At 23.8% G+C, this 72,089-nt stretch overlaps 4 protein-coding genes across 13 annotated transcripts; 1 reads left to right on the top strand and 3 right to left on the bottom strand.

The window, feature by feature from the left end:
• Window positions 1-8,607: 8,607 nt before the first annotated feature.
• On the bottom strand, window positions 8,608-17,623 carry LOC129605654 (probable serine/threonine-protein kinase DDB_G0282963). Its single transcript, XM_055515547.1, has 6 exons — window positions 17,487-17,623; window positions 16,803-16,869; window positions 14,796-15,414; window positions 13,411-14,711; window positions 9,125-13,336; window positions 8,608-8,779 (listed from the first exon to the last, which is right to left on the bottom strand). Exons 3-6 carry the CDS (start codon window positions 15,330-15,332, stop codon window positions 8,608-8,610), a joined length of 6,222 nt encoding a protein of 2,073 aa, XP_055371522.1. The 5' UTR covers window positions 15,333-15,414; window positions 16,803-16,869; window positions 17,487-17,623.
• A 1,766-nt stretch (window positions 17,624-19,389) lies between these two features.
• LOC129605349 (S-phase kinase-associated protein 1) lies at window positions 19,390-20,962 on the top strand. 5 transcript variants are annotated; one of them, XM_055515044.1, is made up of 2 exons: window positions 19,390-19,511; window positions 20,351-20,962. In XM_055515044.1, the coding sequence occupies exon 2, from the start codon at window positions 20,377-20,379 to the stop codon at window positions 20,863-20,865; it is 489 nt and encodes a 162-aa protein (XP_055371019.1). In that variant the 5' UTR covers window positions 19,390-19,511; window positions 20,351-20,376; the 3' UTR covers window positions 20,866-20,962. The 5 variants fall into 5 exon arrangements, with proteins under 5 accessions (XP_055371019.1, XP_055371018.1, XP_055371022.1 ...); XM_055515043.1 differs by having other exon boundaries at window positions 19,480-19,616; XM_055515047.1 differs by lacking the exon at window positions 19,390-19,511 and adding an exon at window positions 19,647-19,855.
• Window positions 20,963-26,781: 5,819 nt separating this feature from the next.
• LOC129605516 (RING-box protein 1A) lies at window positions 26,782-27,779 on the bottom strand. The gene is made up of 3 exons (XM_055515318.1): window positions 27,523-27,779; window positions 27,433-27,460; window positions 26,782-27,063 (listed from the first exon to the last, which is right to left on the bottom strand). Exons 1-3 carry the CDS (start codon window positions 27,604-27,606, stop codon window positions 26,843-26,845), a joined length of 333 nt encoding a protein of 110 aa, XP_055371293.1. The 5' UTR covers window positions 27,607-27,779; the 3' UTR covers window positions 26,782-26,842.
• A 1,134-nt stretch (window positions 27,780-28,913) lies between these two features.
• Window positions 28,914-57,473, bottom strand: LOC129605328 (proton channel OtopLc). Of its 6 annotated transcripts, none has more exons than XM_055515012.1 (7): window positions 57,367-57,473; window positions 54,262-54,403; window positions 32,385-32,951; window positions 32,174-32,323; window positions 31,655-31,872; window positions 30,350-31,361; window positions 28,915-30,258 (listed from the first exon to the last, which is right to left on the bottom strand). In XM_055515012.1, the coding sequence occupies exons 2-7, from the start codon at window positions 54,384-54,386 to the stop codon at window positions 29,724-29,726; spliced, it is 2,607 nt and encodes an 868-aa protein (XP_055370987.1). In that variant the 5' UTR covers window positions 54,387-54,403; window positions 57,367-57,473; the 3' UTR covers window positions 28,915-29,723. The 6 variants fall into 6 exon arrangements, with proteins under 6 accessions (XP_055370991.1, XP_055370987.1, XP_055370989.1 ...); XM_055515014.1 differs by lacking the exons at window positions 54,262-54,403; window positions 57,367-57,473 and adding exons at window positions 37,113-37,267; window positions 39,355-39,415; XM_055515016.1 differs by lacking the exons at window positions 54,262-54,403; window positions 57,367-57,473 and adding an exon at window positions 39,669-39,772 and having other exon boundaries at window positions 28,914-30,258.
• Between the last annotated feature and the right edge of the window lie 14,616 nt (window positions 57,474-72,089).

Genomic DNA, 72,089 nt, shown 5'->3' with positions numbered 1-72,089 from the left:
AACTGATGATTTGTTTTCTCTTTATACATCGGGAAATCATACAAAATTAATTTATTTAATTGTGGTGAAAAATTTTAATGAATTGATTATGGCACAAATAATAATAAAATCTAATAATAGTTTGACACTCTATTACTTTATGAGAAATACCTCCACTACACTTTGGTGCTCACATTATATTGAACACTTTTGCGTTCAATATACATACTGTGTTGGAATGAATAAATCAATGTTGAATATCTCAAAAACAAAAATAGCTTGCGTAAATGGTGGAAATAGAAACATTGCTGTTGAAATTACAAATATAAAAATTTAATCTGTTCAAAGTATAAAGTATTTAGGAGTTATTGTTGATAACAAATTAAAGTTTGATGAGCATGCAAGCAGCATACATGGAAAAATGTCTAAAAAAATGGGTTCTGGCTATTATTAAACAGTCTATTTCAGAAAAATCTGCTGTAATGCTGTATAATAGTTTAATTCTTCTACATATAGACTATCGTTCATCTTTACAATTTATTTGTAGCAAGGATAAAAATAACAAATTTCAAAAATTTCAAAACAGAACAATGAGTATCATTCTAAAAGCTAACAAAAAGACCAGCATTGCAAATATGCTTTAAAAATTGAAATGGGTGAAAATTGAAATGGTAAAGTTTCTGGATATTTGAATAGTTCCTGGATCTGAATACTTCCTGGATGAGGATACTTCCTGGATATTTGCAAAGAAATTTGAACTACATAGAGGGAGCCGATAACTTGAGAAACGTTAGTGATTTTAGACTACCGCTTTAAAAAAGAGCTAGCTCACAGAACACCTTAATATGCAAAGCAAATCGTTTATATAAACTCTCTACTAACATTGTTGAAAAATGCAAAGTGGATTAAAAAAATTACTCGATTAAGTGGCTGAAACCGCCAAGCAGGCGCTAATATTTTGTATTTAAAACTAAATGCTAAGAAACGGTATAATTTAAGCATAAGACTAGGGTTGAAATTAAAGATTGTTTAAACCGAGTGGCAGACTCAAGAAATTTAAAACTTAAGAATTAACTAAGAATTATTTAAATTAATTATTTATGTATGAGGTCCAACTAATTTAAAATTAGAAAAATTTTATTCAAGAAAAACTTAATTTTATACTAAACATAACATTGCAATAATTGAGATAGGGAAGTAAGTAAATATAGATTTTAGATTACCTAATCTCATATTTTATTTGATAAGATGAATGGAATTTAATTAAACACATTTAATTATTAATCCGACCTACATAATTATGTACATAAATAATTAAAAATTGCCGGTATATTAAATTTATTCATTATTTTTTTATATAAATATTTAATTTTATTATTGAAATTGTTTCGATCTTCTGCATCCTATTTATTTAAGCGCATCCCTATTTCTCAATAAAATCAACTAGGATGTTATACATATTTTAATTTATTTTAAAATGATTTATATACAAACGTAGTTACATACATATGTATATAATATGTAGATACTTAATGTATCTTTAGTCATAAGTCATAAGTATAGCCATTCGCAATTTACAAACTTAAGAAAATATTGAAGAAAATGTATGTAAATATGGCGGAAATTTTATTACCTTAATAAAAATATTTTGATTTTAAAATTTTATTTCAAGACAGCTAAGTACACAAATTTGTGTTCAGCTCTGGATATATTAAAATTAATTTGATTTCCACTGAATTTTGTCAAATTTTATTTAATATTTATCGAAATATCAAAACAATTAACATTCATTTGAAATAAACAATATTCTAAAATCAAAATTGAATAATTTAGCATGGATGCTTACTTATTATTATAAAATATAGTTGGTCTTTGAAAAAATTGCATAGTTTCTTGTTTCAAATTAAATAAGGATAATTAATGTCTAATTAATTTCAGTTTTAAATTTTCTAAATTTATTCGCACAAATAATACTCAAGTTTTTAATTTTAAATGTTTTCAACAGTTTCTGGAGCACAGAAATTTAACAATTTAATTTATTAATGAACAGTTTTACAATTTATTTATATTTCCTCTTCATTAATACACTTTAATAGCATAAACAAAATAAATTTTAATATTATAAAAAAAACAAATAATTTCTTCTAGTTTTGGAGGTTATGTTTGTTTATTTTATTATAAAAAAAAAAAAAATTCAACAGTACAGGTTTTTTAATGGAAAAAGCAAAAGAAAAAAATATGTGCATTGAAATTCTCAGCGTACACACTACACCACACACATATGTTCAATTCAATTAAATTCTCTCTTAAATTTTTTTCTTTTTTTTTACTATCGGCAAATTAAAATCTTTTTAAATTCATAAATTTTTAACACTTTTATTTTATTAATTTTTAGTTAAAAGTTTCTTTTTAAGCCTTTAAATAATATTTATTTTTATTTTATAATTGTTTTTAAACTTCAAAAAAAAAACCACAAATTTATCAATGGAAACTCTTCGTATTTTATATTTTTCTCACCAGAAATATATTTCTCTTCAACACACCAATTATTATAAAAAAAAAAAACATCTTTTTTTTCCCAATAAACATTAAAATGACATTAATGTAAAAATCCAACAGTGTTCTGAAAATTGGTGGAAAATACATGGATTTTTGTTTTTTATTCAAAAACTAAGTTTATGGAAATTCATTGTTATTGATATCGAAATAAATTTTGTTTTCGTATTTTCGAATTATTTGAATAATTGAAAAGAATTGAAGAAAATTATTAACAAAATTTGTATGAAACATCATATAATTAAGGGTATGTTATTACTATTACTCCCGCATATATGTTGTTTTAGTTTATAAAAGAAAAAAATATATAAAAATCCGGTTAAATTGAAGCAAAACTATAAGAATTGCTTGGAATAATACGAATGGTCGCTATAATTGAAGCACTCAGCTCATTATTGGCCTACTGGCCAAACGACATTTCGAATAAATTTTTAATTTTTAAGGAAATTTTGAAAATGGCAAAAACGAATTTATGTCAAAATAGAGTGAAAAGAGGAGTATGCTAAGTATTTTGAAAATATAGAAAAATTTTTTAGGCTTTTACAAGCTCTATTGAACATAATAAGTTATTTTTGTAAAAATGTTAAATAGGCCACTAATGTGCTGAGCGCCTCAATTATATCTCATATAATTAAAATAAAACACAAGTATGAAAAATATAAAAAAAAGTGTCGCAATGAAATTAATAGTTATTACCTGTTACTAATTTATTTGCATATCCACATTACTGCATTTTCTGTCGTTATACCGTAAAGAGTACTTAAGGTGGCTTTAAATATAAACCAAACAGCACAAAGAATATTAAGAAGAATAATTACTAACGACTTTTGCATTAATGGTTGCAAAAATCATATGTATGTCAAGCTTTGTTGAAATAAATGTCAACCATTAATGTAAAAGTAATTGTGTAAATATAGGTATTGACTGAATTCATTTTTTTTACATACATACATACATATGTATGTATATTATAATAATTGTCGATGTTGATAAAAAAAACCACAGAATAGAATCGATACTTAACGAGACAGTTCAATTTCATAATACCGATACATTGGTATGTTGACTTAAGTATGTAATTTTATTAATCGATTCATTGATTTTTTTCAAACAAATTCTTGTGCAAACAAATCATATCACTGTATTTTATAATTGCATTGCAACAAAAAATGTCATATTTTTCAATATGAACTCTCAAAATATAGTTTTAATTTTCAAACAAACTGGGTTTTTTCTACGCAATAAAAAAAACTGACAGTATCGTATCTGTTGCAACATATATGTAGCAAAAAAATCGAAATTACAATGCAGTCATTTTTAAATTTTTACTAGAGTATGAATACTGCAGCTAAACTGTAGCAAATCTTTTTTTATTGCATTTTGATTGTCCATTCTTTTTTCGCAGATTTTGCATTTTGGATTTATTGAACGTGTTTTATATTGAGACTTTATAGAAGTTAGAATTGAATTATGAAATAAAAACCCTCAAAATTTCTTTATATTTTTCAAATTAATATATTTATGACCGTTTTCGGGTCAAATTTTTTTTCTTTTATATTTCGTATTACTATACGAATTTTGTCTTATGTTTTAAAACAAAGCTAAAAAGTCAGACTTGCATTATTTCTTAATTATTTGAAGTTTAAAATAATTGTTTAAAATAATCCCAAAGTTGATGTACAAATACCATATCCCAAATTCCAATATAAAATTTAGGAAACTTTACGACCCAAGTTGCTGTTGCAAAATTCTTTCAATCCACATCATAGGTCTAAAATGAAAATATATAAAAATAATTAAAAAAAAAAAAACAAAAAGAATAAAAACTCAAATATTTTATAATAATTTTTTTAAATTTTAAATTTATTTTTTTTTTTTATTTATTTCTAAATTTTTATTTATCCATAATACATATTTTACTATATATTCCTACATAGATATATATATATATATATGTATGTATAATATTATTTATATATTTAATTATAGCTTTGCCTAAAATTAAATGTAAATTTTGTCCTTATATAAAAGAAGTCTTATTAATTTAAAAATATTTTTTTTTAAACAAAAAAGAAAAAAATAAAAAGAAAAATATAAGATGCATTTTATATAAAACAATTATTTTTCTCTTAATTTTTATTTTTGTTTTTTGTTTAATTTTTTGATATTTTTGTAAGTGATTATTTTTTTATTCCAAATCATTTTTCTTTTGTTTTTGTATTCTAAGGTAATTAAAAGTTAATGGAAATAATTTAGTTTTTTTCGTATTTCCCTTGAAAGCAAAAAAAAAAATTAATTTTTTTTTTTTTCAAAATTAAAAAAAAAATAATAATATTGAAAATTTTATGCTTTTATTTAATTAATTAACTTTTCTTTTTTATTTATATATAAGATATTTATATAATTATATAACGTATATGTGTATATAATATTTATAATAATTATTTATACTTAAAATGTACGGGCTAAATATAAACTTAAAATTATGAAATTACATTTAAATTGAAATTTGTTTTTTATTTTTTTATTATTATTTTTTTTTAATTACTTATTTATTTTCAATTTTTTTTTTTAATTTATTTTCTTTGCTAGTTTTATATTAATAAATTTTTATTGAATTACATAATATATTTTTTTTTTTTAATTTTCTGTTTTTTTTTTTTTATACATAATTTTTTTTTTTATAAATTGGAACACATGCATATTTTTTTTTCTTGTTTTAATTTTTTAATTCATGAAAATTATCAGTTTCTTTTTTTAATTTCTTTTAAATTTTTTTGAAATTTTTAAATTTAAATTTAATTTTGTTGAATATCATGTAATAATAAAATACATTTAAATTTACAACATATAAAATTTTAGAAAATCAAATTGTTGAATTTTTTGTTTTTTTTTTTTTGAAAAAGTGTCAAATCTGAAAATGAAATTTAAAAATTTTTCAATAATTCAGTTCTAACTTAGATTCTAAAATATAAAAATATGTTTATTAAATTCAGAATCTGCAAAATCTGTATAAATAGCATTCTTTAAAGAAAATGATAGTCCTGCTTAAAATTCTAAAAGAATTTTTGAAGTTTTTAGAAGTTTAATATTTTTAATTAGAACAGGAGTGCATATTAGAAAAATATTGGATACTGAAGAATTACTCGATTATGTAACAGACCTACAAAAGCATAGTATTATTAAGTTTCTGCAGATTTGTAAATATGTGGGGATTTTCGATTATTCAGTTCTAAAATATTTGTAGTTTGTAGTACGTTCGAAAATTCAGTACACTGAAAATATTGATCATTCGAATTACTGATTACAGCCAGTAATTTACGAATCATAAAGTGCGTTCGAAAATTCAATCTGTAATAAAGAAATTTTAGAAATGTAGCGCAAAATTCTAATTTAAATTTTGTCGCTGCCGCATTAAGCTTCTTTTTTTTTATTAAATTTAAAATTCAAAAAAAAAAAAATTTTAATTTCAAAATGGCAGATTCAGATATTAAAGGGTTAAGTAAGTTTTCCTTTAAGTCTTCATATCTTGTTAAAATTTCCTTATTTTGCAGTGATTTGGAAGGCGAAAAGTATTAACTATACAATTTAATAAATAATGTTATTTTTTCTTATTTTCCAACGACTTATTATTTAGAAGTTTCAGAATTTGTAGACTGCGTAAACCAAAAAAAAAAAAAATTTAGCTGAAGTTTTTGCATATTCTTTAACGACTGCGGCTTAGAAATTTTAGTTCTAATGTAAAGAACTTTTAGCGCAGCGTGCATAAACGAAAACCCCCTCCTTTATTTGATTCGAAAGATTTTTACAATTTAATTTACAATTTAATTTAGAATTTTAAGTGCATTGTCGAAATTATCGAAAATCCACGATCGTTCATACAACTTATATAAAAGTTTTAATTTATCGAACATGCATAAGAGAAATTATTTAACACATACTTGAAATTCATATAATTTAAAATTTAATTTTTAAATTAGTATTATGAGTTTTTTAAAAATTTTTTAGAAAAGTTCCGATTTTTCTATAAAAAAAATATTGATCTAATAAATTATAATTGTCGTTAATTAATTTTAAATAAATTAATATTGAAAAAATATAAATTTGAATAATTAATAATTTACAAATATTTCTAATATATTATAAAATTATCAAGAATTAGAATTGAATTGTAAAAAAGTACATAAGTTTAATTTAATTTTAAAATATTTTTATGAATGCCCAATTATAATTTTAATGCTGTGGTTTTTGTTTTATTAATTTCATTTTTTTCTTTTCAAATAATGCAAATTTTTGTTTTTAAGCATAATCAATATTTTAATATCGATATTTTAATTAGGATTTCAATTTTATACTATAACTTTCAATTTTATTTTGAAAAATATTTTTATATTACATAAATTTACTTATATTATACACTTAATTTTTTTTTTTTGCTGTATAAAAATTCATTTGAATTTTTTCGGTAAAAATCAAAAATTTGTTTTTTTTTTAATTTATCAATATTTAATAATACAATTATGCTTGCAAATTTTAAATTACATAAAATTATATTACAAATATATATATATATATATATAATTTTTAAATATTTTACAAAAACAATATTTATTAAAAATCTAACATTCATTTAGTATCCCAATTTTGTTTTTTTTTTCTTAGTACTTATACTAATCTTCAAGTATTATTTAACCACATACAAGAAAAAAAAAAAGAGCTATATTAAATTTTACAAATTTGCTGATTAACATTGAATACAAAATTACAAAAAAAAAAAATAAAAATAAAAACAGAAAAAAAAACAACAGGTGATTTTAAATTTTACAAAAAAAAAATTCAGTATTATTGTATATTAAGCGTTCTACACAGAAAGATTTGATTTTTCTTAAACGGGATTCACTTTAAAATAAAAAAAAAATTATACTAATTATTTAAATTTACATTTTTATCACACTTATTATGAGAGTTAAGATTTTGTTCAAAATGTTGCATACTGCTCAAGAACTATTAAAATAATGCGCACACAACTCGACAACTAGGGAAATATGTAATCTAAATTATATTGAAAACTTCATCCCATATTTTGTTAGGCGTGTCATTTGACATAACAGGGTTGTTATTCAAAAATATTCTAATGCAATTTTTTACTAAAAAATAAAAATATTTTTCAATAATTTCTCATCACTTCAAATGATTCAACTAACAGAATATTATTCACCTATATTCTTCATTATTTTTATTAAATTATTCAAAAATACAGTGGACCTACAGTAATAAGTTTCGAAATTTGAAATTCTATACTGAAAATTTCAATATTTTTCAATTGTACTCGTAATTTATCACCATAATTGATGTGATTTTAAGATTCCCTTAAGGGTTATAGAATTTGAAGAAAACAGATTTGATTTAGAAGAAAGCAGATTATCAAAATATGGTCTGTATTAATCTTTAAAATTTTAATAATAATAATAATGATAATAAAAATAATATTAATTAATAATAATTATTAGATTCAACAAATTCTTTTAATGTATGTACAATCATATAAAAAATTTTGACTTGTGAAAATTAGAAATTGACAAAACATTAAGGATTTTATAGTTATACAATTCTTTTAGTTAATTTAATAAAAATATAAAATTGCAGTCACACATATTGAAATTCAAGTTTATGTTGATATTTAGATAAGATTGTAGTAGTCTTTCTGCTTGAATAATTCCTACTTCTACTTCGTTTGCAATAAATACAATTTTGTGTTTGAGAATATTGTCAAAGTTCTAATATTACGTCTGTCAACGTGTAAATTTGTTGAGAGTTGCAAAACCACTTTAATTGTCAACTAAACTGCAAAAAAATAAAAAAAATCTGCTTGAAATGCCTGAACCATTTCCTTGTTGCACATCAAATAATAAACATAATTTTAAAATCCCCTGCATATTAACAGAAAAAAAAAGATTGAAAAAAAAAGATTGAAAAAAAAAATCAACAATACCTATTGCATGTGTTGTATTAAATATCGTTACATATTTCATATTTTTTTTTTACAATATTATTTAATATAATACAATAACTTTATTTTAAACATTCTTTTGAGTAATTATTATCAGCAGCAGCATTTGCAGCTGCTGATGCCAATAGCAATAGATTATCATTACATGAAGGCATCAATTCGGTTTTATCATAACTATTAATTATATTTAAATCATCTTTCTTATTGATTTCTTGTTGATAACATATATTATAACTATTATTATTAGCATTATTAATATTGTTATTATAATTACTATTAGAACAATTAGCATTATTTATTGTTGTTAAACTTTTAAATATTTTTATATTTTCATTTTTATTATCACTATAGACAGAAAATACTTTTCCACTGATTTTCTTATTGAAATCAGTGGCATTATGTCAGTTAATAAATTCACCATCATTATTACTAATATTATTTTTATTGGTATTATTACTATTATTATTATTATTATTAATTATGCTATTATTTTCAATTTTTTTATTATTAATAATATTAGTATGATTATTATTTATATTATTATCGACATTTATATTAATATTGCTATCATTATAATACTGATTATTTTGCTGTTGTATATTATGATGGTGATTATGACGATGACGAGAATAATGATGATTATTTTCAGAATAAAATAATCTATGATTATTATTATCTTGAATAGTATTTGTATCAGATAAATTTTCATTATTAAAAGTTTTCAAAGATTTTGCTGAAATTATAGAAGTATTTTCATTTTCATTTACTAAATGATTAGATTTAATATTGCTATTATTGTTATTATTATTATTACTATTATTACAATTATCTTGCTTACGTTCATGACAATTGTCACCATTATTTTTATTACTGGTATTATTTATGTCACCGTTTATGATCCTACAACAATTAGTTTCATTATTACTATTTCTATAATTTGAATTTATATTATTGCTACTGTCGTTATTAAAATTACCATTAATTATATTATTATTAGTATTATTAGTACTATTATTATTATTATTATTATTTTTATTATTACATGATACTGTACTATTGACAACATTTAAATTAATACCAGCATTTTTATAAGTACTATTGTTATTACTATAATCATTACCATTTTCAATAAAATCATTAGTTCCACAAGGAATATTGGAATTAATACGTTTTATTGAAATTCCATTAACAGCACACATACTATTTTTATTTGGAGAAATAGTCAAAACGTGTTTAGTAAGTGCTTGCGATGATGGATTCTTTTGATCATTATTATTCGAAATAATATATTTCGAATTTACAGATGTAATAACAGTAGAAGTAACAGGTTGTTGAAATTTATTTGGTGATTGAATTACCGAATTATTTCGATGTGTATTTGTATTTTTAATAACGCTTACCATACTATCAATATTTTTATTACCTTTTTTATTTTTAAAATAATTCGAAATTGTTTCAAATTCATTATTAAGCCCAACATAATTAGAAGTTGAACTAACATTAGAAGAACTAAGCAAAGAATTAGATGATGTAGGTGAAGATGTTGATTTAATAATTGATGAAGAAGTTGTTGTTGAATCAACAATAAAATTATTTACGCTATTATTATCACCTTCGGAATCTGAGGCGGATTGTTCAATGTTAGGAGAATTTATTGAAGATGAATTGATAGCTGTAGATGGTGATGAAGTTGATATTGAAGAATTTAAGTTAAGCATAGGAGGAATGTCAATTGTATGGGTCTCATTGCCTAAAATTAATCGTAAACGCTTTTTCTGTGGTGTTAATTGCAATGAAGGTATTTCACCATTCTTTTTCGGAGCTTGCAGTGGTGGTGGTGTTGGCGGACAGCTACTGTCTAAATTACTATTACTATTATAGTACGAAGAAATTGATGATGCCGATGTGGATGATGATTTCTTTTTGTTTCGTTTCCTACGATGATCTTTTGATTTATGTCTCTTTTTACGCTTTTGAATGTGATTTGTTTCTCTTGAGTCTTCTTTTGTTAGACAAGTGTAATCATCTTGCTGTGATGTTGAGGTTGCTGACAAATCACCATCTATATCGGTACCATTTTCAGATAAACCTTCCACGCGCAAAATTTCATATTCAATTTTTGGTGATGATTTTCTATAATAATAGTTATTAGAGAAGTTATTAAAATGATTTTTGGAACTTGAAGAATGATGCATCGTAGTAAGTGATTTTATACCAGATTCCTGAAATAGATGATTTCTTATGTGCTTTTCCCCATGATTAAAATTATTTGCGCCGGAATCAATATTATTATTATTCATATTAGGACTACGTTTCATACGCAAAGTTAATTTTAATCTTCTTTCAGGGGTCTTTAAAATGGGTTGTTGTTCTGTTTGATTTGACCCTTCAGTTGATTTTACATCAGATACTAATTTTGATCCTTCATTTTCTGTTTTATTACAAATATTACTTTGCCTTGGTGATAGATAGCCATTAATAACTATTGAACTTTTTGTATTATCACAACTGCTAATATTATTTTTGCTCTCAGTATTACAACTAATTTTATTTTTATCACTAGCGCTATTGTTATTACTACCACTATTGGAATTATTATTATTATTATTAGAATTTAATGAATTTGTTACAGAATTTACTACGAGAGAAGACGGTTTACTCATTTTTTCAATGTTTATTGTTGGCGTTTTATTTTCTCTAGAAGATGATGAACTATTCCCTGACTCGCTGTAACTTTTCGATAACTTTCTCTTGCAAGATTTAATTTTGCTAACATTAGAATTGGTGGTGTAATCATTTTTTATATTATGCGTACTAGAATTTCTTCTCTCACTTGAATCTAAATTATTATTTATAACGTTTGAATCTGCTGAATTATAATTTAGGTTATTAAAACAATGTTTTTTTGTGTCATTTTGCTGCAATATTTTGCTATTATTTGAAGGTGACATCTTAAAACAAATAGTATTTTTTGTTGGAGTAATTATGGATGTTGCATTTATTGTTTTTAAGCTATCATTTGGAAAATTAGTTTTCTTATCTGAAATATTTGTTTTTTTTATCAATATAGTTGTTTGTGTTTTATTAGCCTGTTGTTGCTGATCACTACTAAGAAAATTATTTCTTGTTTTATCACAAAAATTGAAATTTTCATTATTGAAAAGATTTAATGGATTTTTAGTTGCCTGTTTACTAATTATACAATTATTTATTTTAACTTTTGAATCATCAATGTTATATTTGTCATTAGAAATTGAATTATTTTTTCTTATGTTATTAATGATTGTTGTCGTTGTCATATTTGATATTTTCTTCGGTGATAATGAAATCGCAGAATTATTAGTTGCAATCGGGAAAGTCTTTGAAATAGGATTATTATTATTTAAATGAGATGCTGCGGTTGAGAAAGAATTCGAAATATTGGTTGTGGTAGATAAAACGGAAGTAACGACCGCAGTTGTGACAGTTGTGTCAGATGAATCTTTTGTCACAGGTGTATTTTCAAAAGAAGTTATTATATTTTTACGATAACCATTGCCCCCTCCTCCAAATGTGTTGCTTGCTATTGTTGACATATTTGTTATATTACAGGATTTTTCTATATTATTTGGATTTAATATTTTATTCGTAAAATTATTAACAAATATTTTACTAGCTGTGTTATTTATATTGCAGTTTAATGTATTTATAGAATTGTTACTATTATTACTACAATTATTGCCATCTGTGCAATTCGTATTACATGTATGTAAAGCATCAACAGTTTTTTCTTTTATATCTTTGCTGTTATTGCATACGGTTGTTATAGCAGATGACAGTGCAGAGGTTACGGGCATTGTTATATTTACGTTTGCCTCATGCACCTGAATTGGATTTCCGAATGTAACATTGCCTATTGCTGTTATTTTCGAAAGAGGTGATGATTTCAATGATGGAGGGGCTAGTTGGTGAAAATTTCCGCTACTTATATTATTGACATTGTGATGAGAATGATGATTGTGATGATTATGATTATTGACGCCGTGATGCGCATGATGAGCATGGTGACCTATGTTATGCGCGTTGGTATGAGTTGAAAAAGCTGATGCACCATGATGACCGTGGTGACTGTGATGATGAATCGTGTTTTGAAAATAAAAAGGATTTTTTGATGAATTTATTGTACTATTACTTTTAATTATGCTAATTGTTGTTGCTGTCGCTGGGGATGAAGATTTGGCCGCCGATGATATAAGAGATGTAGAAAATATTGGTTTTGGAGGTTCAAATATATTTTTATTTTCAAAATGCGATATAGCTTGCGTAGGTTGCTGTATTGTATGTCCCAATTTTGACGATAAATTTGAAAAATTTGTTTTTAGTCTCTTTTGTTTTTCATTTCGAAAATCTCCAAAAATCTCTTTTAATGATTTTTCATCATCAGGATCTTCATCTTCAGTAGCAACAACCGATACAGAACGTTTTAGAGCATTTTGACGGTTTTTTAAAACACGACGTTTTGATCTGTTTAAACTACTGTTCAGTCGACGACGCAACCTACGCTTTGTAGAAATAAGTTGTTTTTGAGGTGACTGAAAATTTTGCATTGATGCTGCTTTTAATGTGGAATTTTTTGTTAAATCTTCTCTAATATTTATCAATGATTTATCAGTTTCAATGGCAGAACTAATACTTATTCCAGATTTTATAAAATTATTTTTATCTAACTTTTGTTTTCTTTTTATATTATTACTGAACACACTAATTTTTGAATCTCTGCCAGGTATATTATTTCTAGTAGATCTTGATTTGCTAAAAAGAAACATAAAAGATATTCGAAATATATTTGAAAATATTTTATTTCTTAGGTTTATTTTGCAAATTACCTATCACCACTCCTCAAACAAATTTTGTTTTCCAGTTTGTTTTCAACACTTGCAACTGTTGAAGCTTTAATAATGTCCTTTTTTCCAACACTCAAATTCGGCGTCGATGTGGAAACGGAATCATTTTGCATTTCTTTTGATGTTGGAATAGAAGAAATTACAGCAGCATTATTCTTAATTTGATTTCTTGTTGTTCTTTTGTTTAGTGTTGAAGTAGTCACATTAAAATCGCAAGAAATATTTATTTCACTATCTTCTTTTGTTTGACTACGTTTTAATATTGTGATATTTGAATTGTTTTCGATGCTTTCATTAGATATTAAATTATTTGCGGAACATATTGAACTAACTCGAGCCGATTTTCTTAAGGATATTTCTTTTGTAGCCCCTCCTTGTGAATTTGTTGTTAATCCTTGTATCGCATTTAAATGCATATTTCTACTGCTTGCACAATTAGTTATTTTTGTACTGGTCACGTTATTACTACTGGCCATAATCAATTCAGCATCATATTTAGTAACTCCTTTCTGTCGCAATTCTTTCAATGTTAATGCCCTACCTACAGTTTTATCACTTACGACAGAATCGTCGACATTAATCTTCCTATTATTACCACAACCACTACTACTAATATTTGAATTACTATTTGTATTGGTATTAAAATTATTGCTACTGCTATCTACAATAGTTTCAGGGTTCGTTGAAGATGAATTCGCACGACTTTTTATTCGATTTATTCTATTATCAGTTTCTCTCAATTTATAGCCACCGGATTCATTAGTTTTTTGATGATACCTGGAATTCGTATCGGCCACATTTTGATCGTCATCAGCTATATTTTTCATAAATGCTCCAGTACCCCGTCGCTCACATGTTTCACACTCGCAATAGCAATTACCATCGCCGAAAAAATCTTCACCATAAAAACATGTTATCTCTTCACCTATTTCAATATCACGCAACACTTTGACGCAAGCTGTATCGCGGCCAGTTGGTACAAATTTACAATTTGCTCGACAGTCGTGATTTATATATGCAGCGGGACCAAGCCATAATTGTGCACAATTCTTTCGACAACTGTACATTACTGAAAAATCATTTTTTCCCGGATGTAATAATAATGATTCTTCAGCCTCAGTTAATTCAGCTATGCAACCAACCAAACACTCTATTTTATCATTTTTATACCAGCGTTTTGTGGAACTAATTTTTGCTCCTTTTTGGCCCTCTAAAGAGTAACGAAAACATGGCTCAATAACAAAACCAGATTCTTTATCGAAAACCCTTAAATAGCGAATTATCTATAAACAAAAAAAACAAAAAAATAATATTTTTACATATTATAAAAATTAGCAATTGATACACATGAAGACTCAATTACTTACATGATCATGAAGTCGTTTAATAGCCATTTTATTTTTATTATTAATTGATCTTGGCATCCATTCACCTTTGAATATTTTTTTAACAGCTTGATCATAATCTTGGGTTTTTATAAACTCACTAACTATAGATTTTAATGCTGTTTTATCGGCCTTTATAGGACGGTATCTTACATTCATTTTATGAGTTTGAAATCCCAGATGAGGATCTAACACTAAAGAAGTAGCTAAGTCATCATTTTCTGATAACTCCTTTGGTGTCATACCAGATGTAGATTGATGTACAATTCTATTAATGTTACTGCTACTTGATGTAACATTTTGGAAATTATTATTCGTTGATCCGACATTTATACTACAACTTGAGGACATCGAATTTAAATTTTGTGAATGATTACTTTGTTGTGATTGATGATGATTTGGATTTGATTTTAATGTTGCCTCTAAGGCTGTTATCGCAGCAGATGCAGCTGATCTTCTTTGTTGATGATTGCTTTCGCCACGGCGGGAGTGATGATTTGATTGTGATCCCACAACCATTATATACGAAATAATAATTTCTAATTGATGTTTTTCTTTTTTTTTGTTTTTTGTTTTTGATATGAAAATTTTTTTTTTTAATCTGCAAAAAAAAAAATCAAAAATTTAATAAACAAATAATAAAATTAAATTTAAAATTGATATATGATTTTGACAAAAATTATATATACATATTAATATGTATCAAACAATCTAATGTGTCAAACAAAAATAAATCGATACTAATTTTAGCTATTGAACATCACTGGATGTAGATATCAGTGTTTATAATTGAATGGCAACACTTCAAAATTTATTTCTGAAATTAAAACGTCACAAAATGACAAATGACAGTAAATTGACGTTTTCACAAAAAAAAAAAAGAAAAATAAAAGAAATGTCTTCTTTCCAGCAATTATTAAATTAATTTTTTTAATGAATACACAAATAAATATAAAAAAAAAAAACTTATTATTACATTAAAAAATTTTATATACACATATTAAATTTATAGAAAACCAATTCATAATATATATAAAATACATTCTAACACGATATAAATGAGCAAATGTATATTTTTCAATCAGCTGTTCGAATAAAAATTATAACCAATTTATAAAGTTTGACAAAAAAGCATACCTATAAAAAAAAAAAAATTGAGACAGAAGATATGTTCTTTAAATGAGTGCAATTTAGATAGAAACAGATATATGTTGTATTAATTTTTTTTTTTCTAAAGTACAAAAAGAAGAAAAAATTGAAAAAAAAGAAACCATATAAAAGTTTCATTATTTCCAATGGGCAATGGTTTACTTCAAAATTAAAAATTTTTATACCACAAAAATAAATTTACTTCAAATTGTCTCAAAAAATACAAGTTGGCCCCAAAATTTTTTGTATAAAAATTTTAGTTGAATTTTGATTACTATCAAAAATCTTAAAATTCTATATATACATTATATTATATACATATGTACATACATATTTCTATAGCACTGAAAGACATTTCTAGTACCTTTATGTTAAAATATTAAAAAATATGAAATAAAATTTTCTGATAATTGTTTTAAAATAATTTATATTTATGATTAGGTGAATAGGTATAATAAGCACATTGTGGTGTTGGTGTAAAATAATTAAAAAAATTAATTCTTATTTGGGGGAAACTAAAATTGTACACACATATGACATGATCAATAGAACATTATAGTAGCACATACTTAAAAGTATCTAAACTAACGAAGTAGCCACAAACTAGACTGACAAAATTTTTTCCAGACAATTTTAATTTTCTCGTTTCTTTTTAACACACACACAATAAATATTCCAAATTTTATTTTGTTTAAAAATTATAAAAAAAAAAAATTTTTTACAACTCTTTAAAAATCTTTAATAATTTTTTATTAAAATATTGAGTACTAACCTCACATTTGCTAATTATTGCTGGCAAAAACCAGAGAGGAGATAAAATAGAATTTCTTTCACACTCACTTGTTTTTTATTTTCCTTTAACTTGTCGCAAACAATTCAAGAAACCTTCCACAGTCGATTGCACATCCTTTGTACATTTAGAATGTTTTACAAAAAAATTAACAGAACACAAAAAAAAAAAAATTTTTTATATATCTACATACATTTATGTATATATGTACGTATTATTATATACGAATATAAGTATAAAAAATTATAATGGTTCTTATATTTATAAAACGTATTGAAATTTTTATCATTTATCAAAATCATGAATTAATAACTAATTTTATAAATTTTTCTACAAGATAATTTCAATTTAAAATTTAAAAAAAAAAAAAAACCGAATCAATTTACATTTATAACAACTTAATTTTCCGAGTCTTTACGGCGACTACAAGAAAATCGAATTTATGTCTAGCTTTTCATTTCATTGTATTTATTACACAAAAATATAAAAAAAAAAATTTTAATTATTTTCCATTTCTCTCTAACATATCTGATTTTATTGACAGAAAATGCATTTTGAAAGAGACATATATATTCTACTTTTTCTTTTCTTTTTATGTTTTATCAAACAATGCACATACAAAAAAAAAAAAAAAAAAATTCTATCTCATTTTATCAAGAACTTCTCGACGCTGGCTACATTTTTTTTTTATATAAACATGGCGCCGACATTTAAAAAAAAAAATATGTTTCTACCTTATTGTAATTATTAATTAAAACTTAATGTTATTTTCAATATTAGACTTATACTGTAATTATAATCGACACATTAATTAAATATATGTAAATTTTAAAAATATACTTTAAATTTAATTTTTTTTTTTAATTTAAATATTATTGTATTTTTATTTTATAATAAAAAGATTGAAAAACGAAATCTATATAACAACGAAATGGAATCGATTCGGACAATGAAGAAGTTTTTTTTTTATGTATTATACATGAGTTGAAAGAAGACCAATATATTATGTTTAAAAGATTTTCGCATATGATTTGATTTGATACAATAATATGTAGGGTTGGAGTTGCCATTTTTATATTTAAGAGCTTACATCTTCGTAATAAATAAAGAAGAGTTAGAAAGACTGATTATTTAAAATACATACAAAACATTTATACCTCGTTTATATGGCAGCTTGAGTACTTGACTTGAAATTAATCTTGAAACTCAAACTGCGTTCCTACTATGTAAGCTTTCAAGTTTTTTTTAAGATTAGTATTAACATTTTAAGTTTAGTAAGCAAAATGTTTCGTTTGACTTGAATAAAACCGGTTTTAAATTAGATAAAATTATATAAACGGCATATAAACATGTTTAAAAAATAAAATAAGGATTACGTAATATACCTTATATAACAGTAATTACAACATATTTTATGTGTTGTAAAACCAATTTATTTTGTTCGTGAGAAATTTAACAGTTTGTAATTTAACAATTTAACAAATATTGAATAGTTATGTATAGGTTTTTGTGTTATTTTAATAATTATGTTAATTATTAGCTTCTAATCACTGTACTTCAATAAATTTTGACATTCGTCGTTTGTTTAAACTTCAATCTAACTAATTTTTTTTTATTTTATTTATGTTGTGATATCCATCTAATTTAACTCAGCAATTTCGGAACCTAGACGTTTCGTCACAAAAGTTATATATACTTAACATTGGGATAAAGATTGTGAACTATAAGAAACTGTTTAGAGTGAAAGCTTTATTATTTCAGTTAGTTTGTTTTATAATTGAATATTAAAATGAAATTTACGATAAAGTTTGATGAATCTTTACATATCAAACAGACAACTGAACAGAGGTTCAGTTTTTATATCAATATTTAACAATGTGCCGCGAAAATTATTCACAAAAAAAAATTAACTGTGAGCCTAAGTTTATTCAGATAATTTGAGTTTGATATGTAAAGAATCATCAGATTTTTACCTAGATAAAATTCTAGGTAGTGTTTGCATATACGAAAAAATCTAAGATTACATCTGAGTTTGATATGTCTGAAAAACCGTATATGTAAACAGTGTTTAATTTCAAACTTGTTTGACGGTAATCAAAAAAAAATTACTCGATTCTCATTTCTCATTAAAACTGTAAAATTTTTTTAAATAAAATAAAATTTTCGAAAGTAAAATGGCAACAATTTATTTTTTTGTGAGTTTTGATTATTATAATTATTTTAGCAAATTGATAAATTGCGAGGTTCTGTAAAGTCTGAGCCCCATAAAATAATTTCAAATATGAACAGTCGTCAGAATTTGTCATCGAAAATTTTATCTTAAGTTATGGCGCATATGTAAACAGCACCTTAGATTTGTCGTGCATATAAACAATACCTAAAATTCAAGGAAAAGTTTGTACATATTAATGAACTAAATACGAATAAAAAATGTCATTTCTATGTAGAAATGACTTTTTGTTATGTAAAATTCTTTTATTTTTTATCAATCTATTTCTTTTTTGGAATGAATAAGCGGAAACAAACGTTATATTGAAATGTAAAAAGTTTAGTAACACAGTGCCCTCTAGCACATGTTTTTTTTTTCAAATAAACCGCTTAATTTACATCTTGTCATTTTTTATTCTTTTTGACAGCAAAACAAATGATATATGTTGTCATTTTAAGTTGAAAATATTTGGCAACACTGGTCCGTAAATTAGAGAAAGAAATTGCTTATTGCTTTCAGTTTTATTATTTTTTTTTCATCCGGGATCAAAGTAAGTTTTTGCTAGAAAGAAATTAAAAAACAAAAACGCCAAGTAAAATTATTTGTGGCTTTTAAAAATTTAAAATTTATATAAATAAAATTCTCTTCTCGTAAGGTAATTAATAAAAATTTAAAAAATTTAGTAATATTTGAGGACGCCATTGGAGAAATATTTTTTCCAAAAAAAAAGTTTGCATGTGTTTATTATTTAACTGTGTAACATACATAAAATTCGACATTAAATTAATTATTTATTACGTTATTGCAAATTTTCAAAAATGTCGATTTTTTCTCGATAGTCGCGTTAAGGAAAAAATCCAGAACGAAATATAAGCAAAATACGGAGACACCTATGTATGTACATTTCTAATCTACAGATATATGCATATGGGTAATAGTAAGTTCCTAATAAATATAATCATCGGAAACTTCTAAGCTAATACATACCTAGTTATTAATTGATTATAAATTAAGTTCTATGGAAATTTTGTTTTTAGATTATTTACAAAAAGTTTTGTATCTTCTAAATTCGTTACATTTACACTGCACATACATATTTAAGTAGGTATACCTATCTATGCCCGCCTACATAAATTTTCGTTGTAAAAACTCATAGCCAATTCCACTTAAGTCTAAGTTTAAAATAATTTACGTAACAAAATCCTACTCTAATACTTTGGGGTTTATGTTTTATTCAAAAAAAAGATTCAATGCAACATTGCAATAAGTATGTATTGTTGCATTGAATCTTTTTTATGAAGCGTTTCAATGTCAAAAAATATAGCTAAGCTTTATAAAAAAAAATTTTATTAAAAAAATTATAAAAATTTTTTACTTTTTTTTTTTTAGTTTAAAAATTAAATACTAAAATCAAAATGCCGAATATTAAATTGCAATCAAATGATGGTGAAATTTTTGATACTGATGTTCAAATAGCGAAATGTTCTGGTACAATTAAAACAATGCTTGAAGATTGTGGTATGGATGAAGGTGAAGATGCTGTAGTTCCACTACCAAATGTTAATTCCGCAATTTTACGAAAAGTATTACATTGGGCAAATTATCATAAGGACGATCCACAACCCACTGAAGATGATGAAAACAAAGAAAAACGTACCGATGATATTTCATCATGGGATGCTGATTTTCTCAAAGTGGATCAAGGAACATTATTCGAATTAATTTTGGCAGCTAATTACCTTGACATTAAAGGTTTACTAGATGTTACATGCAAAACAGTTGCAAATATGATTAAAGGTAAAACTCCAGAGGAAATAAGAAAAACCTTTAATATTAAAAATGATTTTACGGCAGCTGAAGAAGAGCAGGTCCGTAAAGAAAATGAATGGTGTGAGGAAAAATAAATGAATATAAGAGTAAAAATTTACATACATAAATACATTATATATTTAAATCTATAAATTAATATGAAAAAAAAAATTTTTAGTTTTGTTACTTAAATTGATATTTTTACTCGTTTGAAATCCACCTTCTATCTGAATAAAATTTTTAATATTTTAACAAAATTTCCGTTTTAAATTAAACTTACAGCAGTTTATGAAGTGTTTTTTTTTTGTTTACGAATTTAATTTGTAATATGTAAAACATCATTTTTCAAGGCAACTACTTAATTGCCTCAATAAACAAAAATGGTGTTCTTTTAAATGAATGAATTAAAAAAAGTGAATTCAGTTCTAGGTATAAAAATTTAATGAATTTGAAATGTAAAATTTAATGCATACTTGAAGCATAAATATATGAATTAAAATAATGTTTAGTTTTCGAGCTTTTAAGTAATGCTTGGGAATTATATTTAAATAAAGAGATCAAAAAGAAATACTCCCTTTATTTTATAATTTTTAAAGTAATAAATAAATTAGGTCATTATCTATATTTAACAAAAAATTTAATTTTATGTTTATATAAAAATTTTTTTTAGCGATAGCTAAAGGACTTGGCTCAATTAATACCTTGCTTATTTCATTTTCTTTTAAAGCGTTGACAGCAGAAATGGATTACAAACAAGATATGAATACAAACGAAATTAACAAAGCTTTCAAAGCGATTAAAGTCGCGAAATGAGCATTTTTCCTTCAAATCGACGTCGCTTTGTTAACTTTGATTTTATTGCTATGTAATTATTTATAATATTTAAGGCTTGATTGTCTATCTCGTTATTTTACCCGGAAAATGGGAAGAAAGTGAGTAAATATCATATATGTATATGTATACAAAATCTATTCACTTTGTTTTTGAAAGTGAGGCGTTCAATTGATAATTTGAGAAAAATTGTAAAAATTCAATTGAAAAAATGAGTAGTAATATTATTGGAAATGGGAAATACCATTAGAAAATACTGAGAATTTTGATTTAAAAGGGAATAAAAAGGCGAGATACAGGATCAATCTGTTAATTTAATTATGTAATTGTAATAAGTTTGCGTTGGCATGTCAATCAAAGATGGGCAATCATGATTTGCAATTTGATTTGCTGAAAATTGACTATGAAAACTTCGTCAATCAACCATAAAACTTTTGATTGATGAAAAAGTATAAATTGATTCTACTTTTGTCAATCATTTTTTGGAAGAAATAATATAAAAAATCGTTTCAATGTTTTTATTTTGCGACTTGTTATTTGATAATGGAGTGGCTGTTTTTTAATCAGCATTTGACAAGACTGACAATAATTGATTGCAATGTCACCTTGAATTACAATCATTCTCAATTATGATTGTCAATCTTTATTTGAAATGTAAACCGAGCTTTATTCTTTTTTAGAAAAAAATCACAAAAAAATGGGTATTGGGTTTTGACATTTCATTGGAGCTACAATAACAATTCAATCTATTCTATACATTTCTTATAACATATAAGATAGAGCGAAAAAAATATATATTTATGAGAATAATAACGTAAACGTTTAATAGGTCTCTTATTTTCATGTTATTTTAGTTCGTTGGTTGTCACTATTTGAATTTTGTTTTTTAGAATTTATGAATTTCATAATTTATAACAATTTCATTATAAACAAAACAATACTCCTGTGAATGTTTTGAATTTCTTTCAATTGTTTTGCTGTAAATTTTTGTTTTCAATTTTGGATTATAAAATAAAATAGAAAGTAAAACAAGCATAAAATGAGTTCACAAATAATCGAGGAATATTATGATCGGCCTCCACAATTTGATTTTACAAGATCGAAAAAACGAAAACCATTTAGGTATTTATTTGATACTGTGTATCCATGCAATACTATTTTAATGCCAACTTATGACTCAATTTCAAATGTCGTAAAATATTCAGAAAGTTTAATTGCTAAGGAGTTTGAAAAACCAAAAGAGCTTGAATGTGAAAACCTTTTAGAAGAAGCAATTGAATTAAAAAATAAAAAACGTTATAATTTGGAAGTTCTATACTCTTATCGATATGTTCCAGCTTCAAAACAAAGACCGAAATTTAAAAGAAACAGTCCTGTAATATTACTAAAGTGCAAGGATTTTTCAAAAGTAAAAGATAAATCATTTTCCGATGTTTTGATTCATGGCATTTCGAGTAGTGATAAAAGTAAGAATAAAGTAAATTATGATAAGAAATTCGAAATGAACCAAAACAAATGTTCATTAAAAAAAGTGGATGCTATACATATTCAACTTTCTTTGAAAGAACATATTCAATTGCAAAGTTCACATAACGCTTGGAAGCCCAATTCATTACGTTTTTCTGAAGCTGAAGATTATAAGGGAAAATTGCATGATAATATAGACAAAGTAATAGATTCTGACCTGAATGATAGTTTATTTTTAAAGAAAATTCGTGGTATATTAAACAAATTAACTGAAAATAATCTGGAATATCTTGTTGAGCAAATTTTAAAACTTGAAAAAATTTATACGCCAAACAAAATCGAATGTATATTATCGCAAATATTTGATAAAGCAATTGATGAATCGAAATTTTGTGGTATTTATGCTAAACTATGTCATGATTTAAAAGCAATAGATTCTAAGAATTATGATGTTAGAGGGAAAAAATCTAATAAGAAAGTATTTCATAAATATTTATTAGAAAAAATTGATAAAGAATTTCAATTAACGTTAGAGAATGAATTTCAACAAACATCGAAAGCAATCCAATCACAAAAAATAAATAATTCAATTGAGCAAAATTTGAATAATTTGGAAGAGGATGAATTGAAAATTCGTCGGAAATCATGTGGAATTATTAATTTTATTGGAGAATTATATAAAATATCAATAATTGATATAAAAATTATACAAAATTACATACAACAATTAATGGAACCATTTTCCGAAATAAAATTTGAATGTTTATGTAAATTACTACTGGTTATTGGTCATAAATATAATCAAAGAATTAATGATATTAAAATTGATAATAAGAAAAACTTATCAATTGAAGTTATTATTAGTAATATCAATCAAATCATTGAAAATAATAAATCTAATATTCAAATAAGTAATCGAGTTAAATTCATATTTCAAGATGTCATTGATTTGCACAAAAAGAAATGGAAAGCTAAAAATGCAATTGATGATATTGGTAGTAATAGCGATTTAATATTTAAAGACAATATAAATTATAAGAATGATATCATTGAAATTGACCGTAAGTATACGAATTTCTTAAAATATTTTTATAACAATTGAAAAATAAATATTTTAATATTATTGTACATTTTAATTATAAATTAATTTTTAAATTTTGTTTGTATAATTTAAGATAAAATTGAACTTGATTCTCTTCAATGCCAACATCAGTATAAAAAACAAAATATAACCCATTCGAAGGAGAAAAAGAAGAGTAATAATCAAAAGAATTATAATAATTTGGACCCTAATAATTTATTAAAAAATATGAAATTTGATTTTAATTCTAAACATTTAACATTAGGTTCCCGATCACAATTTACATCATTTTACAACAAATCTAAAAAACAAGATCAACCTGTTGAATGCAATAAGAATGTTATGCTAAACCAATCAATTCCAAAAGAATTTAAAGAAATCACTATAAATATTAAATTTATTTCAGAATTAATAGATTTAGTTAAAGATGGTTCCATAAATGATTTATGCCATATTTGGGATAGTATTCCATGTAGTCAACATTTACAAATATTAAACTATATAATTACTGAATTTATACATTATTCAAATACAACAAAATTACATAGGGAAATATTATCAAATATTATTTCATTACAATATAAACGAAATAAAATAAGCTATAATATTCTTTGTCAATCATTTAATGAATTATTTAATATTGCATCCGATATATTAATAGATGTACCAAAAATGTGGGAATATGTTTTTGAATTAATTGGACCCTTATTATTTAAAAATATATTTAATTTATATGATATGGTTGATATTGAATTGTATGATGAATATAAAAATCAATATTTGAATTTATTGTATAATTGTATTAAATATTTCATAAATGAAAAAGGTACAAATTTTATTAAATATTATTGGTATATGAATAAAAATAATATTGAAAGGAAATTAAATTCTAAAACATTAATTGAATTTATAGAAAAATATAATTTAAATTTTCTTAATGATTTTAATCATTATACATTTAATTCGAATGCAATGTTAAATAATCAAAATAATGGTGTGAAATCAGATATAGAACTTTTATTTAAATATTTAATTGAATTAAATGATATTATGAGTAAAAGTAGCAATTTAAAATTTAAAACAATAAATACAAAGAATGTTATATTAAATATAAGTAATGAATGCCAAAAATTAACGAAATTAATTTGTGATTTTACATTAAAATATGATGAACCAAAGAATAAATTCTTTTTAGATGGAACAATTTTTCATAATAAATTAATTAAGAATTTATTGAAAAAATGTTTATGTAATTTTGAATTGCAATGCTTATTTGAAATTGAATTATTTTTTGAAAATTTGAAAACTTTCGATAATAATATTAACGAAATATTAAATCAAATCTATGACAATAAAATTATTAATTATGAAATATTTAAAAATTGGAAAGAATTACGATTGAATAATGAAAATTTTGAAGGTTTAATTAATTTTCCTATAATATCAGAAATACAAATTTATTCCTCTATAAGAAAATTAAATTAAATTATTAATTGCTAATTAATATTTTTGGATTTTGGATTTTCAATAAAAATAACAAATTCTTAAATGAAAGCATGTTTGCATACATACCTTATTAATTTTAAAAAAGTTATAAAATTTTTTCCTTTATTCAATATTATCTTAAATTCTTTTAGAATATTTGAATATGATGTTTGTATTCAACTACCATTAGATTTTATATAAATATGTAAATTATAAAATAAAAATTAACTTGTTAATAAAATTTATATGAATTGCGTTTGGTGAATGTGAAAATTTTGTAATTCTTAACTATCATTACTGCGTACATGTATGTATATAATATGTATATATAACTAGATTCTGAAAATAGCATTATATATATATATATAATATGTATATATACCTAGATTCTGAGCTGTTTGATTTCTAGTCTCCTGGTTCAGTCACAATTGCGCGAAAGTGTAAGTATGCACTAATAAACTGATCCCTTTGCAAATTAATGTTTAAGGACCACTTTTCAATAAACTCAATGTTCATGGTTCGACGCAATGAATTTTTCAAAATACGTACATATGTATAACATGTTTAGGATTGCAATGGGATGGACATGTAAATAAAGGATTCTACTTCGTCAAAAATATATTAGGAAACATATATCTAATAGAGATATACGTTCCTAATATATTTTTGTATAAAATTTCAGCTTTTTATCTTAAAGGGTTTAAAGAACTTTTGTAAACAGACGCACATGGGCCAAAAAGAAAAAGAAACTGATAAGTAAAATGTTATAATAAGTTTTTACAGTATTGTTAGAAATGTGCCAAAAAATTATGTTCTTGTAAAACAAGACCAAGTATCAAAAAAAACAATAGACCACTTAGAATTTAATGAAATTTTAAAATTAATTGATTTATTGTTTTTGAAAAATAAAGTTAGTTTTTATGAAATTAGTATTTATTTATCAATTACATGTATGTAATTGTAATAAACCTACCATTTATTGACTTAATAAAATTAAAATATTTATTTTACTTATTAAATAAATTTTTTTATTCTTTTCACGTTATACAGGAATATATAAGAAAATTCATATATGTATGTCTGTATAAAAATTAGGATGTTATTTTTACCTGTTTTCTTTAAAATACATAATTGAAATTTGGGGGTGTTAACACTTGTATTTTTTTTTATTTTCTTGTTTTCTTTTGATCACAAAAATATTAAAATATCTAATGACCATATTTTTGGAATTCCCATTCTCTATTGTCCAAAGGACATACTTGACGTGTTTTTAACCAACGTGATATACAATGAAAATGGAAAGCATGATTGCATACTCCCCATGCTACTGTACATTCTTCACTAGTTGCTGAAGCTTGATTCGCTTGGCATTCAATACATAAGTCCATAATATGATTCCGACAAATAGCACAATTATCGACAACAATATCTAAAAAATATTTAAAAATTAAGTAGTGCTGTTTTTTTTTTCATTTTTATAAATTTAATTAATAAGTTAATTAAAAGTGATTCATTATTTACTAAACGAAAATTTAACAATTGCTACTTTTTCATTTTAAAATTTATCATTGACAATTATTGTATATAATTTAACAATTAGAAAATACGATTTCATGGACTAATTTAGCATAATATTTTTTCGAAGTCCTTGTAGACTTGAACTACGTTTGACTTTTAATTTGTTGCTTATTAGTTAAATTGATTACAGTCCCGTACAATATGCAAATAAGTCAATATTTATAAGTTTGCTGATACCTACAGTTAACAATCATTTTGTGCGTTTTACGCTTTTACTTACCCCAAGCCCATAATGCAACGGCATTCCACTGAAATATAACAAATATTTTGGTTAATCAAAAAAGTATAAATTTGAAATTATTTACAATACCTTCTTTACTTCAAATCTTTTCTTTTCACCTTTACTACTAGAAGATGGAACTTCAAATTCTTCTTCATCTACTTCCATACTCATCTTGGAAATTAAGTTTAATGCTACTTAAATATATTTATAAAAAGAAATCAAAATGTTTGTTGTAAATTAAAAAAATTTATTTTTAATTTTATTTGTTTCTTCAATTTCTTTTTTACAAGTTCATCAATACAACAAAAGTCCGTGATTTTTCAGTTCCTTTCATTGAATTGAACGCCATTGAGGTTATAATTGAATTTGTCAATTTGACTTTTTCATGACATTAATATAAAAATTGAGTGTTGCCGAGTAAAAGCAAATTACTGTTTTAAGCTTACGTGAGCGTTACGAATTTCGTTTTACTATCTATCTCCAATGTTACAAATAATTTCGAGTATATCTTGCTATTATTGCATCTAGATATAAAATATCAAAATTTTTTTCTAAATTTTACTAATTTAAATATTGCATTTGTTAAATATTACATACGAACAAGAAATAAAATATTAATTTAGAAATTCGGGTAAGATTTTGACATTAAACCCAAATTGACATTCGGTTTTCGAAAGAAACTTGGACCGTTTTCCATATATTATTTAATGCTAATACTAATTTAATATTGCTAGGCAACGCGTCAACCGCACTCTATTCGAATATCCAATTTATAGCGCAAGATGCTTTAAAATCAAAAATTAATTTAATTGTTTTTGATGAACCTACTTTACGTATTTTTGTGGCAATAAATTTAATTCGGTAATACAAATCGATAATTTTATCAACGCATAATGCGTTGATTTCCTTTTTGTGTTTGAGATATTAAAGGTTTTTGCATTAAGTATAGCTATCAGAAAAATTTACACAAACTATAATATTTTTATTTTAAATCATTTTTAAATATGTTGGTTAATTTATAAGAATAAAAACGTTTGTTTCGTTGTTGTACATGAACTTTTTACTCAATAATAAATTCTAAACTATTGAATAAAATAATTTAAGTAATAACGCCAAATTAATGACATGAACTAATTCTCAATCGTAGAATTAAATTCATGTCATGTCGACTATCGATTGGAGTAAGTCTCCGTTTTTTCAAGGAACGCGAATTATTTCGTTTTAAGATTTAAACACAATTACAGTCGAATTTCTTAATATTGATAAACAATATTTGAAATAATTTAATAGTTTAAAAAACAAATTAAAATTTCTTGTTTTTATTTACATAATTGCTATATGCTTCTATAAATATTTAAAATTAATTTATGTACACAATTGAATTACACATACATATATAAACTTTATGAATATATTACAGTTATATATATATAAATAAATTAATTTATTAATTAAAAATTTTTCATTTTTTATAAATATATAATACTATACGAGTACAATCAATTTTTAGCAATACGTTTTTGACATCCATATGTACTTGAGCATAATTGTATTTATGTGTGGAAATGTTATAAGAAGAACTTCACGTTATAAGAACTACTAATTGAAAAAACAAATTTGAACTGATTTTTGAAATTTAATTTAAACTGATATGTAAAAAAATGGGATTACAATTAAAATTATACAATGTATACAAAATTATACAAAAAATGGGAAAACAATTAAAATTATACAGAATACACGGAAAATCAATTTCTAATGCTTTAAAGCAAAATGCGAGAAACAAGTTCTGGGAAGCTTCTTTTTCAGTAAAACTAATCGGGGAGATTAAAACAAACTAAATGAATTTGACGTTTTCGTTTAAACTTTTTTTGAATTAATTGCTGTGTAAAAACACTGAAATTTTTTGTCCGAAAAATATGTGAAGTGTAAACACTACTTTATGAATTTGCCTTTTAAGTTCTGTGAAAATTAAGTCGTTAAAATATTTTTTTCAGTTGTAAAATAATTAATATTACAATTAGTGAAGTAATTACAAGAAAAAATAAATAGTTTTCCTGAAATGCGTAATTGTGATTTTGTTTTTTATAAAGTAAGTACCCATGCTTGTACAATATGAAAATCAATAAGTTATTGGAACAATTTTTTAAATTCAAAATTATTTGACTTCCGAATGGCCGAAACGAATTGCAGTAATACAAGTAAGGTAATTTACAAAATATAATTTAAAAATACATATGTACATATAAACTATACGTTTATAATTTTTGCACATTGTCTGTTTTTTTTTATTTCGCTTTATATACTGTTTTCCATATTTCAAATAAGCATATTGTTGAATGAAATCTATAAAAAATGGCTAATGGCATTGAAACATGAGTTATTATTGTCCATGCCCATATTCCAAAAAATTTTAAATGACTTTGACGAAATGCCGCTCTACCCTTTATTAATGTATTAATAAACCACATTGAAACATTTGCTATTAATAAAAATGTTATTGTTTGTCTTCCAGGCTTAGATCTTTGTTGTTGTGCACCTTTACATCGTCTCCAAGAAGCATTTAATATAAATATTGTTTGTAAAGCTGTTTGTATTAAACCTAAAATTTCGGACCATAATCCTTCTAAAACATATGGAATACCATCAGATATTGAAAAATATGATCCCATTATACTAAACATTCCATAAACGAATACACCAGTTTGTGCTACAACTAATAGCGTATTATCTAAGTTCATCTGATTTGTATCATGAATTTTATTAACAAATTTTAAATCTCTCATAAGATACATTGCAGTTAAAACAGCAGCACTTGTCACACTAAAAAATTATATTTTATTAGTAATTAGTAATTATGTATGTATATTAAAATTTATATTTATATTGTCATACATAATTTTAATTAAATTACCTGTAAATGATCATTTCACAAATAGTTACTTCGAACATTGCAAAATCTTTATAGCCTACTCTGTCGTGTAATACAAAATACATTATCATACTGATAATTGTCATTACCGTTATTAGAATACCAAAAAATAAACCTTGGTGAGCTTTTGAACAATCAACCGAAAATTGATTAGCTTTCCTTTGATTTTTACCTGTTGACATTTTTATTGAATCACGTCTTGTCTTTTCGATATCAGGAATTGATTTAATTTTCTTCCACATTTCATATAATATTACAGCACAAATTAATGAATATTCTATAGTACATGGAAATAAAAATGGTGCTGAATCTTGAACCAATGATCCCATTATATTATTTGTACGATGACAATTAACTACAGGACCATTATATATATTTCCAGCATTATTTTGAGATGATATTTGTGAAATTTCCGATACTGATGATGATGATGCAGGTAAAAATAATGATGGAGGGATTGTATCATTTGTTATATTATTATAATTAAATATTTTTGATATATTACTAATAGAATTTTCAATATTATTATTTAAATTTTCTATACTTGAATCAATAATATTTGCAATATTATTTGATTCAATATCAATAGATTTCGGATGATTATTATCATTTGGATTATGATTATCATGCTCCTGTGTATAATGTAATATCTCATGTCGCGTTTCTTCAACTAATACGTATAACCATTCGCATAAATTTGTTGCAACCATATGCATTAAACCAAATCTTGCAATTACTTTATGTTTATCCATATCAAGTTCTGTTGTATTCAAAAATATAAATTGCATTTGTATTATTGATAATATCATTCTAGCACTTGGTGTTAATGCAACAAATACATCATGACAACCAGAATGTCCCTCAAAATATTGACCAAATTCTAAACCAGAATATACCATTGTACCAATACCAAATGCTATTGCACCAACTCTTAAATAAAAACTACCAAAATGTGCAACTTTACGTCGAATTTGAATATTATTTGCTTTTTCATCTGTGTATAAATGTAAAATATTAATGAAGATTTGAATTAAAATCGAATTTCGAATTAAAATTCATTCGAAAATTATTTAGAAATATATATTACTTTTATTATTAACATTCTTATTAATTAATTTAACAATTCAGCATTGTGAATAATTTTCTTTAAAGAATTCAGCCGATTTTTTTTTGGTCAAATTTACCGGATGATTATTGGTAAATCCAACTAGATTTTTTTGTATTAATTTTAATAAAAGTAATAAAAAGTCAAATTTTATTTACACGTAATAATTTAATTATACTTACGATAATTTTTTAATATCTTGAATAAAGTACGATTTTTAATTGATGCAGCGTATACAGAACACACAAATAATATGCTTCCACAATATAAATAAACATAAAAACCGTGATAAATATGTGGATGAATTTTTTCGGAAATTATTTCGGAAACTGGTAATGCAACGCCTAATATTACTAAAAGTTTGCAATAAAGTGATGATAATGATTTGCTTAATTCGTCACTATAAGAAATAAAATTATTTAGTTCTATTAAAAAAGTCATTTTTTGATATTAAAACGCAATTCAGCTTAAATGTTGTATTTGCTGAATTGTATAGTATAAAAGTAATACCGTAAATTTCAATTCAAAATTTATAAGTAAAAATTTCTTACATTGCAATCTATTATTTATGCATATTGAAAAAAAAATTTGTGCTTAGTATGATAACTTGTCTTATTCAGCAATGCAATTTTCATTGCTTTATAAATAATATTGTAGATTAATTTAATTAGTAATTAATTAAGAAAAGTTTTAATACTTACTCTCCCATTTTTCTATTTTTTCTTTGTGCTAATAACGCTAAATATTCATTTTTTGATCCACCATTTTGTCGAAATTCTTTAGCACTCATATTATTGCTTCCAATAGAATTTAAGGACATTACACTTCCGTTAACATCTTCTTGTACTGATCTTTAAAATATTTCAATGTATTTTATTTTAAAAATTCATTAAACATTATGTTATAATATACCCCATTAGTTTTGGATTTTTTAATTTCCCTTTAATTGTCGCCATTACTGCTGATGGTCTTCTTGTACTCATTATTTCTTGCCAATATACTGATGGTCTTCTTGATATTAACATTTCATTTGGAAATGTTACAGAATTTGAAGATTCATTTCGTTTTATAAGAGCAGAAGATGTTGGATTACTTGTTAATCCACTACCACCGTTAACACCACCACTACCACCACCGGTATTACCAATACCGGATGATGTTGATGGTAAAAAATTATCATTTGGTGATTGAATTGGTGAAACTGATAAATGATTCATTGTAATATGGTCAATTGTTTGATCACAACGGCTACATAATATCTCATTTTCATCTGTTATTGATGATTGTGTTACAAAATTATTATTACATATATGATGATTATAATGCGGATGATGACGATATTCATTAATTGATGTTGATCCTAATTGACGTGCTGATGCTGATTTTGATAATGATGATTTAATTATACCAGTTGGTAAATCATTTGTTTGTCCAGTTGGTGATTGTGATATATTTTGCACTTTATTATCATTGAACTCACTACAAAAGTAAAAATATTGGGGAAAAAAAATGTGTAAATGTTATTTTGTCAAAAATTAGAGAGAAATTAATTGAAATTTTATTTGAAATAGACTTTTTATTCAAAATTAAAAATAAAACACTTGTGATTGTAAAAAGTTAAATTTTATCTTTATTATATTGAATGCCGAAAATAATATCACATTATGTATTTTTATATCTTTACTACTTTTATATCGAAAATTTTCAAGAATCATAAAAATATGTTGGATTGGGTAAACATTGTAATTTTCTTTATAGTATCTGAGGTGGAATGGCATAGTAGTTTTGTTGTTCAGTTTGCAGAGCCTATTCTCGTAGAGTAAGAAAGTTTACACTTATTTTTATCTTCAATTATATGTCTACTTTACATTTATCTAATTCTTTGATTAATACTATACATCTACAAAACATTCACTTATTTTAAAGCAAGAAAAATATGAAACAAAAGATGACGTATACGCGGGACAAGTGTAATAATTATTTGGTAATAACAAGTTTTTTTGTTAAAATACAAACATTATGATTTGCACATTTGTAAGATTATCAAGATCTAGTAGTACAGCATATTATAATTTTGTATTTGAGATTTGGAGTTTTAAATTTTAGTTTCTCATCATATTTTAACTTTTTTCGCAGATCAAGATCCAGGACTCAGACTAACCACAGTTTTCGTTTATTTGACAGGAAACTTTATTACTCGGATAAATTGGTAATTTCATACATTTGAGGTTTCAATTTCCGGGCTAATGTACGGACATTTACTTAGAGACAAACAAAACACTGACACTTACTAAAGGCTTACACTTCGAATCGAGTTAAAGCGAAACTTATGGTTTTCTTGGAAATTTCCGGATTCGCGGAATATCAATTTAAAATATTCAGAAATGTTTCAACTATTCGCTCCTTTGCTCAATTCACTATGAGTAAAATAATTTTTAATTTTCATTGTTATACTCTATTATAGTTGCTCTTTTAAAAAATGAGCTGCTTTTATCAATTTAATTTTAAACACTCACGTATGTATGGTTATTTATAACATTTTATTGCTTAAATAATTCAATTACTTTTTATCAATATTCTTATTTTAAATAAACATTAAACATACCCCAAAACAACACTGTCATATTCTGAATGAATTTCCGACACAAGAACAGAAACTTTCATATAAAAATTTTAAATATTTATTTTTTTTTTAATGAAATTACTTTTAAAATTAAAAAAGAAAAATAACTATAATTTAATTTTTAATTAATTTAATTAATAATTATTTATTTTATTAATTAATTAATAATATCAAAGAATAAAAAGAAATAAAAGAACCGCTTTTATTTATTTTATTGAAATTTCAAAAGCATTTTGAAGTGTAACAATTCGCGTTACACGATACAGGAAGCTTGTATACACAGAAATTGAAAAGCATACTTGCATTTACCTATACGTGTTTTACGTTAGTATACATACATATGCGTATGTGTTACTTATACATTGTAATACAATAGAAAAATTCAAAATAGAAAAATAGAAAAATTCGTGAGACAATTGATTATCACTTGTAAATTTATAATTTTTCAATAATAAGATGCTAATCAATTATATACGGACATTATATTTTCTAATTATTATATTTTCTTCTGTTAAACATAAGAATAAGAAATAAATTTTGATGAGAAAATTGTCTATAAAACTGTTTATGAATTAAGTAATTATAAATTTATTAGCTCTTATTTTTGTATTGGAATTTAGATCGTAATCAAATATGATTTGTATTTGATTTGGAATTAATTAGGCAACAATATTAAAATAATTTTTAACACCAATAACATGCGATAGTAAAATCTGTTTAATATCTGTTTCTAAAAGAAAAATTTAAGAAAATGTTGCCGTTGCAGAAAAAGAAAAATCATTTGAACTGTAACTTGAATACTGTAACTTGAGAATTTGAATTTTTTCCTAAAAAATCGTTAAGTCTTTTGTAAGTAAAAAATTTTGGTATTTCAATACGTAACTACTCATCTATAACTGAAGATTAATTTTTTTCCGAAACTCCGAATTTTTTTTAAAACTCCGAATTTATTCCGAAAAATTGTAAAAAAGCTTTTAAAAAAATTTAATTTATTTCTGAACAACCCCGAATATAATTCAATTGAAAATTAATATTATTTTTATAATTATTGTATGCTAAAAACTTTAATATTTTCAATTAGTAATAAACAATTTTTTTTTTTCTGAAATTTTCAAATTTATTTTGTTTACGTACTCGTATACAATACATAAATTTTTAACACTTTTCTGTGATGTTTCTGACATTTTATTTAAAATAAGAAACCGTTAAGTTTGCTTTTTTAATTTTGATTTTTGTTAAATCGTAAATTAAAAATTTATTAAATTAAACACTTTAAATAATTGCAAATTTATTAATATAATTTTAACAATTACGATTTAATATAAGAATATACACATGTTTATACATGAATAATAAAATTTTCAAAAATTTCCGAAGCTATTGTTCTGTCATTAACACTGTAAGCTTGTATAAAAATATAAATGCAAGCACATTTAGGTGTTATAAGTAAAGGTAAGTATTTATTTATTTTTTTTAAATTTCATTTAATAGGGCAAATATTTGGAAATCATTTTTTATGCCTATGTTAAATAAATCACAATGTAATAATAATAAATTTTTATTAAGGAAATTTTTTATGAAGGAATTTGGAAAATATTCAGATAAGTCTGTATGAATTATTTTTTATTAAATTGATTTACATCTTTTATTAATGACTATTTTCTATTTTAGATAACACTTGGAGCAATACGTCGATTGGTATATACAGTGAGAGAGAAATTTTTTACTCCATACTGTATACTGACAATAATACAAATATTTTTTTTTTTTTAATTTTAATTTTGTTTTTATTATTTTTAGAACGTCGAACTGTCCATTTTATATAAAAAAATCCGGAAGAAATGAAACAAAGAATATGTTTTCTGGAATTTTCGATTTTGTTAAAGAAGATAATGCTCGTCAAAATTAAAATGGAAAATAGACATAGACGAGTGCAACCGAAAATTTATACTAGGGCAAAACTGAACCAGTTAAAATTTGGAATAATGAATTCTTCTATTGGCGCAATAAATTACTTTAATATAAATTTGAATTTAAGTCGAAATAATTTATAAGAATGTCATCTACAAATAATCATTTTAAATTATGTAATATCACACCTACATACCTATATTTATATTTACATAAGTATATTGAATATTAATCCCTTTATAATGTGAACATGCACGTTTAGGAAAGTTCAAGGTTGAAGTTCAAAATTTTAACTTATTTTTTTTTGCCAACTACAAAGTAATTTTTGTTAAAATAATAGATATTTATTAGATTATTTTAAAATGATTAATTAATTCAAATGTTTATGGATGGAAACAATTTCACGCTTATTAATTTTAAAATGTACTTTTTAGATTTTTATGTTAGATTTTTTTTTTTTGGCAAAACATGCTTTTTAAAAATATACATAAATCAAACATGTTCATTGATTCTTTTTAAAACACCATATGAGTACGTATTTAACTTGTACTAAATGAAGCTAACTGCAAAGTTTCTTGTAAAATGAGATCTAACATAAAAAATTTCATTTTTTTTCTAAGAACTTTAGTTTTTAAAGAATTTAAATCTTCTGCAAATTCGGATGAAATACAGAGATTAAGCATAAAATTGTAGGTAAAAAACTAGTTGTAGAAATTTTGTTTTATAAACTATATCAAGTTTCACTTTTAATTTGAAACAGGCAGAGTACTAAACGCAAACTGTTTTCAAAAAATTTAATCATAATAATAATTTGAAAAATAGTTTGAATACTTATGATAGCTGTTTTTGAATTTTTTCTTTTTATAGTAACTTTAATAATAATTTCATTATTATCTCAGAAAATATTCAAGTTAAAGTGGTTAGAATTCCCAAGAAATTATTTTGTAAATAAGTCGAATACTTCAAAAAGTTGTGTATATACCAATAATGGTATTAATTCATATATGATCTGTTCTCGCATACGAATTGCTAGATTTATACATTAATAGCTTCGAAACTACCTATAGAGTTTTTTAATATTTGCTATAAGAAAATTTTAAACTTACTGAAATGTTACATGTGCAGTCATATTATTATTATTAGTTTCCAAAAAATTACAGCATGAATATTATAAAATTAATTCACTATTATAAAAAAATAAATATGTTATGCCAAAAATCATCACTTTTCACTAAATTTAATTAAATTTTATCACAAAGTACTTAAAGAATTAAATAAATTAAATTTTATTTCAATTATATTTTTTGTTTTTAAATAAATTAATAATTTTGTGTAATAAATCTGTAAATTATTTTAGAAAAATTTTAGAAAAATTTTGAAAATGTTTTATTAAATATTAATTTTTTACTAATTCAATGATTTTAATTCCAATTTTCAAGTGTTATTTTTGTTAATAATTACGATCGTTTTACAAAAATCATAATCAAATTTAGAAAATAAATTTAAAATTTAAAAATGATATTTTATTTATAAAATTGAATTAAAAATTTTTATAATTAAATTAAAATTTTTACTTCTATTCCTTAAATGTAGTACACTTGAACTTATTTATTTGCTAGAACAGCATTCTTGCTATTCCAAATTGAAAAATCATAATTTAATTGAAAAATACATTTATTATAGAACTATAATTTAATTATGAAAATACAACAAATACTAAGTAAGTTCGAATCTTAATTGACATGGTTTATTTTTCAATTATCTATATGCAATGTACAATAACAAATTAAGCAGTTGCTTGTTAATTTTATTATTAATTTAGAATTTTAGAATTTAAAAGTTCTTTAATTTTTTTGTTCAAATCATTGATGAATTAAAAATTTATTATAAATACTAGAATAAGAACTAAATTGTATATAATTCTCCTCAATTCACATTCAAAAGAACAAATTTATTTTGAATATAGTTTTATTATTATTTGCCATTGACCCATATTAATGGGACAATCTGATTATGCTACTATTATTATTGTTATATTATATTAATCTCCATTCATTCAATTTATATTAAGTTATCATGATTTAAAATTCTAATTTAAACAAGTACTTATTATATATTATATTTATTAAGTAGATGTATTGAATTAACACATACACATATTATTATGTTTGAGTTTATTTAATTTTAAAAATATTTATTGAGTTAAATTGTTTTAAATTCAATTAGATTTGAAAAAAAAATAGTTATTTTTAGGATTTGTTTTCCTCCTATTTGATTTGTGAGCATAAATATTTGTATGAATCGAATTATATAGTAATTATATAATTAATTAGACGAAGCCGATTTAATTTTAAATATAATCTTAATTAATTTTAAATATAAAAGGGCTAAACTATATTTTAAATAAATATATTATGCGAATAAAATGAATGAGAATTTTAATAATAAAAATATTATGGTAAATTATCTTATGAAAATTTACAATAAAATTGAATTATAATTAACATAAGAGTTTTTAAAAATATTATTTTATAATATTAGGTTAATTACATATATATAACATATATAACATATATATTCGATATATTATATTTCGATGTATAATAATTTTAGTGTTCCGGTTTATGAAAACATTCGTTTTCAAACACTTATAATATTCTTGTGTACTCTTGTAATAGTCACCATAGGAAAAATTATTATAAAACTTACTTCATATAATTTAAAATAAACAATGTATGTACATATATATAAGTATATCCTGTAAAACAAATAAATGAATAATTTTTAATTAAACTATCATATTTATTATTTAGTATTTTCTTAATTTACACTACACTCTCATAAATAAATTAAATTTTGTTATAATAAATTATTTTAAAAATATCAAATTTACATTGTAAATATTAAAATTTTAAATTATTATTAAAAGATTATTTTAATGTTTTAGAAACACCATTATATGTTTGAATATATATATCTACATTATTATTAATTATTATTATTAAGATATTACGATTTTATTTTCCAATTAAAATAGATTTATTTGAATTTCGAATTGCACTTGAACTTGTTTAATTATAAAACTAATTTTAAATTCATACTTTTTTTTTTGCCAATCATATATAAAAATTATTAATTGATCGTAATTATTATTGTTATTATTTTTCAAAAATTTCAAATTCTATTTTTAATATACACACACATGCATAATATTTATGTATTTTTATATTAATTACTTTTCAATATTTATTTCTTATTATTAGTAGAAATTTATTAGTAAATAAAAGAAAATTCATTTGCAAAAAAAAAAACACAATACTCAAATTTTAGCAAACAATTTAATATTACCGTAATTTCTTTTTTTTTTAATATTTATTTTTTTTTTGCACATTTGTGGTTGTGCTGCCGCGATATTTACGTTTAATCAAGTTAAAATATAAAATAATTAAACGGGAAAATAATTTTTCACGCGCGTTTATTTGATTTCATATTGTAAAATATAATGAAAATGGTACTTGAAAAAATATTTAATGTATGCGTTACTATAAAAAAAAAATCAAAATGATTAATAAAAAAAAACACACACAGAGCAGAAACAAAACGAAAATAAAAATAACAAAAAAGGAACTAAAAATAATAAAAAAAAAAAAATCACTTCTTACCAATTGAAATTTCTATCAACTTTTGATATTATTTTATCATTGTCTTTGTATTTTTTATAAGTATTATTTTTATTAATATTATAACTATCATTATTATTATTATTTTTAATATTTATCACTATAAAATTTTCATTTTCATTATTAATATCATTATCATCATCATCATTATCATTATGATTATGAAAAATGTTTATTTTACTCTCAAAATGATTAACTATTCTTTTTATTTGCTCTGAACCGGTAATATTTCTTCGATTTCCGATCATTGTGTTCTATAATTTTCTAATAATTTTTTTTTTCTTACTTTTACTAATTACCTATCTTACTCTCAATAGAGTATAGTCGTAAATGTATACAGTTATTTTCTCATCATATATTTTACCGTTATATGTCTATATAAATATTATTAAACAATTTTGAATTGAAGTATGTATACTTGCACCGTAATAATTTTATATTTAAATAAACATTTTCTATACATACATATATGTTAAACTTTAAAAAGAGAGTTAGATAAAAAAACAAATTAATTAAATATGAGAGATTTACATAAACAATATAAGAAAGAGATAGTTAAGTAAAAAATTTTTTTATTTTCCACCACTGTCACGACTCATCACAATTATTTTATTCGTCACTAACTTGTATTAAAGCAGAAAAAAAAAACCAAGAAGCAAAAAATCGCATTTATAGTAGCGTACGCAACAATCGATAATTTTATAATAAAAAATAAAATCAAAGTAATTTTATTTATTTTTTTTTTTTTGTAAATTTAATGATCTTAAAAAAAGCTTTATTTTATTTGTTAAATATAACTTCAACTTATTTTTAATTTTATTATTTATATAAAAAATAATAGCTAGTTTTGTTATATCTTTTTTTTTTTGAGGAATCGTGCGGATGTAAAAAAAAAGAAAATGCAATTTTGTTTTATTTACAACTGAATTTGTACTTTTTAATTTGTTTTTACAATTCTGTGGTATTAGGGGATAACAGTCTAAAATGAGAATACGTTTTTTGTATTAATTCGTTACATTCCTTATGAATTTGACGATAATGTCTGTAATGTCAATCATTTTAATTTGTAAATGACAATTATATGCAAAAAAAAAGCAACCCTTGTTAGCAACCCTGTTTTACCTCTCCACATAAAAATCCGTAATTGTTAATATTCGGTTTTTGTAAATACTATTATACATGAACAAATGCAAAAGAATTAAAAAATGACAATCACTTGCGTTAGCAACAAAAACTGGTATTCATGACTCGTCAAACAGTATTGGAATTCATGACCTTTGTGAATTCTATGCAAATGACGTAGAGTAAAACAGTTGTACTTAGATTAGTAGTTTCCGAATGTCCTGCCTTTATACTCATATTCGATAATTTAGAATTGAACAATAGTATATTCAAAAACGGAATTTGTAATTTAGAAAATGTGGAATATTCAATTCCAGAATTATGCGCAATAGATTTTTTTAAACTGCAATACAAGTTTTGCATACTGAAAACGAAATAGTAGTTAAATTAAAATAAAACAGTTTTTTAAAAAATACCGTAATGTACTACATCTCTATCTCAACATCGATAGCAGAGTAAAGTATAGTATATGAGTTTTAAACATAACAAAAGTATAATTAATAAATAAATATTAGTTTTAAGTTAATAGTAAACATAGTCTACTTTATAAATAAATTTTCGAAATAATGTTAATATTTGCAAATGTATGGGTGTGTGTTCAAAATAATAAAATTGTAAAAGAATTTGTCAGGTCAAAGGCGTCAATTTATTTGCAATATATAATTTTGTATTATCAATAAAATATTATGCACTTTAACACATACATAAATATTATAGTTGAAGAGCTATTGAATGATTGTCAATAAATAAGACATAAAAATTTCTATGAGTGATGAAATAAACCAATTGACAGTGTGTGATTTTACAGTGACAATTCAAAATGTTTTGTATAATAACATAATGATTATACTTTCCAACATTTTTTTATTTGTGTTTATAAATGTAGAACGTGCTTTTATTTATTGATTCAATACGATAAATATTGTTCTATAAAAACTGAACTTATTTTGTTAATAATTAAATTTTAGTCAAAAATTGCTTTTCTAATAATAACTTTATTATTATATACTGGAGTTATTAACATCTACTTTTGTCCAAAGCTTGGAAAAAATACATAATATCCTTCAAAGACTCATATTTACTTTGGTCTTAATTAAAAAACTTTCGTGTTAACAATTTGGTAAGAATTTTTATTAATTTATATCTATTTTGATATTAACTACTTGTTAAATTTTCGCTCTAAAAGGAATTTTTTCGTCAAACTATAGAAATCGTGCTTAAATTCGTATTTTAAAAATAATTTTTATTTCTAATTTTTGTGTTTCAAACATTTGGAATCAAACATGTTGTACATTGTGTACAACATGTACATGAAGTTATTAATATATGTGCATAGTGTTTATAATTTAATATAAACATACTTATGGAAGCTTTTAATTTGTTTGTATAAATTAAAATCACTTTTACACTTGTAATTAGTAAACAATTTGAATTTAAACAAAAAAAAAATTTAAATTAATTCTTTGATTTTTAAATTTATAAATTTTATTTTTATGATTTGTGTACACATGAAAAATAGAAGAACAAATAAATATTAAAATAATTTTTGTTTATTAAAAAAAGATGAAAAAAAAATTTGTTTTCGTTCGTATATGTATTTGTTGGTTCAACTGTAACTGAGAATTTTACAAATGAATAAAATATGATAAATTTATGAAAGTGATATATGTATATATGTATGTATTTTGAAAATTGAAATTTCGTTCACAACATGTTTAAGTAATGTATAAGAATAATTATAAAGTTTTTTTTTGTGTTGATTTTGTAAGCCTGAAATAGCCTTCTTAATTTTGTTTTTTATACTATCTAAATAATGAAGACGATACTTAAAATTTTTATGTTTGATTAAGAGTCAAACTAGTTTGATTAAAATTCAAACTAGTCTCATTAAGATTAAAGCTAGTTTGATTAGGATTCAAACTAGTTTGACTGAGATTCAAACTGGTTTGATTAAAATTTAAACCAGTTCGGTTAAGATTTAAACTAGTTTGATTAAGATTCAAACTAGTTTGATTTGAATTCAAAATAGTAAAATTTTTACTTTACGATAAAATGGAATACTTGTGTATACTTGAAATTGCGCAGGATTGTAATACCCCAACTACATTTTTCCTATATATATACAAAATATATATTTATTCTACAAATTGAACAAAATTTTGATATGTTTGAAATGATTTTTTGTAAAAATTATTGAAAATTTCCTACATTCGGTCCGAAATAATTCACTAACTTATATTAATTAATTTTTCCAATTTAATAAAAAATTTAATCGTTTGTAAAGTATCCTATAGTACACCAATATAAAATATGTGGGTGATTGCTAAAATTACAAAGAAGAAAATTAATTATAAGCTTTATATTATCGCATCTTATTTGTCTAATTGATTTTTATTTTGTTGACTTTTTCAATTTAAATGTTTGGGTCAAACATTTCGAGGAAAAATTTTTTTCCACATAGGTGAGAATTTATTTTTTTTAATTTTTTTCTTTTAAGTTTATAGTAAAATTTATTGTAATTACAAATTAAAATGAATGTATGTGTATATATACATCATACATGCATTAATTGAAATATACCAGTAATGAAATATTTATAAAAATAATAAAAGAGTAAATATGACGTGAAAAAATTTTAAGAAAACTCAAAAGAAGATTACAATCATGACGTACCGGGTGTAGTGTGATGTATATGAGAGGAGTGTGTATATGTATAATGTTATGTTTGACTTTTATATCAAAACAAATGAATATTTATCTGTATTTAAGTTTAACAATTTTTATGGCCTTTTATCTGTTGCTTTTCCTAAAAGTATGCAAATTTTTCATTGATGTGGTAAATATTTTTTGTTGATTTGTAAATCTATTGTATGCACCTAATTACCAGTTGTAATTCAATATTATGTGAGTTCCTGAATAAATTTGCAGTAGTTATTTTTCTCACTTCACTAAAAGTAAATAGTGAAGTGTAGGGAATAAGAATTGCATAAAATTTATATCCATTATTAAATAAAACAAGTTTCACTTTGCGATTTTTAGGAAAAAATTTTAAAGATTTCGAAATATAAGCATTTAATGAATGGCTTAAGAAATGGCCGGGCACTAAATCTATATAAATGTTATTGCAATAAATACGTCTTAAAACTCCCTTTGGGTTTGTCCGTGACTCTGAACTAAACTCTCAGATCAAAAATGGTAAGATCCCAGAACGAAAGTTGTATACGATTTTTTTTTAAGTTTACCATTTTTATCGACGTTTTCAAACACATGTAGGGCTCTTTTCTGTAGATTTTGTCTCCTAAGCCCGATTTTTAATAATGTGGCTGAATATAGTTTTAAATTTTTTTTAGATTTTTTCTGTTTCAGTCCATTTTTGTAGCCAATTTTAAAAGATGTTCTCGGTGACTTAGGATTTTGTACGTCTAACTTTTCCTTATGTGTCCAAGCAAAAATTACAGAGTATTGCAACAAATCGTCAATGATAGTTAATAAAAGATACAATCGTGGCTTCCTTTATAGTTTCCTATTCGGAAGAGAAGGCTTTCTTCGAATGTAAAAATTGTTTTTACCGACCGTATTGTGTAAACAATAGGTAGGTTATGTGATGGCAACAAATTTTGCATATCGAGTTTTCGGTGGGAACGTACTTTTCCATAGTAGGGAAGTGTAAGTAAACTATTTTTAGCAACCTGTCAGTCTGTCGGTCTGTGTGTGCACGCGTGTATCTCAAGTTCCACGGAAACGATTTTTATAAAATTTTATATGTAAGTTTATTTCCACCATGGCACGGATTGATCAACTTTTGGGATATATCAGGCCTCGGGAACTGCACTTTTTAGAGCTCCTGTTTTACATTTTTGACCATTTTGAAGAAAATATTCAACCGATTTACTTGAAATTTTATATATGTATAAGATTCACTCGACCGTCCGCAAAACCTCCTAACTTTTGGAATAAATCAGGTGTCAGCAACAGGACGTTTACTATGGGCAAAATATACATTTTTGCGTATATAAAGAGAAATAATCAACCGATTTCATTGAAATTTAATATTTACATTCTTTAGCACGAAGCAAAACTCTACTAAGAGCCAAATTTACATTTTTGTAAGTATGTTAACTATAAGCTTACTAATGTCCTCAAAATTGGAAAGAAGTATTTAACAGACATTTTTATAATATGCTGTAACACTTTCACTTAACCAGACAATACACATTGCGGTCGGTTATGAGCTGACCACATCAGATTTTTTTTTGTAAATTTAAATTTTAAGTATACATAAAAATGATCTAATCCATAATTAAAAGATTGAATAACGTAAACATAATTAAGAGACTAACAAGAATTGAAATTAGATTTATTAATAAATCCTTTACACACTCTTTTGATTTATTTTCTTCAATTAAAGGTGCAATTATAATAGTAAATTCATAATTATATTTTATATTAAATTGGTGTACTAAAAAATAGTCTTAATTAATATACTTTCCGTTTTTTTTTTCGTTTTATTTGTGTGTGTATTGCTGTTAAATTTTTTTATATGATTTTCTAATTACATTTGGATATTCATTCAAAAAGGATGATTTTATTCTTACTTAATTTTTTTAGTGTTATATGCCGAAATGTATAAAATAGTGAGGAACTTTCGAGTGAACCATCTAAAAATTTAATTGCGGTCAACTATTGCTGCATGAAGTTAGTGTTATAACCATTCACTGTTCGTTTTAAATAAAAATTAAAAACAAACCCTTAAATTTTTCTGTGTCTTTCTAAAAATTTCAAAACTGAACCCTTAAAAAATCACCCATTATACATGCTCACAAATTATTTTATTTGATAGCTTTTTTCCACTTTATATACTTATAAATCTTATCAATTGGCGGCACACAATTACTGATATGTCAAGCATAATGTAATTTATAGACGAAATCTATACATGTTACCATTAAATATGCGATGGAATGGCTAATTAACAATTTAATTTTTTATTTTCGTACGAATGTATGCTTGAAGGGTATATAATAAATTTGCCGTAACGTTTGTAATACTATGAAATAATGGTCTGATATATAGCCTCCAGTATATGTTTTGGATCAGCGTTCAAGTCTGAATCGAATGTTTGTCTATCTATCCATCTGTCGCAACGGTAACTCAAAAATGCTCTCCAAATTTTCATAAATGATTTATAATGCTAAATGCCGGAGTCCTATTTAAATTGGATGTGAACGAGGCATTGGTTCGGTTAGTTGCTCTACAACTTTAAAACTTATTTGGCTAGATCTTAGTGAATTTCGTATAAGCAAGTATTTTATTATTCTTCACTTGTTGGGGTAGCTGCCATACAACTTAAAAAATTATTTGGTCGTATATTATGGAAACTATTAAAGTTGCAGTGCTGCAATTTTGTATAAATGACTAAAAAATTAAGAGTACGTATTAAAATCATTCATTCGTACGGGTATCACAGAGTTGACAAGGTCAATTCTCGTCATATTTTGTTTATCATTTATATAAGCATAGACATAATATTTTATTAGATTATGTCTTAATTGTAGCGTAGATCTTGTTATGGTATATAATAAAAGCGTTAATAATAAAATTATGACAATAAAATACTAAGTGCAAAAGATAAGATAAAAATTTTATTAATTTTTTAGATTTTGGGTTTGTTTTATTTTTGCTTTCTTTAATTTTGATTTTGTACTGAAAATTTTTGCAAATTTAGTTCTAGCGAGAACATTTTGTTTTTATAGTACCTTATTGTAATTATAATTGGTTTAAATAATTTCAAAGGTAGGTCAATTTGAATGCGTTTAATTTTTTAAAAATCAGACGAAATAGAATGAAATTTTAGTAAAGTAAAAAATTAGGTTAAGGATTTTTAATTTTAAAATAAATAATGCCTAAAATTTAATTTTTTTGCACATTTTCTTATTTGTACCATAAAATTTTTAATAAATTATTAATGAATAATGAAAAATATTTGTTGTTATTCAAATTTTATTTTAAAAATATTCAAGACGTCATAACATTTAATTCATTTGGTTGGAGAAAATTTTGCTCTGTATCTTCCAATTTGAGTTGTCGACTCTTAAAATTAGCAAAATTTAAATTTTTGGCAAATACATTTCTTTCTAAGTTTTACTAAATTTCTGATAAGTACTGGTAAATGTCCTCTTAACGGAAAATTTAATTAGATATTTTGAATGAACCATAAATTTCACATGGTTTCTTTTAATTTTGTTCTGCTAATTCTAAAGGTATGCAATATTTATCACATATTACATTATGGGAACAACCGTACAACGTCATTATTTTATTAAAAAAATTTATTTTGCTTGGAAATATGCTAGTTTAATAACCATTGCTTTTGAATTGATTTTTATAACTTAGAAAATAATCAAAAGTTGGAATATAGTTTGCAATTTTTCTCTACTCCAACTTGTTCTAATAATATTTTCAGTTTATAAAAAGTTTTCGATTTGTTCTGTCCTACAAAATTTTAGAATGTTCTACAAAATTTTCGAAACATGATTTAAATATTTTCAACGACAACATTATAATAAAAATTTTTTTTTCATCTCATCCGTTCAAAGAATATCATTTTAAATTAGGTGAAATTATTAATAAATGGCACAATTTTGTAAAACTATGACATTTATACGTAAATATGTATGTTTGCGCTTGTGCTCTAATTGTGTACTCAAACAATTTTTTTGCATGTTCATATTTATAAAAATGTTAAGAATTTTACTGATAATATCATTAATAAGCTGTCATTCATTGGTGTGCACTGCATATATGTGTACGTTACAGTTTTCTTTTTATTCATTAAAAAATAATGTAAAAATAACTATTGGCAAAGAGGAAAACCTTGAAAAGCAAAAAAAAAAAAATATCATAAAAATGGAAAGAGTTGATGCGTAATATCCGCTCTTTGTCCAAGTATATACCATATATGTGTATATATATATATATATTTCGCAACATGGTGTTTATATAAATGTCACATGTATATTTCTAGTTTTCTATTATTTAGCACAATTCATTAGAATTCTCTATGATAATAAAATTCAATATTCGTAGGTATATGTGATTATTTGCATAAAAACAGAATTTCGAATTTAAATTTAAAGATTTTTATTGGAACAGGAATTTTCTGTTTTAGATAATGGCAGAAAAAAATTAATTTTGAATTTATCTATGGTTTAACTGAATGCAATACGGATTGCATACTTTTAGGGATTTTAGAATTATTTTTGAAAAATTCATTGTTTTTTTTGCACTGTACACAAAGTATTTCAAAAAATTATACTTTTAGAATTACTCAAAAATTTAGACGCATAGAGAAGAACATAAATAATGTAAGGCTTACTGTTTGCAGAATATAGTATCTGGAAGAAAAACCGATTTTAGAGTGAACTTCGTCTATATATAGATATACCAGTTATCTATAGTAGTTAAGCCAGTTATTAATATCACTTAAATGAGTATATAAGTTTTATGTAAGTAATAAATTTAAGTTTCATAAAATCTCATGTTGCATCAGAAAGGACCAAATAAAATGTGGAATTTTACTAACACTACTATGTAATCGACATAATTAACTAAAAAATTAAATCTGCTATATAATTAATTTAGAATCGGCTCTAATTAACATAATTTTTCTAAATTTGTAAATAATTTGGCTAACTGAAAGTATGAGAATTTTCCAGAACCTCTTCCAGTAACAATTTTAGATATTTATAATAATTTATTGCTGTGTATTCAGTAATAATAACAATGAGAAAAAAAAGCGCCTATAAGTATAGTAAATTGCCAGTAGCGGTCAATCAATAAATTGAAAATCAAAAATTAATTTTTAAATTGAAATCTCATCAATTCTATTTTTTTTTTCTTTTAGAAGAAATGGGAGAATAAAAACGGAAGGAAAAAAAAAACGAAATGGGTAAAGGCAAGGATACAAAATAAAATAAGAAGAAAGAAAAAATAATTTAAAAATTGAATACTGTCTAATCAGTGCGATAACAATGATGACCTAACGACAAAAAAAAAAACAATATGGGTGACCCTTGCAACTCTTTCATTTCTTTATGATTTTTTTTTTTTATTATTATAATTTTTTTGGTTAAGATGATTTAAGAAATCAAAAGAAAAAGAAAGAGTAAATCATATTTATTTTTAGGAAATTGAAATCCTGATATAAATTAAAGGATTTTCATTTTTTCCTTACTATGTTTTCTCTTTTTGAATTGATTTTTATTAGAATGTTTTTTTTTTATTAAAGATTATTATTATCTATACTATTGTTTATTATTATTTTGCTTATATAATGTGCCTATATGGCATATTGTGTTTGTGTGTAATAGAAAAAAAATAGGATATTTAAAATTATAGTTTAGTAGGATAAAATCAAAACCTAATCAGAAGTGGAAATATAGGGGAATTAGTGGCCTATTTTCAATAAATAATATAACAAAAGTTTAGAAATTATGTACTTAAGAAAATTTTGGAGAGCTTTTAACATATTTGCCAAGCATGTTCTTTAAATCGAATATGTAATAAACAAAGCGGGAATATTTTAAGTAAATAATGACAAAAAAAAACAGATTTTCTAGCAGAAAAATGCAATCGATCAAAGCCATTGCTTATAAAAACACAATGTATCCATTTAACAATTAAGTTGTGCTGAATTTGAATCTTCATATATAGAGTTGCATACCTCTAGGAGGAATTTTAAAGTAAATATTAATTTTGAAAACGCGTCATAACTTTTAAAGATTGATTAAAACAGAAGAAATATTATGTGAATCGAAATAAATTCGTTGAGCATAGTAAGTATAATGCATTTTAATGAGCAATTAAACTAGCTCGGTGGGGAAGGGTCAGAGGAAGGAATTTTACACACAACTTCATATAAAAATTTTGTTTTACTATTTATCTAGAATATTTAAATTTTTTTTTTTAATTTCAATTTTGAATAGTCTTCAATGGACAGATAGTTTCGTTTTAATATGTATAAAATAAAACTCGCCGTATTATATGCAATTTTTTTAAATTTTGGAAATTTTTCAAATTTTTCTATCATTTTCTTTAAAGCATATTTAAACATACCAAAAGTAGTAAAAATGTCCAATTTTAAGAAAAATAGGTCTGTATTATGACAAATTCCGAAAATATTATTTTAATTTTCAATTATCATAATATTTGTGCGAATAATTTAATTTTTAAATTAAATATTTTTGAATAAAATTATTATTAATTTAGAGCACATATAATGAGTCACATTATAACGCACCTTAAAAATTTCTTCTTCTATGTTATTGTTACTTAGAAAATAAATGAATATCTTAACACCTTTTCTATAGAATTTTATTTGAATACATGAAATTATTCTGCCAATTTATTGTATACAATAACTTGTGAAAAATATAAATAAATATAAATGGCGGATTATTTACAACTGATGTCATAGAAATTCTTATAGATTATTGGAGGGTAAAAATTAATTCGTTATATGGATTTAAAAAATTACAATTCTAATTATAATTATATCAAAAATTAATGAATAACAGCTTAATTATTTTTGAATTTTTCTGTATTATTTTGTTGATGTTGAATAAATAAGACTGTATAAAGTATTGATTTTATTAATTAATTTATAAATGAGAGTATAAGATATTTTCGAATTATTATAAGGAATAGTTGAATCAAATGATTGTATACCATTATTAATTATAATTAAAATATAGTGACGCACTGATATGTAGACAATATGTCTTCAAATTACACTAACTTTTTTGAATTACATATACCAATTATTCCAAAATTTTAGTACACAGACTAAGTTATTCGCGTACGTTTTACTTGACAAATGTTATTCATGTCGCTATTAATCATTTGGTGATGGTGATCCTAAATTGTAGAGTTTACAAAAAAAAAATTAAATAACTTAATCACAATAATGTTGATTTATTATTTGCTGTTTAAATTTTAATAATAATTCGATTTTATAATTTTATGTACACTTTTAAAAAATTGAAAGTATTTTGTCAATTCACTTAATCATTCTCTCTTTTTTTTTGTTTTGTGTTATAAACACTTAAATTTAATTCAGAATAATTCTTGATTGATTGACAATATTAAATTTACAGTGTGTTTCATAATTATTTGGACAATTAAGAATATTTATTAAAAAATAATGGTAATTCATTCGTATAAGTGTTAATCTAAAGTTGAATTAAATTTGGAAAATTTTATTAACAACAATAAATGAAAAGTCTTATTTTATTTGGTTGCGATTGGGATAATTGTTCTGATGATTTCTATAATGCTGCAAAAGTTGCGTGGTCATTAAGACTTCATGGTTGAAATTTTCTCCACGGTGTTTGTTTTCGTTAAAAATAGTTCAGATTAGAAAAATAGATCTCCGAAACTATTTTCAATATTTGTAATAATTGGTCTCTTGTTTTAGTTATTTTTTTAATAAAACAAATTTTAGAAAATATTCAAGATGGCACCACAGATTTAACATTGTCATCTCCATTCGTTTTTAATTGAAATTTAGGTGAAATTATGCAATGCACTGTACATTCCGTACACATATTGCACAAACAAGTGTATACATAATGTATAAGTACTATATATACTATGTGCATTCTATTTTTGATATCATTTTTATGTATTAATGTACATGTGCATGCTTTTTCTGAATTGTTGTTTTTATTGATACATGTAACATATGTGTAATTGTAAATTTTTAAAATTCCGTTTAATTAATTTTTTATTTATTTTGTAATTCATTTTCAATGTTAAGAAGTAAAGTTAAGTTTTTTTTTTTTTGTTTAAATCTTAAACGTTTTGATTATTTATGTAAGTAGTCTATATTTTAATAAAATCTCTATATATACATATATGTATATATTACATTTACAAATGTATGTGCATCATATAAAATAATGTCGATTTGAAAGTTAACATTTAAAGCGTGCGAAATTGAATAATGCAATTAATTTTGAATGATGTATGATTGAAGTTTAAGTGTTGCAGGTGTTATACTAGTTGACAAGTTATGTATTTGTGTTTATATAGATATAAACATTAAGTTATACGATTATTTAGTTTCGACATTAAGAACAAAATTTTTTTTTTTAGAAAATGCTGATGAAATTTTAACGTTAAAAATGTGATCAAATGAGACGGTATGTTGTGATATAAACAAATTATAGAAATTATTTTATTAATTGTACCTAAGTTTAATCGGTTTTCTTGATTTCAAACCAAGTTCAAATGGTTAATGTCAATAACAAAATAAATATTGAAATATTTTAGCAAAAGGTTTCATTGAGTAAAAATCTCCTTATCATATCGCATATAAAGTTGAGAGAGGTGATCGCATTTAAATCAAAAAAATTTCTATAACAATGTAATTGTATAAAATTCTCTGATAATTGTTTAGAATTTCCCTGAGAATGAGCTTAAACGTTCCAAAACAAATATGTTACGTGTATCCGTTTATGTAGTTAAAAATTTTAAACGCTTTCAGATTACACACAACTTTTTTTTTTTTCAATTTTACTTTGTATATTGAAATTCTATCAGAACAGGTGGAAATTAGCTTTAGTATTGTTCAAAACGGAAATTAAAAGAGAAGCGTAATTATATTTCAATATAATGTGAAATTAAATTAGCAGGTAAAAAATTACGAAATATATTGTATATTTAACAAGCATTTCAATCTGTGGTTTTCTATGACAGTATTTAAATATTTTGTGTTTTAATGTCTCTCTCGTTATGTCTATTTGTATCTTATTTTTTTTAATATGTTTATTGCTCTTTGATGGGTCGTTCGTTTAGGAAGATGGTGGTACTGTTTTTAAAATCTGTTGGAGAAAGCGGTAAAATGGGATTTATGTAAATTTCGTCGTTAGAAACAAAAAACGATATTTTCGAAACGAAACCATTATGTTAAACTGTGAGGCGTTGAATTAAGAGCAGTTTACGTACTTGTAAAGAAATTTCTTATCCTCATTTAATCTGTCTGGTATAGATGTACTGTTTGGTTTTAGTGGACATAACCATAAGTCTTAATGGCTGCAATGTTCAGGTTTTATAGCTTTTCTCCATATTTATTCAGTCTAACCTGATTAAATCAAACCATTTGAAGTTGCTCATCTAATGTAACAATTTGAAAACTAAAGAAAATTTAAAGGTTATCAATAACCGGATTCGTGCTATTACTGGCTTCTTTACTGGTCATTGTAGGGTAAAATATTCTTTGCGTAAAGTGGGCAAATTGGACTCTCGTTTTGTGTAGGTTCTGCGGGCGTGATTAGGAAGGAGCGATACCTATTCAGTGTCTAGACTGTCTTGCTCTGGCCGCTAGGAGGAGGAGATGGTTTGGGCGAGGCTTCCTCAGTGTTGCGGAGTTCTCGTCCAACTCCCTGAGGGTTATCTCCAGGTATGTACTTGCGACGGGTGTAGTACAAGTACGATATAGAAAGGCTACAATAACCTATGGCTGTCTGCTGTGATCGGAGGGAAGAAATTCCTTTACCCACATCTCTCTTCTATGGTAAGAGACAATGATATTGATCTCTTATCAATAAAATCACAGAAGCATACATGTATGTATGTATATAATAATTATAAACCACCAAAAATTTTAAAAACACTTCAACCCCAACCTATAGTAAGAGCTATTAAAATAAACATCTTTTCAATATTAATTGAGTAATCAATAATTTTTTGCTACTCACAACACTGATCATTTTTGTATTATTATTAAATTCAATTAATTTCAATTACTCATTTGTAATATAGTCATATAAAAGTTACGATAATTTTAAATAATTATTATACTTCATCAAATAAGATCGAAATTTAAAAATTTATCAGTGTTAATAATATTATTAATAAAGCAAGAGAGCATTCAAATTATCAAAATATTCGAGGAGAGCCAATATTTTCCAGTATTATAATAACACTTATGTATGTATAACACATTTATTATGTCTTATATTATTAATGATTTAAATTAATCGAAAATGAAAAATGTAATTTAGTAGATTATCGGTATATAGATTAATTATATTATCTACTCATATCTATACATACATACATATACATAAATAATATAATAATAAATTAAGCACTTTTACTACTATGTAGCTGTATAAATTGTTTCAGTAATGAATTCTTGCTCTTTTAATCGCATATAAGTGAATATAATATGGTGGTTAGGTCACTCTTGTTATGTTTTTTATTCTCATATGATTTACTTGTTTTGATTTCTCTGTCAAATTTTTTTTTTCTAGTTTGTTTGCATTTTTATTAATTTAATTTAGAAGGTGACCAAAAAAAATTTTTTTTTTTTTAAATATTTTTAATTTATTTTTTTCTTATTCAACTTAATTAATTCTATACAAAGTTTTTTTTTTTTTTTAATGCTTACCTGAATGTTACAACAGGTACTTTGAACTTTAAACTTTTAGCGGTATTATTACATGTTGGATTACAATCACTACTACAGTTATTAATTGTTGAATTATTACTAACTTCATCATAATTTTTAACCATCCTTTTTAAAGCTTAAACTGAAATTATGCAAAAATATAAAAAGAATAATAACAATAATAAAAAAACAAAGAAGTATTGAAGAGAATGAAAATTTTGTTTTTGTTTTAGATTTATGATTATTAACACGTTGACTTCCATGTGTATAGCGTGTAAGTTCTGTAGTTTTAATTAAAATTTGTTGAAGAACAGAATTATAGAACGTGTATTTATAATTATTATAATTAAATTATCAAAAAAAAAAGAAATTTATAAATTTAATCAATTTTTACTTGATTTCGAGTACATATTTTTTCTCTGTGTAATTTTAACAAGCAAAATATAAATTTAAAATATGGGAGAGTTAGAAAGTCATTAAGCACAGCGTTCACTTTGTTACAATGGCAAAAAATTTCTGATTTTCCGAGAAATATTTGCCTTTTATTTATTGAATTCGCATGTAAATTAAAAACTCGAAAATTTAAATTAATTGCATAAATGAAAACAAAACCCGATTTTTTTCGAAAAAATTTAAAATTGCACTTAACAATTTTGTTAATTCAATAATAAAATAATTTAACAATAAAATTTATTTTAATTAAAATTATGCTTATAAAAATTAAATACGCATATTGCCCTCGTATATTTCTAAATTTTTGACACTATACTTATTTTCTAAATTTTCCTGAAATTTGCAATATTTTCTAAAATAAAATATTCTTAAATGGTAGTCAACGTGTTAAAAATTTAATTAAATTTTTCGTTATAATTTCAAATGTGTGTAGTGTATATACAAAAATATTTGTAACTATTATTTTTATTCTTTTGAATGTTTTTAACTTTTAGCGGTATTGAGATACAAAGAAAATATAAAGTGCACAGAAAAAAAAAAATTAAAATTAAAATATTTATTTTAATACTATCACCAATATTACCACTGTCATAATATTAAACAATATAATATGACATCGGCATTAACTTAAATGGAATTTTCTGATTATCTTCTAAATATTTTGTGATTTCATTGTTAAACAAAAAAAATTAAAGACCAACCTTTATTACAAAAAAAGAACAAAACAAAATTCTCTATATAAACATATATATATATATATATATATATATATATATACAAAATAATTTATTTTTCTAATTTATTTCTAATTTACAAAATATTATTTATTTATTTTATAATAATTTAATTATTTTTCATTATAATAATTTTTTTTTATAATAAAAAATAAATAGGCACATATCTAGTCAAATTCCTATTTCAAATAATTTATTTACTATGTGATTGTTGTGACATAATATTAGAATGTTATGGGTAAACTACATATGTATATTTACAAATCTCATTAGGCTGATTTTGAATAATCCATGTGAAATTTTAAATTAAAAAATTTTTTTACTGAATTTATTTGTCTCTCATATTTTTATACGCTTTATAGATTACTGTTAATCTCAATTTCGTCTTTAAATAATAAAGTTGAAGCTGTAGGAAATACCAATGATTTGTAAAATGATTTGTAAAAATATTTCGCATTCGAAAACTAAATTATATACTTCTAATCAATTATATGTTGCTGGTATAGTAAAAAATGAAATATCACTTGATTAGATCACACTTGATGTGTTGTACCAACACTAAGTATTTTTTACTTAACATTTGCATTTTAAGAATTGTGTGTCGCAAGTGCCGTCAGTTTTTATTTTGATTGTTTTATTTATCACTTGGCATATTAAAGTATATAATAGCAAGGAAAAAATATGAAGATTGTACATATCATAACCTGTCATTTAAGCCGCCGTCACATTTATAAATTGTCATTTAAGAAATTGGGTTAAAATCGGGTCCAGTGATAATTTAGGTGCTATATAGTGAATCATATCAGCACTTCAAGCGTACTGAACAAAATTACAATTATGATTCAAAAAAATTGACAGAAATCGGAGTCAGTGATAGTTCAGGTGCTAAATAGTAAATTAAAACACTTTAACCATACTTAACTAATTATCAGCATTTTAAATCATTTGTTTTAAAATTTAAACATTTAAAACATATTATATAGCTTATGCACTTCATTCAACATTATCGATAGGTTGTTTTCTTTCTCTCTCACTCTCTATCTATCTTTAAAAAAGCTGAGCGTTTGTGAAATGAAATGTCAAATCAACTGTGATTTTGAAAAATGTCAAACTAGTGAATTAATTAATTGAAAATAACAGGTTTTCACAATGATTATTATATTGAATTCATAATATTAATAATTATTTTAAATTTAATTTTCTTTTGTAATGATTTTTTTACATTCAGATTTAAAATTTTTTATTCATTATTATTTTTCGCACACAATTAAAAACAAAATATTGAAAATTAAATTTATTAACAAAAAAAATATATATTTTGATTTCACTTTAGATTTGTAAACTTTATTTAAAAAAATTTCAAAAATTTCACATTTGATTATAATTACATAAATAAATATATTTATAATTTACATATACATACAATACATACCTATGTATATTTTATATATGAATAAAATTGTATGTAAAGATGAGATAATATCAAAATATTAATTATTATTTTGAGGGAGTAAAAGAGCGGCAATATGTAGAAAAAGTACCGCGAGATGGCGTTATTTATTAAATTATACAAAAATTATTGTTAACATGTGAGGTAAAGAAAAAAAATAGTTTTTTATTTTCTATTCAAATTTTTTTTGTTTTTTTTTTTTTTTCAATGTTTATTTTTTATAATCGCAAATTTTTTTTTTATAGTATTAACACCTGTGATAAGTGTAATCATTTGTAATAAAGCGCGCATCATTTTTCTCTCTCTCACTCTCTTCTATTCTCTTTCGGTGTTTTCTCTTTTTCAAATTAAAAAATATTATATTTCAGTGTATGTTTGTGTTTATGCATTTATGTTTAAGAGCATTTTGAATAGATAAATAAAAAAAAAAAAAAACAGAAAAAAAAAAAATTTTTTTTAGGTGATCACCTGTGATTTTCCAGATTTTTGTTTTAGATTTTTGTTTTAATTTTTTTTACTACGAAAAAATAATAATAATAAAAATAAAATTTAATGTTATCCGTACACAATATTTTTCTTTTTTACACTCGAATTCGATTATTTATTTTAAATTTATTATAATCTATATTATTTTATGTTAGTTAGTAGTGAGTGAGCTACTAGCAAGAAAAAGCTTTTATTACTGAATGAATGTATGTACGTAATTAAATTTGAATGCGTACTAAAATGAATATTACCAGTTTTATTTATTATTTTTGTTGTTTTATATTTTCATAAAAATCTATATATACATACATGTGTCAATAATTATATTTACCTATATATTGTATGTAGTTTTGCTGATGTTTGTATACAAATTAAAGCAGTACAATAATAATAATATGTATATGTGCATAACTATGTATAGAAAGTAAAATTTATTTGATTGTTTATCATTTATACTCTTATTTATTTCAATTTGTTTTGTTTTTTTTTTTGCAGTGCCATTATTCATAAGTGACAATATCATTACGAAGTAAGTGTACTAAAATTTGTATATGAATAGAATTGGTTGTGTACTAAAAAAATCAATATTTTATGTAATGTTGTAAATATTGATCAATAAATCAATTAAATTTCATTTTATATTGGAGTAATGCAAGAGAAGTACGAGTACAATTATAAAGAAAGTTAATGTAAAAAAATAATTTTTTTTTTATAAAATTGCTTCTACATTTAATGTAATTTTTAAATAGAAAAATAATAATAATGTGAATTTCCTTTCAGTATTGTGAAATTATTTATGAATTATGTAATGGATGTAAATTGCCGAAAATATTGTGAAAAATGAATGTTAATTAGGAAAATTATGGAATGGGTTGTAATACGAAATTGATTGTATGCCGAATATACAATAGATGTCGCCTTTCCTGATGCTACTAAAAAAATAGGTGTAAAACAAAAAATTGTAATTAGAGGAGGTGTGAAAAATTGTTACATACATATCCTGGAGTTTGTCAATACTTTCTATCGGTGTCGTCTCTCCTGCTGCGAGTAGGGAAATAGAATTATTATAGAATAGATTAAAATTACCATTTTTTTTTTTTAGAAAATTAGATTTTATATTTGCCAGTATAGCAAATAACAATCCAATAGTGTGTGAGTTATAGTGATTAAAACAGAAATTTAAAGTGGAATTTTGTAATATTTCAATTTAAATTTATCTACGTATAAAAACATTTGGTACAACTTCAATAAAATTTTACAGAATAAGGAAAATATTGGATATTTAAAATCTTGTATGTAAAAGTTTATTTAAAAACTTTCGTTTTAACACATGTCATTTAAAATTTTGAACAGTTTTTTTGAAACAAATATGGAAAAATCAACAAATCGTACATGATTCAATTAAGCTCAGATGATCTTTAATTAAATCTCAGCTGTAATTTTTTTTGAAATAATTTATTTTATAAAAAAATTTTTAGTTAATTAAAAGCTTTCCATGTTCATATAAAAATTAAGTTTTATAATTAAATTATTTTCATTAAAATTGTAAGCAACATACACGTATATACAATTATTAGCTATATATATGTAGATGAGTGTATATTATGTATTTCTGTAATAGCGCTAGTAAGATTATCAAAATAAGTGTTCCAATATAGATTAATTTTGAATATTGTGTTCCAATATTGCATGTTGTATTGCAACTTATACTATTGTTGTTTTGATTAAATTATCGGCAATTTGAAAAACGAAAATTTTTTTTCCATTTAAATTTTTCATATTCTATAGAATTTAAGTTATTCTTTCGAAAGATTTAAAAATTTTATTATGAGATTTTGTAAAAATTGAAATAAAATTTCAATTATCATGATTAAATAATTAAAAGCAATTGTGGTTGTAATTAATTAGTTGCCAACCCACTATAATATAATATATTCTTATTAAATTTGTAATGATATTTTTTTTTTAAATAATTTTAACTAATAAAACTTTTCTCATAATCATATTAACTTACCTCCTTAAATCATATAATGCATGTTTATATGGTTCGTAGTAAAATTATATATAAAATTTATTTAAGAATACCTTATCGTCTTTAGCATGTTCCTTAAAACGATATAAAGTTGAATTTTATGGCGGTATAATTATTAATAAGAAAATAAACATAAGTAAAATGTATTTTTTTAACATTTATATTAAGAGCACACACATGTTTACAGAGATTTTTTATTAAATTATAGTTGTGTACAGGGTTATAGCGATAAGGAATATGTAAAGGAAAATTAATAATTTTAGTAATGCAGTACTCTTAAATTTTAAATAAGTTATAATAAGAAAGCTGCGTTTTATTTGCCATTACTGTAATATCAACTACATTAGCAGATCTGAATTCAGGCATTCAGGCTTTCTGACATTTAATTTAACAAATATTACTTTTTTTTTAATTTGTTTTCTGTCGGTTTTAGGTTAAGAAACAATTAAAAGTAATTTCATAGCAAATATAAAAATTTTCGCCGAAATATATGCAATTTAAATTTTTTCCGTTTTGGAAATTGTCACCGTATTTTAATATTTTTAACAATATTCTAAGTTATTGAAAGTTATTTTAAAAACACTCGCATGGTTATTTTATTACTGTACTGCTGTACATTAAAAATAAGCTATTTAGAACGAAACTGTTATAATAAAGGCTGTTTTTCACTGAATACATGGCTTATTTTAAGGAATTTTACTGCAATACTTACGAATGAACTTATTATCCTTATTTATTTAATAATTTTTCTAAATTTAAAACTTCGCTTTTATTTAACGAAGAATTTCTTAATAAATAATGAAAATAACTCCCGCACTTTTTTATTTTAATTTTGATAATATATGCACATAATATGCATCTCTATGTGTGTATGTCTGTTAGTACATGTGTGTATTTTAAAATCAAATAATATTAAAATATCTTAAATAATGCGAGTGTCCCGAAAATAAAAAAATCAAATAAAAAAACTTTTTATAGTTGAATTGTATTTTAGAAATTTACTTTTCGTATTACGTTTGATCTGAACCAGGTGAGGTTCTTACACATTTATGAATGTCTATATGTAGATCTATACAACATGTACGTATGCACATTTAGTATGAAAGTAAATGTTATCTTTTTTTAAATTTTCGTTTCTATAAATATTGCATATATTTTAGGAGCATATATGACAATGGTATAAAAAGGATTTAAGAATTTTTTTTTTAATATTATTTTAGCTAGTATGTTTATTTGTTGTGTGTATATAATGATATAATAAGACTTAAGAAGTTGATATATGTTTGTATAAATATTAGAATTATAAAAGTACATATTTTATGTAATATACACATATATTTCTATAAATAGAATTTTATTCATATGTTACATGGATTTTAATATGATAATAAAAGATTTTTGCTAAAAAATAAATATATTTACATCTTAAGTAAGTAATATGTATAGTTTACTTTGAGAATTGCAGATATTTGAATTTTAGTAATATTTTCTTAAAATTTTAAGTAGAATGGATAAGATAGTTAAGAAACCATTTACATATCACGGAAATTTTTCTGTTTCTTCACAGTTTAATAATAGATTTTAATTATTCAAATCTCACCTCCATTTTTCTACTATATATTTACTTCGGCCAATTGTATTTTTCACACTCTACTCGCAAATTTTTCAACGTGAATTGTTTGCGATTTTACCGAACAACATCTGTATGCAATCAATTTTACGTTTTTAATTGTGTGCTTGTCAAAATCTTGCGATTTTACATGTACAGTATATTTTCTTTGAGTGTATATGTGAAATATTTTAGTAACATAGCATTCCCGGTATGTTTGTCCGTTAGCAGTTAAGAATAATAAATGTGTAAATGAGTGGAATAGCGGTTCAGATTTCGATAAATTTTTAATTAAATGGATAATTTTCTTTTTCATTTTCCTCTGCCTGTTATAACGTCAAAATCTTAAAAATAAAGTTAACTATTGTGCTGTAAGAGAAGAACACATATACATAAATTTTTCAAAGGGCAATAAAAATAAGCGGTAATCGATACAATGTTACCTTTGTTGGTTTAATATTTTGCCATTATTCCAAATTTTTTTTCTCCTTATTAATTTCTAGTTTGCTTTTCCAGAATCCTTTTGCTTGTGTATATTTTTTGCCAGATTTTTTCATTCAACAAGTTGTTTTTCCTTTGAATCCTAAGGTTATATTCACTTTTATGTCAGAAGTGGACATAACCTCAAAGTTTGTAAATTACATTGTTATAAGAAAAGAAATTGCAAAAAAACCTTTGAAAAAGTTTAACAAAGTAAAATTAAAATGAGAATAGTGAGTTACTGAATGTTAATTAAAGTGAATATTAGATTTTTTACCACATAAAAGATTAAAGAATAATAATTGCGATTTGCGACTTCAAAAAAAAAAATGCAAGAAAATTTCATAATTTTGATACGTCATGTTGAGTTGTGGATTTTAATCAAATATTGAAAATCCAACTAAAACAGTTCAGTAGCCTTGTACCACAGCATTTCATATTGTTCTTGTTTTATAGTATCTTTGAAAACTCATTAATCTTTTGTTTGATGCGCTCCATATGAAAAATTACTGTCCACTTTCTTTGATATTTTTCTCTTCCAAGTTTAACTTCGTACTTAATTGTCAACTGAAATTTTTCTATTTAATAAAAATCGAAATTTATAATTTCCTATAATTTGTTAAAAAAATATTTATATTTAAGTAAGCCTTGAGTTAAAAATATTTTAATGTTTCGTAAATTCATTTTCTATTTTAAATTATTTTAGATTAAATTTGTTGTAAAATCAAACTGAATTTCATGTTTCTTAACTAAATTTTTTCCTCTGTGTGTATGAGAATTAAAATAAAAGACGAATGATGAAATCAGAAAATCAACTGAGAATTTAATTTTCACATATATATACGGACTTATGTATGTATGTACGTATGAAGGGATAATATATTTAGATGGCTGCATATTAATGTGTGAAACAGGATAAAATCACGGGTAGCAATGTTTTTTTAATTTCTCTATTATTTTTTTTCTTTTTAGCTTCATATTTGTTGCATATCATATCACTTGTTTAACGTCAACAGCATTTCATCAGTGTCGAATATCGTATTAAAGTGCAACAAAAGATTGTTGGGGAACAAAAAAGAAAAAAAAAAGAAAAATTGCCTTATTTATATAGCATGGAGAACATCATTTACAAAGCAAGGAAATAACTACAACAGAATATAAATAAATTTTTTTTAAGCTTGTTCGTTCGTTCAGAGTGCGGATAATGTTTTTATAACGAGAATGAGCGCGTATTTTACAAAAAAAAAAACGAAAGAATTAAAAAAATCGAAAATAATAAAAAAAACATGAAAGGACGACAACAATTTGGATAAAAAATTGATATTATTGGCTACTCATGGGGAATGAAATAGCTTGATAAAGATATCCAGACAATTGAGACGTGAATTGATGCCGTTCAATGCCCAAAAACAAAAACAAAAAAACAATAATAATAAAAAATGTAATTAAAACCAACACCAACATCAACATTTTATGTAAGTACTCGTATATGTAAAATAAGTGTAGATTTATATTCACGTATGTATGAAAATATATGGCCTTTGTGTTAATCTAAATAATCAAGTCAACTCTGAGGATACTTGATTATTTATGAAAACAAAACACAGAATAAATTATTCTATAGGGGCAGGAGTTGATTATATGGGATTAAAACAAGAGAAGCTCCATAAAGTTGGGTAAATTTATAATTATCATGGGCATATTTTGAGGACATTATAGGCTACAAACCACTAACTAAACGGAAAAGATATGACTTCTAACAGTATTTCTTCATTTCTTCGAATTGACCCAAAATTCTGTATTAGGCTAAAATACTAGTACACATTTTCATTTTGATCAGGTCATTTCGAATTTTTCCGGATTGAACGAAATTCTGCTGGATTTTTTTAATATTTTGTGATATTTTTTTCATTTTTCATTATTTCAGTTTATGCAGTTGCGGTTAATGAGATCAACAACAATGATCGTCCATGTAAGATTTTTTCTTATATTTATAACAATTTTCCATAATAATTTAATCAATGCCTCCAAATCCGATGGTAGTATATTAATTGATTAAAATGTGGGCATAATTAAGTTATGAACTTAACAGAATTTCGTCTCTTATATCAGAAACGTTGTCTTCAATTTGAATTGCGTTGCGTTCTCAAAATTGCAATTGTTAATTTTATAATACCAACAGAAAAAATTTCACTCTAAATTATTCTAATTGCGTACCATTCTTAAATGTAAAAATGATTATTATTGCATTTGACTTTAATACTTTTATACTGATACAAAGTGACCATTCAAAACGTAATGCCATTGAATACAAGATTAAATTACAGGAACACAACAACAACAAAAAAAAAAAGATACATTGAATGATAATAATTGAAGGATATAAAGATTCACGCGTTATTTCCATTATAATCATTATCATCATCAAAACTAACTATTATCAATTTATATAATCGTTGTAATTTAAGTCGTTATTTGACTATTATACATGTATAGTAACGTATGTTCCGTTAATTTTAAAAATGTAACAATTTTTAATAGATGACAAAAAATTTTCCAATTGGTTTAGAATTGTTTTCATATCGTGTGCTATATTTACTTTAATAATTTCACAGCTTTTTGTTCCAAGAATTGTTGCAATTTATACCTAAAATTTTAGAGCAATTAATTTTGTTCAATACTCGTACATATGTAGCTGAAAAATTTATGTTTTAGAATTTTGTTTAATATAAGATTTTGCTTTACAACTGATTTTCACATTACTTATTGTTTTGAAGTTTAAATACTGATTTAATTACTTTTAGACCTTTAGGCCACCATTGTATACGTGTTGATAAACCCTAGAGTAAAAAAATTTTATTTTGTTATTTTATTTTGAAAACTGGTACATTGGTATGATTAAAAAATACTGTTGATTAAAGCACTGTTACTGAGTATTTCGAAAGTAGCAGTTTTGACTTCGATAATTTCGAAAAAATATAATGACTTTGAAAATCTAGCCCGGTCTTTTATTTAAATTTAAACTTAAGTCAATTATAAGAATTACTATAAATTAATTTTCAATTAATAATGCACAATATTAAAATGCTACTCAAATGTAAACTACTTACGTTTTATCTAATTTATTCTAGAAAAGCGAGGAAAATTTTACTGTATCTTGAATTTTGTAATATTGTGTTTCAAAATTTTTCATATCAAGTTGCTTTTTACATTATCCTTATTTTTTTATTCAAATTATGAATTGTTGAATTTTACTCACACTAGATGCAGGTTTCGTCGACAACGAACTAATTTAAATTATATACAGTTACGTTGCTTACGAGACCCGGATTTATATGTGGTTTCATTTGCAATTTTTTTAAAATCTGTAGTAATTTCTAAAACTGTCAAATTTTAATTATTGTAATTTTTTTATTTAGATTGGAAATTTTTTAATAATACTTACAGTTCCTAAGGGTTTTGTTTAATTTCGCCGTTGATTAATGTTTTTTTCTCGATTCGCTTTTAAATGTTGGTTCGCTGCCAAGTTTCAATTTCAAAAATTTTCGAAAATAAATGATGATTTTGTAGTTTTATGTTTAATTTTTTATTCTAAAAATTTAGAGTCTGAATCTTTTGGCTTAGAATTTTTGTCCAAAGAGAAGAAGCGGTAAGAGGACAGAGGGGTTAACTTACATTTGCATTGTGACATATTTTTTCATTAACAAATTGTAAAACTATTAATTTTTTTGTTACTTATCTCCTATGTGCACTTTCAATCTCGTCTTCTATTAATTTTCTAGCTATAAGAGTAAGCACAGTTGAAAATATATGAAATTTAATGATGTTCTATCCGAAAAACTCGATTTTCTTTAAAATGTTAGTTAAACCCTTTGTTCACTTACCTCTTGTCGCAGATTTTCATTCCATAGTTTGCGAACCATTTGAACTTTGTTCTCTAAGTCACCAAATTGCAATTTTTTTTTTGTGAGTAAGTGCCATTTATTGAAAAGATAAATGAAAGAATTCTTATTTTTCTAAAAAAATATTAGTCATAAAAAATTAAAGATAAAATTACAATTTTTGATAAATGATAAAAAAAATTTTACTTATAAAAGAGAAATTGTAGTTTTTTTTTAAAATAATCAGAAACTTTTTGTTGCATACAAAAAAGATTTACAATATTTTTCTTAATGGTGGTTTTTTCAGGAAAAGAAGCTGTTTAAAAGAAATGCAATAAAAAAATAATATTTATTTTTCTCTTTTAAGCTAAAATAATTTATGAGAAACTTTACTCATTTTGCGTTATATGCAATGCCAATAAGAAGCTCTGGTCTATTTTTATTTGAAAATTGAAACATGATACAAAAAAAAAAATAACAAACTATTTAAAGAGTTGGTGTTCATTCAGTGTTGGTGTTAAAAATTATCAGAAGGAATTTGATTTTACTCACAAATAAAATCAGAACATCATATATTGTGAGCGGTTTTCTCACTATAAAGGTAAAATAATACAAGTAAATAATTAAAAGTTCAACGATTCAAGAGGCACACATTGGGAATCTACTTTTAAAAACGAAAAAAAAAATTGTTACCTATTCTTGGGAAAGAAGTTGTTCATTATAGTAGGACAGTGTTATATACGCCCGGCAGAAACATTAATTGGTCTTTTAATTTTATAAGTATAAAAATTTGCTCTTTAAATTTCCTATATATAACTTTTCCTATTCTTTTTAGTATCGAAAATTTATTTCGCCGAAACTAACCGAATTTAGCCGATCAAAAATTATATGCTGCTATTAAAATACTTCCCGAATTTGTATCAACCTAAAATATTTTTAGTACGGACAGGATCTTTCTGAATTCTTGAACTGGCTTTTCTGATTTACTGTCGAATTAAAGGGATTTTCGAAATTTTATTTAAAAAACAACTTAGCGATGACCTTAACCTCATGCTGAAATTTTATGGTAATTAATTATTATTTATTATAATTAATATTCTGAAATTGGTGCATCAAACTGCTCTTAATTTGAAATATTAAATAGTTTATCAAAGTAATTTCTAATTATAAAGCTATACAAATAATCTCATAAACGAAATAATATTTTATATTCGAAAATTTCTCGAAAAAACCAAATGAAAGGATTTTATACATCAAGGCCAATTTTTTTGATATTTTAATATCCCACTATTTTTATTCTCATATAGTCGTCTAGTTACAGTGAATTTTCTGTTAAAGTACACTATACTTGTGGTAAAAATAACCAATACATACGATTCTTAAATGTCATCACAATATATGAATTAAAGAGCAGGAAGGTTAACTGTAGTTATCCATTTATGTAAACGGTATTCTAAGCTGAAATATAATTTAATTAAATATGCGAAACTGTTATATATTTCATGCATGTGTGTGTGTGTGTATACACTTGTATCGAATATAAGAATTAACGATTGTGTAACTAAAGTAAAATCGTAATCAAAAACATCGGGTATATTAGAACATTTGACATTTTATGTATTGGCTTGTTTTTCTTTTGTATTATTGTGGTTACAAAATAATTCTTAAAAGCAAACGGACAAAAAGATAAAATAGCGGAATTATTTCGATAATGGTAGAATATGGTTTTTTCACATTTCTTTTAATTTTTCTTAAAGGATGAATTTGAACCTTGTTAACTTGGAGTCTATATACAAATTTTTGGAAACACTTCAATTTTCAATTGAATTTAAAGATTAGTTTTGATCTTATATTTAAAATTCGACTCGATTGAATTGAATATTCGATAAATATTCAATTTTCAATTCGGTTCTAGGTCATGCAAACCATAAGGAATCTGAGCCTAACCCAATATTTTCGATTATCTAATGCAGTATTACTATGCTATTGTAGAGGTTCACGTTACTTCTTCAGCCAGACATCTTTTGTAAGAGGAGTAATGTTTCGAAAGTCGCCTAACTTTTAATTCAATTTTTTAACATAAATTGTTTCTGATTCAATTAACTTACAATTCAAAAATTTTTTAAATTCTTTTGGGTTTTCTATTTTTTACTCAATTAATAACAATGGAAAATTCAATTTGTTATTGTTCTTTTTCAAAATTTACCAATGTTTTTTTTTTATAAATCTGAATATGAATTGTAAAAACATTTTGTTAATTTTAAGAGTTTAAAAAACGGTAGTATATCATGGTAATAACCGTGATATATGAGAATGTCGATGACAAGTTGAATTAAGACCTTATAAAAACACAGTTGTTGTGTTCGTGTTGGATGTTAATTTTTCATAATATTTTGCTTTTGTTTTCTTGTTACTCTATAATTGTGGTTTAGGATCTACAAAAGAGTATTTAATTCATATCTCTATTTAATTCATAAAAGATAAGAGATTCATTATTTATACTCTATATATAGGAGTATATTGCAAAATAGAGTACTAGAAATATAATATAAAGACGGTTGTAATGGAGGGAATTAAAAATAAAGTTGGTACAATGCGATTATTCTTGTAATTGTTGAAAATATGTTATTAGTTTTGTATAAAGTTATTTAATTCGGAGCTTATATTTTTCAATTTAATTAAAGAAATTTTTATTTTAATGAAATAATTTAAGGAATTTTGAAATAATAAACTTGTTTTAGAACATTTTCAAAAAGTTTTAGGCAAATTTTGTAAAATTCAATATAGTTATTTAAGATTTAAACAATTTGCCGGTAATTTCTTCACCTTTCTAGCATGAGTTATGAAAGATCTTTTCGTAATACTAATACGTAATCTTTCGACCGTCAGAATTTTAAAAGTTTAGATAAATTAACTTATTTATTTGATCTTTCTTAAATTATCTAATTAAGTTAATTTTTGCAAAATAGTTTTCAATAAAATTCAGAAACATTTCCTCTTAGAATTTTTAAACAATGGTAAAAATCACGAATTATTGCAAAAAAATAGTTATAAAAGAAAATAGAAAATGCAAAAAGTAAAAATAAAAAAAAACCCCTTTTTTCGTATGTTCTTTGTTTCGAAAACTCAAATTAGTATAGAACGACCCGGAACAAGAAAAGAAATTCTACAACAACTCTCAACAATGACAATACAATTTGAAAACAATGATAAATAATTTGCTTTTAATTCTAGCTAAGTAAATAATATTCTCCTGGTACTATTCAAGCAAATTCTGGATTAAATATGTTTGTCGTGTGAGTAGCGGGACTAAGATGATTTTGTTTTTTGTTTGCTACGATTTCACAAACTCATTTGTGGTTTAGTTTTTACCACGGCCATTTATGAGGCACCGCTAGCTAGTGTTTGAATTTTAAAATTTAATATTGGAAATTATTTACAATATGGTATTCTGCCAGAGAAATCAATGAAAAGCGCAAATAAATTTAAGAAGACAATTGGGAAGGTTACATAGCATAACGGTTTAGCTAATTTGATTCATTTAAGATCATTTTGATAAAAAAACAAAGACTCTTAAATAAAACCTCCCAATATATTTCTGATTTGTAAAAATATCCTTTTTGTTGAATGTTTTCATCTCATGTTTTCCGATAGAATTTTTTCTTTATCTTTTAATTTTGAAAAAGTTTTGTTTTTGTTTCGGCTACCTTATTTGTTTATTATTTTTATTCTTAACTCGATTCAAGTCAATTTGTTGATGATAATAATGAATGCTGTGCCATTTCTCAATCATGGGGTTTTGTTATAAATTTACAATTATTTAAGAATTTCAATCATAGGATCAAAAAAACTCGAATTTTTCCATGAAATTTTTTGTTCAATAACAGAATTAACATTAAGTCTTATAATATTTTTAAATGTTTGTGAAGAGAATTTTTCACATGCGGAACGGAAGGGCAAAGAAAACGTCAGAAAATTTTGTAAGCTGTTGATTAAGTTTCTCGTATATAAAGCCTTAATAGTCATTTTTAGTATTCCTGCGAACGGTCGGCTCTATTTGGCGTTACCTTAGTGCCTTCGGGGTTGGTCACTGTGTTAAAGCTGTGTGAAGCAGTTGGGATATATGAATTAATATTTTTGTAAAAAACGGGCAGGTGCCTTAGTGAAGTGTACGAATATCAGGGAAAGGAGAAGTATCATCAATACGAATACCAGGAAGAAGTATTAAAAGTGTTAACTCTACGCCTTACTACGAAAACAAAAATTCGGCTAAATGCAAATCTATTTTATTCAGCAATTAAAATTATATTGCTGAAAAAGTTTAATTGGTGTTTTTCATGGATATGAACCCGTGTGTTTATATGATTAAATTGTATACATATAAAAATATGTATATGGGCCCACATTTCTTTAAAGATTTAAATTCATAGTAAATTTGATGCAAACTGTATTTAGACTAGAAACGATTTGACTTATTTAAAAATATTTCATTTCGGTTCGTTTATGAAGTAAATAGACAATAGAGTCCCTCTTATACTCTTGAATTATTAAAAGACGAAAAAAAAGATTGTACAGAGGGAAGAAGTTTTTCAAAGGAAACAGAAAAAAGAAATGAGTATTTTTTTAGGCAGAAAGAACAGAGAGAGGAGAATAAAAATAAAAAAAAGAAAGAAACACAAAATGTCGTAAATTTTATTCGGATTTCATGATGCCGCTTGTTCCATTTTTTCTGTTACTTTTTTTTTTTTCTCGTTTTTCCAGATCCTTGTTTTTTTTCTCTTCTTTTAACTTTTTTTTTTTTGGTGTTGTTGTTTGTTTGCTTTTTTTTTTAATGTGTTCATTTTAGTTTGAATTGCAGGTGCACTCGCATTATTGTTTGTGCTATTTTTCTTCTTCCACCTCATTTGATCTGGAAGGAAAAAATAAAAATCGTTTAAATTTTTGCCGTTATACTTTATTATTTTTTTTTCTCTCTTTATTTTTTTTTATGTAATGGTAATTTTTTTTTTCTTTCTCTTTGGTTATTTTTTGTATAGTTTTGTTTTATATGCTTTAAAAGATTTTGAAGTTGTCTGGTACAAAAATTTATTCGTGTATATTTTGAGTGCAGCTATAAATTTATGTATATATACAGTTCTGTATATAAATTCATGTGTATAAAATGTCGAGGATTCTTGATTTCAAGAAGTTATTATATCCTAGTTCGAGAGTATTATCCTATCTAAAATATATATTGTTATATTATAAAAACAACTCTATTTTTATTTTTATATTGTTATACCGTTGCTAATATTGAAATATAAAAGAAACTATTCAACAATTTTTGAAATTAACCACTTGTTGGGAGGAAAATTTTCAACTTCAAGTTTTATGTTGTTTGTGTACACATAAATCTATATAATATATAGGGTTGCCGTTCATATGAATTTAAATATATGTATAAAACTATAGTAATAGATTATGTTGAAAGTGTTCAAGAGGAAAATTCGATTTGTTATTTTTTATATACGATATATAGTTATTGTTTTTCTGCATTTTTAAAAGATTGCAAGGATTGAATATTTTTATTTTTTTTTTTTTTGAGAAATTTACTTAATTTAGTTATTTACCCACAGGGTTTTTAATACTCTGTGATTTAAAAGAATCGGGGAAAGTTGGATTAAATGTTAATTTATTTTTTCGTAAGGAAATTAGTATGTGACTTTTTGGATTATGTTTCTGTATAAATTTGATATGCTCGTGTATAAATTAAACTAAACCAATGTTATAAAAATAAAATTAAAATGAAGACGGAGCAAAGAATATTCTATAGAAATTAAAAAATTTCTAAAAGAAAATTATTATATAAAGCTTTTTAAAGAAAATTATGGGATAAATAAAATAAATCCCTGTATATTGAAAAAAAAAAAATTTTAATTGATTTTATTGAAACAAAATTTTGGTTTGATTGAAAAATTAAAGAGAAATTTTTGAGAGAAGAGAAATGGGTTTGAGTTACCGTTTGATTATCTTTTAATTTGATTATGCGCTCTCGAAGTGTCAATTTAATAAACGGTTATTTGTTTGTTGTTTGTAATGATAAAATAAATAAATTTTCATATTTTTCAATGCGTTTGCAGTATTTAAAAATTGTCTTGGATTTGGTTACAAGGGCTTGTCAAATACTTGGGATTTCCTGACTTCAACGAAATATAACTTGAAAGGAGATAGATAATATTTATTGATAGCAAGTCACGTACAAAATTTCGGCATTTTAACATGAATTTTATAGAAGTAAACTGCTGGACAGACTAGCTAGCCAGAGATGTAGAGAATATGCTACAAGTTGAGAATTTATTTTAACAAATTAGAAGTTCCACTACTGTTCTACTCAATTTAGAATTGTAAAATTTCAATAGTGTTTTTAACTTGAATATGGCTACTAATTTCATAAAGGCTTAATTACTTTCATTGTTACAGATTTAATGTTAATTAAAATTATTTCGATGCACATAATATGGACATGGTAGTCGACGCGATCACTGCTCAATTAGGCATAAGAATTATTTTTTTTGTTATTGAAAAAAGAAAAGGGAAAAGAAAATTTTTGACAGTGTATAAACTTTAATAATGACAATTTACTAAAATTATATAATAAAAACAACTAAGAGAGGAGTGAAATAATTTTTAATTATTGCCATTATTTTGCGAACATATGTTGAAA

This window comes from Condylostylus longicornis, unplaced genomic scaffold (genome assembly GCF_029603195.1).
Source record: "Condylostylus longicornis isolate FDR11 unplaced genomic scaffold, ASM2960319v2 ptg000013l, whole genome shotgun sequence".
NCBI lineage: Eukaryota > Metazoa > Arthropoda > Insecta > Diptera > Dolichopodidae > Condylostylus > Condylostylus longicornis.
Note: the sequence above shows the minus strand (reverse complement) of the source record. Positions and strands in the feature narration are given on the sequence as shown.

Bases quoted from the DNA above. Each gene is read 5' to 3' on its own strand.
- LOC129605654 (XM_055515547.1), bottom strand. From the start codon at position 15,332: ATGGTTGTGGGATCACAATCAAATCATCACTCCCGCCGTGGCGAAAGC. The intron at 14,712-14,795 runs GTAAGTAATTGA...TTTTGTTTATAG, and splicing joins TTAAACGACTTCATGATCAT to ATAATTCGCTATTTAAGGGT. The intron at 8,780-9,124 runs GTATTATAATGA...TAATAATAATAG, and splicing joins ATACAACAGCAAAATAATCA to TTATAATATATGTTATCAAC.
- LOC129605349 (XM_055515044.1), top strand. From the start codon at position 20,377: ATGCCGAATATTAAATTGCAATCAAATGATGGTGAAATTTTTGATACT.
- LOC129605516 (XM_055515318.1), bottom strand. From the start codon at position 27,606: ATGAGTATGGAAGTAGATGAAGAAGAATTTGAAGTTCCATCTTCTAGT. The intron at 27,461-27,522 runs GTATTGTAAATA...GTTATATTTCAG, and splicing joins AAAGATTTGAAGTAAAGAAG to TGGAATGCCGTTGCATTATG. The intron at 27,064-27,432 runs GTAAGTAAAAGC...AATATTTTTTAG, and splicing joins CGTTGCATTATGGGCTTGGG to ATATTGTTGTCGATAATTGT.
- LOC129605328 (XM_055515012.1), bottom strand. From the start codon at position 54,386: ATGGTTAAAAATTATGATGAAGTTAGTAATAATTCAACAATTAATAAC. The intron at 32,324-32,384 runs GTATATTATAAC...AATATTTTAAAG, and splicing joins AAAAATCCAAAACTAATGGG to ATCAGTACAAGAAGATGTTA. The intron at 31,873-32,173 runs GTAAGTATTAAA...TATTTCTTATAG, and splicing joins AAAAATAGAAAAATGGGAGA to TGACGAATTAAGCAAATCAT.